The sequence below is a fragment of the Eumetopias jubatus genome, unplaced genomic scaffold (genome assembly GCF_037043125.1).
Source record: "Eumetopias jubatus isolate StellerSeaLion01/CBP00866 unplaced genomic scaffold, mEumJub1_p1.0 scaffold_12, whole genome shotgun sequence".
Lineage (NCBI taxonomy): Eukaryota > Metazoa > Chordata > Mammalia > Carnivora > Otariidae > Eumetopias > Eumetopias jubatus.
This window is the reverse complement of record NW_028274818.1, coordinates 22,695,167-22,767,255: the sequence shown is the minus strand read 5'-3', so window position 1 is coordinate 22,767,255 and position 72,089 is coordinate 22,695,167. Positions and strand designations below refer to the sequence as shown.

General features: G+C 35.1%; 1 pseudogene; it reads left to right on the top strand.

Annotated features, from left to right (window-relative positions):
* The first annotated feature begins 34,890 nt into the window (after nt 1-34,890).
* LOC114210460 (small ribosomal subunit protein eS6 pseudogene) lies at nt 34,891-35,677 on the top strand (annotated as a pseudogene).
* Nucleotides 35,678-72,089: the final 36,412 nt, after the last annotated feature.

The following is a 72,089-nucleotide window of genomic DNA, read 5'->3' as shown; positions in this document are numbered from 1 at the left end:
AATAACTTCAAATTTTATATCTCAAAATCTCTGGAGGTATTCATAAAAGTGATAAAAATCAAAGTGTTATTCAATGAGATTCTGGTTGTAAATGTACTATACAAAAAGCATGAAACCTAAATAAAACAAAAGAGCTATGTCAGCCTGCAATCCATTAAAATGATCTAGTTTTATTAAAGGTGTGTCTCTTCGTATGTAATAGAGGTTATCCTGGGTTGCACACAGCACTTCTTTCTGCGAAATCACTATGGAAACTGCCACAATAGATTATAAACTCCATGACCCTCCATTATAACACTTTTATTTTGTGTGTAGAGTTTTCTCCTTCTTGCAAACCTTTCAATGCAGCATTATCAGGAAGAATTCACATATCCCTATAAACCTATTAAAGAAAATAATTAAAGTAAGTTCAATTTTAGAGGAAAAAAAAAGCCTTTGAACTCTGTGGCTGATTAAATTCTGGACAATTTTCTTTCCATTTTGAGTTTTAAAGACATGGGTTATTTTTCTTTGAAATTCTGGCTCTTTTTGAGAACAACCAATAAAATTTTTTCCTTGGCCAAAGGTGTCATCCATGAGTGAATGAATGAGAGTTAAGGAGTACACAGAACAAGGCAGTACAATACCAGTAAACAATCGACTTAGGTCATGACTTTGTAATGGAGGATTATTAATTAGCAATATGAGCAAAGTTTTTGTATATTATTTTCCATTAAAATTTTTTAACAAACCATCCAATTAGAGTTTAAGTAGAGAATGATTGCCTGAACCACTTTCTCTAACTTGAAAATCAGATAAATTCAAAAGCAGTATTTCTATTCCATGCATGCTTTATATTCTAAATTGTATGTATAATATAATCTTTCTTAAAATGTCAGTTGGTTTTGAAGTCACTATTGCTCCATCTCACATTTTCAGCTTTCCTTTGTGTGTGTGTGTGTGTGTTTTAAATGAGATTTTTTTTTTATAGAAATGTGGTATTTCTGTAGTTTAACATTTTTATGGTTTATATTCCATCATCTTAAACTCTGACAGTCACTATTTTAAGATTGTATGTTGATAAATTTCCAAATGTAAATCTTTAAATTGATAATTCAATGTCAGTAACCTGTGATATGTTAAGTATCTTTATGAGCCAAATGATAGATATGGGAAAATTCATATCTGATAAATTTTAAAACCTGTTCTCTTAATCATGGTACATTACCATACTTTAGACAGACCTTATTTTCTGCACTGAATTAAAATAATTAAATAATTATCACCCCCCCAACAAAGGATATTTTTAATGGGAACATAATGTCTGGATTGAGGACAGACATACAGATCAGTCCCTACATGTCCATTGCTAGTGGATCCTGACATCTGTATTTCGGGAAATGCATGTAAATTAATACCCAAATTACAATATTTTAAGATATCATAATAACTTGGGAATTTATGGCTTAATTTTCAGTTAATGTAATAGCTCTATTGGTGCTCCAACTGTAATAGAATTTATATAACCCTAATCTACATAGGTTATTCTTGTTAAAAGGAGACCACATACTTCACCTCAGATAATCTCCCTTAAGCAGACTGAAATTGTTTTCATGATATTTAACACTTTCTAAGGGACTAGTCCAACTGGGAATTTTATGAATTTTTCTATATATCCTTTTTTTAAAGACTTGTATTTTACAGAAAAAAAATCAATATTTATCATGCTTGTCAAAATAAGGACTAAATATAAAACTCAGAATAAAATATGAAACAATATTCAAAAGAGTACATAACATTTTGTCACTCGTAGTGGTGGCTTTGTTGGAAGTGACTGTAAATTCAACCTAGCACATCACTGAAATATAGCTAATATATTAAAAGTGTTCTAATTTTCTCAATTAGAGTGGATTACTTTCTTAATTTTGGAGTTGGGCAATGTCAACTAATGTGTTACAGGAACACATTTGCGGTTATCTTGGCAAATAAGAGATGGTGTGATTTAATTACAGCTCATTGTTTTTATCTTCATGTTAATAAACAAATATTTTATTTAAAAATCATTGATACCAAGCAACAAATAACTGAATAATATACATACTTACATCTTCCTTTGAAAATTCATAAACGAGTTTTAACAAGAAAAAGAAACCTATAATAGACATGAACGTATGTGGTTGTATATGTTATAAGGGCGGTTTTAAACTAATACTGTCTCTAGCTAACAAGAAACCAATAGGAAGAATAGCACCTCCAGTTGATACTCTATGATTGATTTCTGAGTGATTTAACTTTTCAGCAAAATCTCTGATTTCTGCCTCTACTGATCGTTATTTGTTTAGTCATGATTTTTTTATTGCCTTATTACCTTTGTATGGCAAACAGCAAATAATAAAAATTTGCTGACTAAATAAATACATTGTACTCAGTACCTGTTGCAAGTAATTAAACTCGTATCAAGATTCTCCTACATGCTGCAACTAATAATAACAAGTGACATTATAACATTATCGACCATTGAAGGAAAGCATCATTCACATAATTTACATATCTTCAATGAAGGTAAATTGAAACTTTATCGAAAGAGATTTTAGAGATTTCCAGTATGTGCCTTCTATACGTGCCTCTATGCTTAGCCTTTACCCTAGCAGAGCCAGGTATGTCCTGCCCTGTTTTCCAGATGACTCTGAACTCTGTGTCCAGAGTTGATCAAACCCAGGGGTGGAACACAAAGCCAAAGCAGGCCAACTGGATTCCTGGAAATGAGATTTTGGAATTGGGATATAAAAAACTTAGTTGTCTGTGAGGAACCAGAAAAGTAGGTAGACCAAGGAGCTAAGGCTGCCATCTAGGGAAAGAAATATGACTAATCATCTGATAGCAGATGAGGGAGTGGAGCCTGAAGTCTTCAGAGAGAAGAAGATGAAACACGGCAGAGAAGCAGAGCATCTAGCTCACGTGGCCCCAGGCAGAAGAGAGACAGAGATAATGAGTTTTCAGTTCCCAGAAGGCCCCACCAATACTTCTGCTTTTAAATTTGGGGAAATTCTAATACATTTTTTGGATAATCTCCCCCTTTTTAGTGTTAATGCATGATTATTTTTTCTTTTAAATAAAGTGAACCAAATTAAATATACACAGTTAGAAAAATGCAATGTGAACAGATTTTTCAATAAATCATCCTGGTTAAGTTAAATTGTCTAACTCAAGGTAAGATCTGAACACTGTGAAAATAGAACTGTACTGAATTCTGCTGCATCAGGCTTTTTCAGTGCAGTGCTGAAAACCATGCACTTTTACAATCTCGGTGCATTTGGAATTTTTCAGAGCATAGTCGCTTTTCGTTTGGCAAGAATACAAGGTAAAGGCTTCCCCAGGGTAACTTACTCTTGGAATGTGCTGCATCCATTGTCAAAAGATACTGAGATCTGTGAATGTAATGTCATCAACACTAGTCTTATCCTAATTCCTCATCTACCCTTGGTAAACAGCCTAAACTCCTGCAACACTGGATATTCTTGTACCCTTCTCCAGTCACCTGACAGAAGTCACATTAGAAATCAAATGTGTATTTTTTATTTCCACTCATGTTCCCTCCCAAGCATTTTTAAAAAACTTAATACCATAGGAAGCCAGAATCACGGTTTTATATAAAATATGAAATACTACTTGATTGAAGCAAAATATATTCTATTTTGTCGTACTTAAAGTGGTTTTCAGTGTTCCTGCTGTTCGTAAGGCCTCCCTTCGAAGAGGACCACTCCCCGTCTTTGGTCCCTGAGCGTGTAGCCGATCACTAAGAGGGTAAACCGTAACTTAGCTAACTATGCAGGAGACACCCACATCATGCACCAGCACACTGTTGAAGTCAGGAATATATTGCTTTCATCACAACCATAAGTCTGAGGAAATTGCTTTAAAGCTCTGTTTCCTGATTTGATTACCCCAAATTTCACACTGCTGTGCACAAGTATCTGGAGAACAACTGTATGCATTTATCATCACCATTTAAAAACTATTAGGTATCTTTGAGACATTTGACCCCTTTCACTGAAAAATGCTACGCAAGGTATGGCCCAGGGCAATGATGTGCTGATATATAATAATTTTGCTGAAATTCATGCTGAAAAACAGTATCCAACTTTGAGGAACACAGATTTATTCTTCTTTCCATTCTCACAGCCTCTGCATCTGTGTAAGACTTCATCGATTGAAGTGTGCAATTGTACAACACTATTTTAAGCATTTTAGAAATTCCAAACTGGGGGGTGGGGGGGAAGCAACTTCACAGACCCAATGTTAAACGTTTGGTTAGGACAGAACAGGGATTTGTAAGGAAGCAGTTGCTAGAGAGGTCCCTGTCAGCAATGCTAAAAATGTGGGCTTAAAAAAGACCAATGGGAGTCACTGAGGAATATTCAGAAGAATTTACTTTTCAATTATGCTTTCCTTTATAATTTTAATAAAATCTAATAATGATTAGGTTATCTTTCTGAGTCCAAGTTTTCCTTGCTTCGGCTTTTTCTTTCTGCCAATGACTGGAAAGGAATACATCTGTTTATTTAAACAACACAACTTAACAACCATAGCTTCTTCCAGGCCAAGACCAGAAGAAGCAGGCAATGGGGTCTGAGAGGAGCCAATTCAAATTCAAATCACCAAATTCCCATGCCTTGGAGTCCCTAAGGATCAGGGCAAAAGATTTTTAAGCTTTACAGCTTTTTTGGAGGGCCCCAGAATGCATATATTCATATCACCAAAGACCATAACAGCTCGTGATTTTGCAATATCCAGGGAAAATGGCCAGTATATGCAAGTAACAGGTGCATTCCCTTTGAATCTAATAGATAACAACAGCATTCCAGAAATCTCTACTATTAATATATGATGTGAATAAAACAAGGCCCTCTCTCTTTAAATGTGTGTGTGTGTGCGTGTGTGTGTATGTACATAAAAACACAAATAAGCCTAGCTGTATATATGTTAAGAGGTAATAAATTTTTCTTTATAAAAATTCCTCATATAGAGGAAAAAAGAAGATAAAGGAATAGATTATGATGGGCTGTTTTTAGACATCATTGCTAGTGAAAACTTTAAGGGGGACTCTGTGCAGGTGTGAGTAGGAGTGAGCATGTGAGATACGCACATTTGGAGGAAGAGTGATCTAGAACAAAAACCTTAAAATAAACAGGAATCATTCAAGGAAGTTTCTATGCAAATTATTTCCAGTGAACTGTTAAGAAATACTTTTTCCAGATCTAGGGGAAAAAAAAACAAATTTGAGGTCTTGGGGCCCATCATCTGAGCCTTAATGGCAGTGGAAATAGCATGGAAATAATTGCTTTTCCTTCAAAATGGAAAAAAAAACACAATTATTTCAATCATTTTTATTACTTTTGGGATAGCATAAGCAATAAAAGAGAAGTTTGAATTTTGAAAAAAGGGGCATTTGAGTGTAATCTCATGTTGATCTTGTAATGATTTTTTACTGAGAAAAAATTTTTTAAATGTATCAGTTGCCCTTGAGTACAATGAAAATGTTAATTTACATGCGGAAATACCAGTTTTTTTTTCTCATTTGTTTGATCTGATATTCCATATATATTAGTTTACTAGAGTTGCCATAACCAAGTACCACATACTGAGTGGTTTAAACAATAAAAATGTATTCACTCTCAATTCTGGAAACCAGAAGTTCAAGGTCAATATATAGGTAGGGTTGGTTTCTTCTAAGGATCTCTCTCCTTGGCTTATAGATGGTCTCGTCTTTTCCCCATGTCTCACACAAGCTTCCCTCTGTGAGCTCCTGTGTCCAAATCTCTTCCTGTAAGGACACCAGGCATATTGCTGTAGGGTCCACCCCAATGACCACATTTAATCTTAATTATCTCTTTAAAGACCTAAACTCCAAATATAGTCACATTCTGAAATATCAGGGCTTAGGATTTCATCCTATAAACTTGAGGTGGGGGGGGCTACAATTCAGCCAATAACACCATAGTTATTTTTTCCCATAGTGCATTTTCATCTGCAAATTCAAAATTTTTTAGGTCTAGAAAATATTCTCAAATTATATAAGAATATCAACTTCAATAGTTCTAATACACATTTTTATATTATTATGTAGATACTTGTTTTCTTCCCTGTCCTTTGAAATCTGAACAATTCACTGGAATAGAAAATATCCTGTAATGGTTTTGTGTTATCAGTATTATTTAATCCATGACAGTGACCCCTGTGTGTGTTCTGTCTTATACAGATTTTTATGCATGCACACATGAATACACATGTGTATAAAATGCTTCTAAGCTGTACTAGACAACAAAAAGGGTAAAGAAAAATATTCATATTTCATGAACAGATTGCAAAGTATTGTTCTGTTCTCAGTCCTGGTGTGCTTTTCAAAATCTCATTCTCTCCCAGTAGTGTAGATGGTATATATGAAAGAGACTTCGTATCAGTGAAATTTTGTTCCACCATTTCAAGAAGAAAACAAGCAGGATTTCTTTTTAACTATCTTCTATTTAGACGCTGATTCCCTTTACCTAGAAAACCTTCTTTCTAATTAAAACTCTAAAAGAAACCAGAAGGGAAATCATAATCACGGTAGGAAACATGAAAAGAGAACCATGCAGGGCAGGGGTCAATTTTAATCACCTATCTTAGTGACTTATTTCTTGTAGTCACGGGTCCCTGGGTAAAACTGTCTCTCACTCTCTCCCTCTGAACACTTCACCTACCCCTGTATTTGAGCTTTGCCTATATTGTGTTTTGTACGGGTCAGATTACATGCTTTAAAATTATATTATCAGCAAAAAGCATTATGTGATAAAGTCTTTGAATTATCTTACCTTCCCGGGCTCAGTTATTTTGTCAAAATACTTACAGAATTGTTTTAGAAATAATTATCCAAATACTTTTAAGCTAAAATGGGGAAAAATAATTATTGGAAAAAAGTTGAAGAAATACAAGAAAAAGACAGCTGCTTGCAGGACAAGACAGGGAGACAAAATCTCCGGGATGAAGATAAAATATGGGCTATTTTATCTCCAGCCTTTGCCCCAGGCGCTATCTGACAAGGTAGGGAAAGGTTATGGCAATCACCAAGAGAAAGTCCCCAATTCTCCTTTCTCTTTCTACTTCATATTTCTTAAACGTTAAACCATGGAGATATTAGAACCCTACCGTGACTGAATTTCAGAAACTTGGAATGCCTGTGAAGTCTCTTCTTGTCAGGGGACAAATGCGGGGTCAGCAGGTTCGTGCTGCAAATTTTCGAGGGAAAGAAACCCAAATATTTTATGCTATTAAAAATCTATCACTTTTTAACCTTTCACTTTTGGTGTAATTTGGTGAGACCCCATGTAATCTGATCTGATTGCAACAAAGTGTAAAATTGTATTTTTCATCTCCCTTTGTTGTTAAAGAAGTTGTTACATGTTTGAGGGAGCCGGGAGGGAGCTGGGGCAGGGAGGAAGGGTGGGGTGGAGGCGTGGAGGGCTAGGTTTACCAGAGTCAGAGTCCTGTACTCTGTCCCACAACTCTCTTATCCACACTCACCCTCATTTCACTTCTCTTGCCTCCGCGCGAGAGAAAGTTGTGCAGTGACCAGAGGTTACACGACTGTCTAACCACTTATTAATTTACGACTCTAGTCCTCAAATTGTCTTTCATACTTTTTCGTTCGCACATGGTCATTATTGTTTCGAGACCTAATGACGCTACAAAAAATATCTATGGCTTAACGAAGGGCACTATCTAAATGAAACTGTCGCAAACAACTATGGAATATTGTAATGTCAGAGCAGGCTCAGCAACTGAGGACCTGAGAATAGACACTGCATGCTTTTTGGTGTTTTATTATAAATGGACTCATTCTTTTGAGGCTTTGTAGCAGTTATTTCCAAGCCTAGTCTTTCCCCATGGTGAGATGAGAATCAGGCTGGGTGATTAATTGTTTTGTTTGGGTTGTTACAGACCTTCTCTAAGTCAGAAAAATGGATGTGATGACCTCAGGAAATTCTTCAGGTCTTATTGTCCTAGGAAACCAAATATACTGCAAGCAGCCAAACCTATAGCAAACTATTAGCATTGTAAATATACACATTTTCTATACACACTGTGTTCATGTTGTTTTATATAAGGAAACACTAGATTATTAGCTAATCTAATTTTCTCATAACATAAAATTTTCTATTTTGCTAGCATGCACATCTTAGATTCTTGCATTCAACAGTGTGGAAATACCAATGTGATATTTTTTCAAAAATAAAAAAGTCATATAATCATTTTTATACAACTAAATGCCATCCTTCGTTTTTCTCCCAGAGGACAATAAACAGCGACACACTTACCTGATGCAGATCATACTGTTTGTTTACACCCAGCAGATGCTGACATAGTTGTAAACTGGAAGGTAAGAATTAAAATGCATCACAACATGTTAGAAATGTTGCTGAGGCCGTCCTGCTAAAATAAAATCTAATATTTTAACGAACCGTATGCTACGTTCGAGTAAAATAAAAGTATGCTTAAACAAAGAAAAACATTTATTTACTTTATTTACTAAAGGGTTTAGGTAATTATTTTTAATAACCTTTGCCTGCCCATTGAGAATAAAGGGATGAATCTAGAACTCTCAGCACACATCTATAATGGTTCCCATCTTGTCCTGAGTTTTTTCCTGAGTTTTCTGCTTATCATTTTTCTTCATCTTTATGGCAGCATTCTCCCACAAAGAGAAAAAAAACAATTTCAGGAATCATTTTGTCTTTTAACCTGGGAACAATGGGAAATTAGCCAGTGTAGCAGACCTCCCTCTCTCTGTCTCTCTGTCCCCCCCGCCCCACCGCTGCCCCGGCATGTATATTTGTCTATCTTTCTCTCTCTCTTTCACTGAATAAGCTCTAATGTCAAAGGGATTTCTCACCTACATTCTCCAAAATGTATGACAATATACATACAATATTTGAAATGCCTATAATGTACAATCTCAAAATACATGAAATGGGAATCTGTTTTCCAAAGCCAGAAACACATAGCAAAAGGAGCTCCAGAACTAATGATGAGAATAAATATTAAAATCCCTTCAGTAGTTTGAAGCCAGACTTGAGCCCTGGTACCTGCCAGCAGGTGGGTGCCTGCAGACTGGTGCAATGGTGTGGGAGATGGTTGGAGGAAACCTGGCTAAGATTTTGACTTGCCATTTTTGTTGTCCTGCCTGTAAGAAAAGATGGTAACAACAGCTCAAACTACTCAGTGAGCTTGTAAATACCAGTACAGACAGACAGCAGCTCCCAGGCACTTTCTCTTCCATCTAGAGCTCCTCCAAATACCGAGTCCTCAGCATTATCATTTACAAAAACAGTCTCCTCCAAATCCTTCCCATCCCCAAGACATTAAGCTGGAATACCCTCTTCTGAGACTTTCTCTTTTTTCTGGGATCTTTGTTCCTCAAGTACTGTTCGAACTCAGTCTTTTTTTTATGTCTGAAGATGGATTTTATTTTTTATCATTTATCTGTTTTTCCACCCAGTTATTCTTGACTACCTATAGCAGGCTAAATAATGCCCCCCTCCCCAAAGAGAAATCTCCACATCCAAATCCCAAAACGAGTGACTGTGTTACCTTATATGGCAAAAATTACTTTGTGCATGTGATTATATTAAGGGTCTTGAGATGTGGGGATTGCCATGGATTATATGGTTGGATCACTATAATCGCTAGTGTCTTTATGAGGAGAAGGCGATGTGACCACAGAAATAGTGACTGGGGTGGTGTAGCCAAAAATGAATTCAGCCACCAGGAGCCAGAAGAGGCAAGGAATGGAATTTTGCCTGCAGCCCTTCAGAAGGAACCAACCTGACTGACACCTTGACTTTCACAAAATCAGTGAACGTACTTTCGGACCTCTGCCCTCCAGAACCGTAGGAGGATATATCCGTATTGTTTTAAGCCACCAAGTCTCTGGCCATTTGTCATAGCAGAATTTTAAAACTAATATGCTATCCTTGGAGGTCTGTATGATTTTGGGGAAAGAGGAAACCCTACCACACAAACTCATAATGCCAATTACCAATCACATCAAAGCAAGCACAGGATCCCCTACAGCAGAATAATAGGAGATGGGGGATAATGCCAGAGACCAAAAATTATCAGCAAATACACATGTCAGAAAGGTAGATCCCCATCTTTAGTGAAAGCCTGAGCAAACAAGTCTGAACATGATCAGGGAATTCTGGAGAAATTCTCGGAGGTTCCAGTTGGGTTATACACATGAAAATTTAGTATAAACTCAAAAACCAAATGGTACCATAACAGTCAAGTCCTTGAGAGTGAAAAGAGATCTAGCAAACATATGTTCTCAGAAGGGCAGGGGCTTACTCTGAAGAAAAGATAATGCAAATTTATTTGAGCACTAGTTAAAGGAAAGGAACGGATCTAATGGAAGGGTTCGGTGTAGATTTATGAGGAAAACAGAACATGTGTCTAAGATGGAAGATACAGAAATGGCTCACTGAGAAGACAAAGCACAGCCAGACAAAACTAAACCTTTGATGCCAGAAAAAAAAAATTCACGTCTTTATGAATGGACAAAACTGAAGATTACTCTAAAATAATATACAGTTGTTACAAGAAATGAAAAGATGAAAATAAAGTGAATAAGATCTAAAGGACAATAAAATGACAAAAAATATTTGAAAAGTTTAACCTAACACTTTATTTGAAACTTTAAAATAGACAATGTATTTATTTATTTATTTTTTAAGATTTATTTATTTGACAGAGAGAGACATAGCAAGACAGGGAATACAAGCAGGGAGAGTGGGAGAGGGAGAAGAAGACTCCCCGCTGAGCAGGGAGCCGGATGAGGAGCTTGATCCCAGGACCCTGGGATCATGACCTGAGCTGAAGGGACACACTTAACCAACTGAGCTACCCAGGCGCTCCTAGACAACTTATTTAGAATAAAAAAACAGTAAGGAAAAATTTCAAAAATAATATTTAGAAAAAAACAGAATATGAAATAAGACCTAACCAAATTTATAAATTGTAAATATATATTAAATTTTAAAATATGTAAATACTATAAATAAAATAAATATATATAAATTATATATTTTATATAGATATAATATAATTGGGTTCCAAAGAAGAAAAAGCAGAAGACACTTGACTGAAAATAATACCATCCATCCCACCCTACATCTGCCAACATGTTACTTTTTACGAATTAATTACCCCAGCCCAAATTGTTTAGAATTCCTTACTAACTGAAGCTTCCAATTTTTTTTTCCTGTCAATTCCTCACAGATTTATTGTCTCTTTGTCTAAAAAATATAAAAACTGCCAGACTTGACCATTTCTTTAGATCTCCATTCCATTATTGGGCCTTCCTGCACAGGTAATAAAACTGTTTTTTTCTCCTGTTAATCCATCTCATGTAAATTTAATTCTTAGTCTACCTTTAAAAACCTGAGGGTAGAGAAGAGGTTTTCCTCTCCTTCAATAACAATATTTATATACTCAATACTTTAAGATCATCAAAAAGAAAAACATGAGTCAACCTTTATTCAGTTATGTTAATTTCAAGTTTAAGGCCACGGGAAAATAGTTACAGAGATGAACAGAGTCAGGGAATATTTCTGCCCTTCATATTTCCAAGAATACCTATCAGGGAATAAGTTCTGCTCACTAAAAAATGAATAAAAAATGTTTGGCATGATATCTGAGAGTAAAAATGAATATTTTATATACAGAACTAATATTTTTAAATGTGGATAAACTTTACAAAATAATAGATATAATTTTTGCCTTGACAGTATAGAAATAATACAATTAAAATATTGGAGAAGGTGAAGATTAATAAGCATACTTAAGATTAGAAAGTTCCACCATGACTGAGTGGCTCAGTCAGTTAAGCATCTGCCTTCAGCTCAGGTCATGATCCCCGGGTCCTGGGATCGAATTCCACGTTGGGCTCCTTGCTCATCAGGGAGCCTGCTTCTCCTTCTGCCTCTGCCTGCCACTTTCCCTGCTTACACTCTCTCTCTCTTTCTGTCAAATAAATAAAATCTTAAAAAAAAAAAGTTACACCCTAAGATAATACCAGATTGTTGTGGTATGAAAAAGAAGGAAGGAGGGAATGATAACTTCAATATTGTTCTTGATAGGGAATCAAAAGTCAGTATCTAAAGAAAGAAGGAACCACAGCATTTTAAAAGATATTAGTAAACAAGTAAGCTAGAAAATATTTATTATAAATCCTCATAGATGTTAAAATATAACAAGATGACAAAAGAAAGTGGACCATATAGTGGAAAAATTTCACAGAGTGAACATAACGAAAACTTATTCACAGTGAAGTGCTAATATTTGTGTCATTGAAATCTCTGTCTCCAGGAGGAATCTGTGGAACATTGATAAATATAATAATAAAAATTGCAGAAATTACACCAAATATCTTGGGTATATTAGTAAGTATATATGAGCTTAACTCACATATTAAAAAATAATAATAATCTGCCCTCACAAAGAACAGGTCCAACTCCATATTCCATCAAAACGACCACAGGATTGGGGCCCCTGAGTGGCTTGGTTGGTTAAGTGTCTGACTCTTGATTTTGTCTCAGGTCATGATCTCAGGGTCGTGAAACTAAGCCCCACATGGAGCTCTGCACTCAGCAGGGAGTCTGTTGGAGATTCTCTTTCTCCCTCTCCCTCTCCTTCCGCCCCACTCGCACTCATGTGCTCTGTCTCTAAAATAAATAAATAAATCTAAAAAAAAAAAAAAGACTACAGGATCAAACTGATTTCAAAATAATAAAATAAAAGATGACTGCATTTATACTAGGCAGATACAAATATTTTTAAAAAATCAAGGTTAAAATATTGTTGAGATTAAAGATCAAATACCAATCAAAAAATGTGATAAAGAACTTTATAATTCTAAATATTATAACAGTGAATATTAGGTATGGATATAAAATACAAAGTGTTTTAATTTACATGCACCAAATAATAAAGTGGCTATTTTTGTAAATTTGACAGTAGAGAATGCAAAAAAAAAAAAAGATACAAATACAGATTTTGGTAATAAGAGACCTTAGAAAAATCTTCCCCATATTTGGATACATCACTGGACCAAACAAACAAACAAAAAAACAGAAGGCTGATTACTAAACAAACAATAAAAAGAAATAAGGTAGATCTTCTACAAATGTGTGTAAAAATTATATCTCCAAAATAAAGAGTGCACCTTATTTTTAGAAGAATGTGTTACAATGATGAAAACTTTCCATACAAGAAGTCACAAAGAAAATATTAATAAATTCCAAAATACTATTAATAACAAGTATATTCTCTAGTTATGAAGGAGGGAGAGAAATCTCAAACTATACAAGCACAAAAGCAAGAAAATAATATAAATGTTATAAGATCAGACTTTCAGGTAATAAATTAAAAAAAGAAAATTATCAATAAACATGAAACTCTGGGGTAAATAGAGAAATGCAAAATAAATCTATAGGACTTCTAGAAAATAATTATAAGGCAAACATAAACTATCAGAATCTGTTATTAACAGCTAAAGAGGTATTTTGAGAAAATTTATTTCATTAAATACTTATATCAAAATACTAAAGGAACTAAACATCTAATTTTTATATGTTTTTAGCCTTATTGACATATCATTGACAAATAAAATTGTATATTTAAGGGTGTACAGTGTGATTACTTGATATACATATACATTGTGAAACCATCACCACAATTTAGCTAATTAACATATCTATCACCTTACATAGTTACTTTATTTTTGTTTGTTACAAGTTTTTATTTAAGTTACATCCAGTTAAAAAGGGAGACAGAAGAGAACAAATATTACCATTATCATCATCATTTTCCTCATTATCCTCCTTATCATCATCATCATCAGAGCCATGTTTCCATGCATACTATTAGAAGTTTTAGAAGATCAAATGAGATAAATTCTGAGATACAAAATTTTTACAGTTGGAAATGTTTGAAATGCATAAAATGCTGTGTTCCTATAACTTGAAGTTTCCTTTTTCTCAGGTTTTCTTTCATTTATTCTACTCTATTTTCTCTTGCTCACTCAATTTTGAGCAGTTTCCAATGTACAAAAATGTAAGCCAATTTGTGTCCTGTCCAACAGGTTTGTACTGTTATCAGTCTCACTTTGATGCATTGAGCAGGTGCTAATAATAGCATTGTTAAAATTCTTTTTTTTAAATTAATTTATTTATTTGACAGAGAGAGAGAGAGCACAAGCAGGGGAAGCAGCAGGCAGAGGGAGAAGCAGACTCCCCACTGAGCAGGGAGCCCAATACGGGACTCGATCCCAGGACCCTGGGATCATGACCTGAGCTGAAGGCAGACGTTTAACTGACTGAGCCACCCAGGCATCCCTAATAGCATTGTTAAAATATTTATATTGTCATTTAGCCTTGAATAAGAATTAGTGGAAATGGTAAAATTATAAAGTAAGCCAGTCCTCATAACCGTATAAAGTTTTTTATATTGTCATAAATAAAATGGTAATTTAATAGTATTGGAATGAAATAGATTGTGATTCCACGTCTGTAACTCAGGGTTCTAGGCTTTTCTCTGAAAAGTAGCTCTGCAACATGAACAAAACAGTTCGTTTTAGCTTATTCATTCCTATTTGCCCTTTTTTGTAACCTAGAAAGGATTAATAAGTGAGAGGTGCCTCTAAGAAAGCTGAAATAAATAATACAATTTAGAATTTGTAGTTGCCTTTGGCTTCATCCAACTTCCATTCTTGATCCTTACACCTTTCCTTTTTTTTTAAGATGTATTTATTTTAGAGACAGAGAGAGTGTGTGTGTGTGTGCAGGAGTAGGGGTGGGAGGCAGAGGTGGGGGAAAGCAGACCCCCACTGAGACACAGGGCCTGATCCCAAGACCTTGAGATCATGACCTGAGCAGAAACTAAGAGTTGGACACTTAACCAACTGAGCCACCCAGGTGCCAAGACCCTTACACCTTTTGTATTTGGAGACAATCCCCCTCCCCCTCACCCACTGGTTTCACCGTTAGTACACTCATTAGTGCTGTTCTCTAGTCATGATCCCCATGGATCATTCTTACTTGATGTGCCCTTAGAGGTATTTCCCAACTAAATAAATTACTCATAAAATGTAATGATGGAAAACCTCTATGAGATACCACCTCACACCAGTCAGAATGGCTAAAATTAATGTCAGGAAATGACAGATGTTGGCAGGGATGTGGAGAAAGGGGAACCCTCCTACACTGTTGGTGAGAATGCAAGCTGGTGCAACCACTCTGGAAAACAGTATGGAGGTTCCTCAAAAAGTTGAAAATAGAGCGACCATACAATCCAGCAATTGACTGGGTATTTACCCCAAAGATACAAATGTAGGGACCTGAAGGGGTACGTGCACCCCGATGTTTATAGCAGCAATGTCCACAAAAGCCAAACTATGGAAAGAGCCAAGATGTCCATCGACAGGTGAATGGATAAAGAAGATGTGGTATATATATATACAATGGAATATTATGCACCCATCAAGAAAAATGAGATCTTGCCATTTGCAATGATGTGGATGGAACTGGAGGGTGTTATGCTGAGCAAAATAAGTCAATCAGAGAAAGACATGTATCATATGACCTCACTGATATGAGGAATTCTTAATCTCAGGAAACAAACTGAGGGTTGCTGGAGTGGGGTGGGTGGGAGGGATGGGGTGGCTGGGTGATAGACATTGGGGAGGGTATGTGCTATGGTGAGTGCTGTGAATTCTGCAAGACTGTTGAATCACAGATCTGTACCTCTGAAACAAATAATGCAATATATGCTAAGAAAAAAAAAAAGAAGAAGATAGCAAGAGGGGAAGAATGAAGGGGGGGGAATCGGAGGGGGAGATGAATCATGAGAGACGATGGACTCTGAAAAACAAGCTGAGGGTTCTAGAGCAGAGGGGGGTAGGAAGATGGGTCAGCCTGGTGATGGGTATTAAAGAAGGCACGTTCTGCGTGGAGCACTGGGTGTTATGCACAAACAATGAATCATGGAACACTACATCAAAAACTAATGATGTAATGTATGGTGATTAACATAACAATAAAAAATTAAAAAATTAAAAAAAATGTAATGATGGGACAGCATGTCTTAGTGTGTTTTATGAATCTAGACTTGAGTTGTCCAATAAAGTAACCATTAGCTGCAAGTAACTTTAAAATTCGATTAAAACTAAATAACATTAAAACTCAGTTCTTCAGGCACACTGGTTACATTTCAAATATTGAATAGCCACTTGTGATGAGTGGCTAACCGTTTGGGTTTTGGAAAACAGAGATACGGAACACTTCAATCATTGAAGAAATGTCTGTTGAACAATGCTACTCTAGATTCACAAGTCTCTTTGTAAATAAGGGCCATACGATAAATAAAATATATTTGGAAAATGCTGTGTATATCACTATTCTACTGGAGACCTGTAAGATTATTTTTTTTAATTTTAGTCATTTTAAACCCAGTGTTTCCCAGATTAAGTGAATCAGAAATGCATTTTTACTTCTTGTGTAGACTCAGGAAAAATGGGTGTTCCATGTAACGCACTTTGAGGGAACATGATAGAGCAATTTAAGAATTGATTTAGGGGCTTCTGGGTGGCTCAGTCATGAAGTGTCCGACTCTTGATTTTGGCTCAGGTCATGATCTCAGGGTCATGATCACAGGGTGGTGAGACTGAGCCCCACATTGGGCTTGGCACTCAGCTAGGAGTCTACTTGAGATTATCTCTCTCCCTCTCTCTCTGCTCCTCCCCCCCTGCTCACATATGTTCTCTCTCTCTTTCAATAAATGACTTGAATCATGTATGATGAGATTCTTGTATATGAAGAGATTTAGCTTATAATCATAAATTTAATAATTTTTTAAATATTTACCAACATATGTTCTGTAGTACATAAGTAGACTAATGGAAACTCTGTGCTTAGTTAAAAGCTAATTCAAAAATGCAAGGCCTCTTTTTGTTTGTTTTTCATGGGATAGTTTTTTAAAATTTCATGTTTTAATTTGTACATAAAAGTGAAGCCTTTATTGGTTATTAAAGTTACTAAAGTTAGTTTTAGCATGCACTAATATTAACTCATGGCTGAAGGTTATAGCACTCTAAAAAGTATAGCACTCTAAAAAGTGGCCCACAAAGAAATTATTTAAAAGGTCACATAAATTCTATTATAAAGCAAATGTTAAATTCCCATAGTTTGGGTGAATAGAAATTCATTATCAATACATTATCATTATTGCTTGGAGGTGGTTGGGGTTATGCTTAAACATTAATATTTAACACATTTATAGGATTACTTTTAGTTATTACATTGGCTGGGCATTTGGTTGTGAAAAATTGCTAATTGTTTTGTCATTTTGATCAGTAATTTGTTCCGTCTCAGTTCTTCAATATGATCAAATTCTTGGGCCATCTTAAGTTGGCCACCATTAAAACAGAGTTTTCTGTCTATGGCTGTCCCACCCTGAACGTGCCTGATCTTGTCTGCTCTTGAAAGCTAAAACAGAGTTTTCAAACATGTATCTAAAGTTATATCACTAGTGAATGGTGGAATCAGGATGCAGGCATGCTTATTCAGAAATATAGTCTATTCTTTGCTTTATTTATGTCTTAATACTGGATTTAGGTATTATAATGATACTTTGACAAATGAATTTTCTGTAGGAGAAAGAAAAGACACATACAACATTTGCAAAAACAAGGGCAAGGGCAGAACCAAAGGGAGCAAAGAGAAGTTTTTATTCTGATGGAGAGAGGAAGTGTCAACCCCTCCTTGATGAGGTCAGCATTTCAGGAGACACAGTGACAGTCTGCAAATGCATATGTAAAACCAGTCCTTTTGTGGATAAACAAAGCCTGTCAGAAATCAGAAGATAGTAAATCACAGCTGAAGTGTGCCCTTTCTGGGTGATGTAAGAGTCATTGTGAATAGTGAACAGTTTAAAAATAGAAGAAATAACAAATATACAGAACATTTTTAGCCTTTTTTCACAGGAAAAAGTTATCTATGATAAGAACTTTGCCTTCATTATTGATCTTCACCTACAGAAATGAAGATGATGATGTAAAATTAAGCTAAACTGAACATATGCAGTGGAATGCAACCAAATATGAGACTATGTTTAAAAGACATATGCACAAGAAAGAAAAATCCTGAGTGACAAAATACATTATAAAAGGCATTTCTCAATTTATAGCATGAAATATAGCAATATATTGTGTAGGAAACTCTTTCAAGCAGCACATGAAAAGAGATATTGACATTTCCTTTTATTTATTATTATTACTTATTTTTGTTGCATTTCAAAATAATACTACTCTCCTCTAAATAAAAGAAAGGCATGTGCATTGCTAAAATTAGGAAAAATAGAAATGAATAAAGAAAAAATAACATTTATCCATGTATTGCTTTTAAAGTTGCCAAAATCCAGAGATCCTCTATTTTTTCTGGAGGTTTTTTTTTTTTTCTTCTTACCTTATCAAATTGGTAAAGTTGGAGCTATTTCAAGTTTTCACTAATTCACTAATTTCACAATCACACATTTATTTATACACTCATTTATGCATGTGTCTGTATATATGTGTATATATGAAAGTTTGTATGTATTTGTATGTTTATTTGCTTGTCATTTTTTACCAAACATCTTGACTCTGTCTAGGTATTCAAAGCAATAAGTTGCATTATTTTTGTTGAATATTGAGGCAAATCCTGTCAAACAGTTATCTTTATCTGATGAAAGTAAACACTCTAGTTAAATAAATAATAGCTGCCCACCTAATGATATTATTTTCCTTGAATCCTGATCTGTTCTATCTCAAAACTAAGTTCTACCTCACATTATTAAGGACATTTAATTTATTATATATTGACATCTACTTTTATTTTGCTTTGAAACGTTGTGTGTTTTTCCAATTACATAGCTCTTGTCTCTTCAATCAACCTATGAGTTCTCAAATTAGTAGCCACATATTCCACTAATTTTGGATGCCTAAAATACAGGCTAAGTGTTTGGCAGTCTTTTTCATAATGAATGCTTACTGAGAATCTATAAAATATAAGTGATGCAAAGAGTATATGATACACCCCTGAATTAAAGAGAATTGATGGATACTTTTCAAAACTTGACTCAAATGTCTTGAAAAAAATGTTGCCATGGTCAACAACACTTAAAATTCTTATTTGAACAACTCAGACAGCAGGATCACAGGCTGTGTTAATAGTAAATGTTTTAGTGGGAGTCCCAGAGCATCATTTTAGAGAAAACCCTTTATGAAGATTAAATTATAATTTTTGACTCTCATAGATGTTTTTTACTTTTTTGGCGGGGGGCGGGGCTTGTATAACTGTTAGCCTTTTTTTTTTCCCATGAAGACAGCAGTATTTTGAGCAATTGTAATAAATCTAATGCTTTCTGCTTTCTTCACTCTCAGTTATGTTATAGACCTGAATAAGGTGATTGCGGTAGACAGCTTCAGAAATGGCTCCCCATGATCCCTTCTTCCTGGTATTTATGCCATTGTAGCATCTCTCATGAGGCTCACATGACAAAGAACAGAGTCCAGATTTCGTCCAATAACCCAGAGGAACTGAGTTCTATTTCATCCAACAGGCAGCAAAGAACACAGACCTTCAGTCCAATAACTCAGTGGAACTGAGTCTTATCAACAACAGCATGAATAAGTTTGGAAGAAGATCCATCCCTAATTGAGGCATAAGTGACTGAAGTTCCAGGTGATAACCTTGATTACAGATACTGTGAGTCAGAAGTACCAACTAGGCTGCCCCTGGATTCCTAATCCATAATAATTGTGAGATAATGTTTATTGCTTTAAGTGACTAGATTTTAGGATAATTATTATACTGCAATAGATAACAAATGCAATAGTAGGCATGGAGAATGCAAAGGAATATCTCCATATGCAAGAATATGATGATAATAATATATGCACTAACCAGTAATGGATATGCTTGCTTTCCCCAGAAGACACAAAAGAGAACATATTTTTAAATCCTTATTGCAATGCTATTATTACCACTTCTAGAAAATCTAGTATTCAAAAGTATTTTGAAGACTAAAAGAAATCCTACAGATTACCTATTCCAAAGTTGAAAATGGTATGATGCCTTGATAAAGTCAATGGGTCACATATTTTCCCTACTTATCTTTGGCCCTCAGTTCCTCTAGCTTCAACACAAGTTCCCATCTTATTTAAGAAACAAAACAAAACAAAACACATGTATAAACTCTTTTGTGCAGATTCATTTGCTTTTAGCAGCTGTTGGTTGGAAATTGTGGTGGTATGCAAAGACATGGTGGTAACTACCAAAGGTAAAATTCAAATTCCTGTCGATGACTTTTTTTTTTAATATTTTATTTATTTATTTATTTGACAGAGAGAGACACAGTGAGAGAGGGAACACAAGCAGGGGGTGTGGGAGAGGGAGAAGCAGGCTTCCCGCCGAGCAGGGAGTCTGATGTGAGGCTCCATCCCAGGACCCTGGGGTCATGACCTGAGCCAAAGGCAGACGCTCAACTGACTGAGCCACCCAGGTGCCCCTGACTTTTTTTTTTTAATCCAGAATTTCTGTACATGAGCCATGTGCATCTTTAATGACTTTCAAGGATCTTAAAGTTATGGACTCTTCCAAATGTGTAATACACTTCCTGGACTATGGCCCTAGATCATTAAAGACTGAAAGCATTGTGAAGAATAATGTCCTAAAGCACAGTTGTCTTTCTCATTTACTACCACATCTAACTGCCTTAGATTCTGAAAGATGTTGCTTATAAACATTGAACCTTCTTTTCAATGATTAATTGAAGAACATGTTTACTGGGCACTACCATTTTAATTCCCTGCAGTGAGTACCAGCACAGTAGCTTTTTATCAGTCCAATAATTCTGGCTAAGGTCAGGGTTTGTATTTCAAGTCGCACGAACATTTATTAAATTCACATATCTTAACCATTTTACAACTTAGCTCAAATATTAAAATATAAGCAATTCAAGTAGGAGATCAAGAATCATCTACTGTTTATTTCATAGAGTGGTACCAAATTTAGCCTGTTGACAATGTTTGACTTCCCATGTACTGCAGGTATTCAATAGTGCTGTCATTTCCAAATTAGCTTTTTAAGATAAGCTCTAAAAGTTAACGTTCAGATATTTTTATTTCTTTTAATATTCCTGTGTGCTGTTCATATAGCAAACTCGAGGGTGTTTTGCTTATCATTATTTCAATTTGCTGTTCAATCTTTACAAATACTTCCTCCTGAATGTGAAAAACATAAGATTAAGATAAAAATAATGGCTGGAAAACATTTCATTTAAAATGTAACACCCAATGTCAAAGCCAAAAATAGTTTAATGTAATATTTCTTGACATATCCATTGTATTAAATATAATTACTATATAGTATATAGATACATTAAAAAAGAAAAAATCATAAATAAAACTTTGTAGCTCCAGATTTACACATTATGTTACTCTACTGGGTACTAGGGTCTATCAGTCAAATAAATGTATTTTGAATGTTAATCAAGTTATCATGAAAATATTCAAAACTACATCAAGTAGCCAAGGGTCAAGTTCAAGTTTTATAATAAAAAAAGATATATAGAACTTTCTACCATGTGACATTTATTATCATTTTCTGGAAAGTGAATGAAAGAGGAGGACATACTTAATTCAAGTTAGGTTTTCACAAGAGAAAATATAAGGCAATGAAATGAAAAGGATGAAGTCTTGAATAGAGGGAGTCTTGAGAAAGAAATTAAAGTCTTGTTATATAGTCTCTTTAGATTATAAGGGAGAATAAACATTGAAAATCATTAATTGAGAATAAATAGGAGCAGAATGGGAAGGTAACAAATTCATTAGGGTAAGTAAATATGGGAATTAGTGAGAGCTAGAAGGGCTGTAGTTAAAATATCTTGATGTTTAATTAATTCAGAGGTAAAGCTGTTCCATATTATGTTAGGCTGCAGGATATAGTTATGAGATGAAATTAATGGAGTGGAGGTGAAAATCACTGGGTTAGAGGAATCAGGGGCCAAGTACGTGATCTCTTCTGTGAGAAATCCACTTATTTGCTGAAGTTTCTCAGATCAGTATGTTAAGAAAGGGAGAGAACATGAACTGGTACCAGAAGAATGTGAAGATATATGAGCTCCAAATGGACTATTTTTCTAAAAACAAAAACGTCATGTTTAGGAAAGAAATAATTTTGAGTAAGAAAAATCATGTTGCACTACCATCTGCAACACTTCTCATAGGGAATAGCACAATAAGAAATCTTCAAAAACTGAAAAGAACATAATTATGTAGCAGGGAGAGGTATGTCCAAGGTAGTTTAAGAGGCAAGAAGAAAATATTCTAGAATCAGGTGAAATGTAAAGGACAATGAGTTTGTAGGACATGGGGGAAGGATCAGCAGCAGGATAGAAGCTACTCTGCTGACTCTGGTATATAAGCATAGCCATCATGGGTGGAGGTGCATGAGAAGACAGACACCCAATGGAATTTGAGTTTGGATGAATGTGATGGATGAGTAGATAAAACAGTATGGTGGAAATAACTGGATGTCGTCTCTAAATGGAACCCAGGTGTGAAAATACTTACAAGCTGAAACAATTAAAGACAATGACTGGTTTCAGATTTAGATAATATTCTGTTTACAGTTATTAGCTTATAGTCATGTAATTTGTAGTCACTAGTTTAAAATCAAAATACAATGCTGCTGTGTTGGGTGTAGAAATTATCAGGAAATCAGTTTTCCTCCTTAAAATATGAGAATAAGCCAAATGAACCACAAAATCATAGTATTTTTCAAAACCCATCAAAGAGATGTGATGGGGATGTGAAGAAATGTAAATGAATTTCCAGAAAGTGACTAGTCTTTTTTTTTTTAAAAGATTTATTTACTTGAGAGAGAGAGAGCGCGCGCATGCACACGCGCACACACGTGGGCACACCTGGGTGGGGGGAGGGGCAAAGGGAGAGGGAGAAGAAGAAGAACAGACTTCCCACTGAGCTGGGAGCCAGCAAGGGCTGGCTCTCAGGACCCTAAAATCATGACCTGAGCCAAAATGAGGAGTCGGATGCTCAAATAACTGAGCCACCCAGGTGCCTCTACCCATTTTTAAGGGAGAAAATACCCTCATTGCTTTCAGCACTTGCCAAAGGAAAAAAAAAAAAAGCAGGTTGAGAAGGAACTGCTAGTCTGAGAATTGTGGAGAAACTAGACAAATTTTTAACAAATCTTTAACTGTCCCTGGGAGGGCTTGGTGGCTAGAATTATGAGGAGTCCAAGTCCCAACTCCAGGGTGCACTCATGCACCCTCTCTTTCCCAAGGACTTCACCACTTGCAGGAAAGGTGGGCAGGGCAGAAGACCCAAGAGAGATGTGCCCAGGTGCAGGACGTCTTTCTGATTGCAGGGCATCAGAACAAGCTGATTGAAGGCAAGGGCAAGGAGAGCAATGAGAGAGATGCCCTGGAGTTCCTGACGCCTTGCGGCACACAAAGTAACAGTCTTGGCTGGGCAGAAGGAAGAACAGAACTGAAAAATCTTTCGCAGGGATGAAAGATGCACCAGAGTCACCCTCTACCACTTATCTCGAAAAGAGTAGAGTGGGAGACCAAGCCTTTATCTTTAATTAAAAGCTATTTAACTATGTTATTTTTGTTTTCAGACATAACAGAATTTTTAGCCTACACTTATATTCTTGACTTCTACATTTCTTACACTTACTGAATTAAAAAAATATATTGTCTGTGTGAATATTTTTTGGTAATAGATTGATAATTGTGGCTTCCATGGTAGATTAATACATGATGACTTTGTTGTACACATTTCATGTATACTATATAAGAATGTATTTATGGTTTAACTGTTTAACACTCAACATATAGTCTAAGCTTGTTAATTACACAATTCAGGTCTTTGTTTTTGTTTTTATCTGTCTCATGAATCTAGCAGCTTTTGGGAATGATGTGTGAATTTGTTCAAGTGCTACTGTTGTTGAACTGGTTATTTATTTATTTATTTATTTAATGATTTTATTTATTTATTTGACAGAAAGAGGGAGAGAGAGAGAGAGCACACACAAGCAGAGGGAGTGGCAGGCAGAGGGAGAAGCAGACTTCCTGCTGAGCAAGGAGCCCGATGTGGGGCTTGATCCCAGGATCCTGGATCATGACCTAAGTCAAAGGCAGACACTTAACCAATTAAGCCACCTGAACTGGTTATTTGTTGGTTTTATCTACTGGTATAAAAGCTTCATAACCACAGAGAGTTTTAACTTCTTATTGATCACTGTCTTCAAAGTGCCTAGAAGAAGATTTGACACAAAGTAGCCTTTAATAAATGTTTGCTGATTTCAAATTGATATAAATTTACATTTGTATTTTTATTTATTCATGTATATTTTCATGATCATTACAGGGTTTTTGTTTGTTTTTTTGAGAGAGAGAGAGAGACAGTGTGAGTGAGGGTGGGGGAGGGTGGGCAGGTGGAGGGGCAGATGGAGAGGAAGAGAGAGAACCTTAGGTAGGCTCCACGACCAGCATGGAGCCCGACTCAGGGCTGGATTTCATCACCCTGAGATCATGACCTGAGCCGAAATCAAGAGTCAGATGCTTTAACTGACTGAGCGACCCAGGTGACCCAATCTTTACAAAGTTTGATGAGTTACTCTTTTGAGTATTGTATTGTTGTGTCAGTGTATTGACACAACATTTCTCAATATAAATGATTAACTTATTGTTTAGAATAATATGTTGTTTGATTTCAAAATTGTGATTCCTGCTTGCTTTTTGTTCAAAGTGGTGATACATTATGGGGGTGGGCCATGAGGATGGTCTGTCCTGAATATAGACAATAGGAGAGTGCATTGTTTGTAGAGATGTAACAACAATAATACACTGGTTAAAATTCAGTCTGCTTTCAGTTATCATGATGAACTGGCAATTTTGAACAATGTCAGTGATAAAGTACTCCTGCTTGCCAGGGTACATGGTTCTCATTGCCCCCATCCTTTAAGGCCTGATCTTCCAACACCTGCTTACTTTCAAAATGCCTTTATTTATTCTGTTTTCTTTCAGGGAAGATGGATTGGATCTTTTTTTTTATGAATTAAGTACTTTATTTATACAAATTGTCAGAGTTCATAATAATACATATGGATGAACTGTGAAAAGTTTAATAAACCTATGTAACTATAGCATAAAAGATAAAGAATACTAACAACAACCCAGAAAATACTAAGAAATGTCCATCACAGCTGATAATCATCACCCAGAAGAAAGTGCTGATTTGATTTCTCTCACCATGAACTAATTTTATCATCTTTTAATACTAATATGAGTGGTAACTTACTGTATATACTTTTGTGTTTTCTTCTTTCAGATAATGTTTGTGAAATTCATCCTTAATGATGCATGCACTTGTAATTCATTCATTTCATTGATATGTAGTATTGACTCCATGATGATAATACATTTATCCATCATACTATAGAAAGATAGTTTTGTTGTTTCCAGTTTGCCTTTTTTTTTTTTTAAGTATGCTCCACATCCAGCATGGAGCCCAATGTGGGGCTTGAACTCATGATCCTGAGCTCAAGACCTGAGCTGAGATCAAGAGTCAGATACATAACTAACTGAGCCACCCAGATGCCCCCAGTTTGCCTTTTTATTAGTAATACTGCTATGAACATTCTCAGATATGTCTTTTGGTATAAATACATACACAATTTCCTTGGGCACATAATTGCTGAGTCACATGTCAGTTTTAGTAAATACTTCCAAATGGCGTTCAAACTGAGTTTGTCACCAGCAAGACCCCAGGACCTGATCTTTACTGCCACCTGCAGGTACCCACTGACGTTTGTCCCACATTTTCTTTAAGTTCTTCCTTCCAGTTTATCTTTTAACTAAGGCAAAAGACCCAATGGGCAAAACATCCAGTGATGGAAACCTAAACTACCCCCTCAAGCAGTAACAACTGCCCTGAGGAAGAGCTCTGGCCAGTCCAGACTACCCAGACCAGTGTGAGCTCAACCACTGACTCACATCACCACAGATGGACCCTGGACTGTTATCTTTTCCTCATCATAATGCTAAAGTCTCCACCAGAGGAGGAGCGTAAACCTCATTAACATAACATACAATGTATATACAGGCATGTTTCCTCAAAAGGCATGGATGACCTTAGGCCTACCTCTACACAAGATGACAAAACTCCCTTTTCTTAATATTCACTCCAACCTTAAATAAAAGGAACCCATTCACCCTTGCTCTGAAAGTCACAGTTTTGGAAGTTAATCCCCTTGATCTCCTTATTTGCCTCAAATAAAGTTTCTTTTGTGTGACAATTCCACCTGGTATAGTCTGTATCTGTAATTCACCAAGGAGCAAACTCATGTTAATAAATTACATAATTAACAATAGTTAAATTATCAATTTAATTAATATATTATATGATTAATACTTAAATTATTAATTAATTTACATTCCTACCAGCTATTTCTGACAAAGCTATTTGCCTTACAACATTGTCATCATTATTCTCAATCTTTTTTTTTTAATATTTGCTGTTAATTGTATGTTAGCATTGTAGTTTTAATTTATATTTCTTGGATGATTAATGATGTGCAAGACTCTTGGGTCTAAAATAAATACTAGTTATGCCAACAGATGGTCATGTTTCTTCTGCTACTTTTGAATGTATTGGGTGAATCTTGTCAGTACTTAAACTGGGTTTGGGTTTTATTGTTATGGGGACCTTCAGTGGGCCAGTAGCTTTCAATTTCACCAGAGTTAACTAATACTGAGGGTATGCGCTGGTATGCTGGAGAGTTTTGCTCCAGGGTCCTCATCTAGCGTAAGTCATGGGTGTTCTCATGCTCCTGAGCCTGGAGGGACAGAAAAATTGTATGTAAGGCAGAGAACAAGAAACTTGGGATTATATTACTAGAGTTGGACTTCATGGCATGTCAGGGATAACACATAGACAGGGTTCACAGACGAGAATGCAATTGCAATTGTCCACACAAGCTTTTCAAGGCAGCCATGCCATGCCTCCTCAATCCTCCTCTGCTGTTATGTCTAGACTTTTATAATGAACACCAACCTTCCTTCTCTTCTGCTTACACCCTGGTCCACATCCTCGCTTCACTTTACTCAAAATTCCTGGGTAGCTCTTATTTTGATTTACTCATAAATTAGTATTTCACATTGCCCTCTGGAACCCTGAGGCTTTGGATATTTCCATATGTTTTTTGAAATGTGTTTTCTCTACCAACTGATTAAACACTGCACTATGCATATTCAGTGCCAGTTCCCCAAAGTGTAAAAGCGAGAGGTCCTATCAGTGATTATTGTGTTGATCCTATAATTCTCCCAAGCCAGAAAAAGAAATCATGGACTTATGATAAGCAATATACAACAGAAAAAAAGAACAGAATAAAGAAAGAGGGAAAAAATAGAGAAAAATCAAGTCTGAAAACTATAGAAATTTTAGTGAACTGTTCTGAATCTTTAGAATGCTAGAAGAAGTTGCCTCCATGAAGTGGAAACACAAAGCCAAAAACATAAATCAGGCTGAGGTATATTTCCCACTAGATGGGGTTAAAAGTATATGGATAACATTAGAAAAGCATCGCCAAGAACCTAAAAAGTCAGAAAGATTAAAATCCCCATTAGAGGCAGTAATGACTTCAGCTACCCCTGATCTTCTCTCGCAGCGCATCATTTCAGTCCCAGTTGCTACTGATATTCCCCAAGATGAGAGTTTGTTTGACTCAGGTTATCTTTCTCAGGAGACCTCACCATAAATTCAGGCCAGTCTGTGGATTAAATGCTCTTCCCTCAGCCATTCACCCTCACTTTATTCACCATGGCCAAAGAGAGTGGATTTATGAGTCCAAAAACCACATCTACTGCTGCCTCTTCAGAGGAGCTTCCTGTGACTTTATTCTCTTAAAAATGGGCTGAGAGAAGACATTACATTAGCATTTGCAATAACATCACAAAGCATTACTCATGTAGTAGTTTGTTTATCTTGGAAATGTCTAGGAGTATGAGCTTGTTCAGATTTGAGATGAAAAAATTGAGAACAAAAGAGTGAAACATTTGCTTTCAATCATATCCTCCTTAGCAGAAATATTAGAAATAAGCATCCTCTCACTGGGAAATGACAGTTTAGCCTCACATTCTCCTGTTTTTCTTTATAACCTTAATGAAAAGTTATTATACACATGACTGGATAAAATATTTTGAACCATCATTGCCCAAAGGTTAAACATAGCAGCATCAAACCTGCTCATTAGATTTCAGTGTGATAACAATATCGTTAAAACCTATCCTCCTCAGATTATAATATTCAGTCGTTATGACTTATGTTCAATACTCTGACAGACAAAAAGTGACCAAGGAAAAAGTTTCTTAGAGTTGGTAAGAAGACATATGTTTATCCGTCAATACCTCTTAGCTTTCTTTTCTGTCTTGTATATGGTTTTTTTTGTCATTTTTCTTTCCTTTTTTAAGGGTTTAAGATACCTCCCAATGATCTATAGCTATGGTTCATCAGTTTTTATTGCTCTATATAATCTATTGTGGTTATACCACAATTTATTCATTTATTCTAATGTTGTGTCCAATTTCTGGCAATTCTAAAAGATGATTTCTATGTATATTGCCACGCATGTTTTCTGGAATAGATATTCACTTCTTTTTCCAGGGTTTACAGCTGGAAGTAGAATTGCTAAATTGTGGGATGTGCATATAGGTGAGCTTTCGTAGGAATTGCCAACCTGTTCTCCAAAACTTGTGTCTGATTTGCATGACATCCAGCAGTGTGGAAGAGTTCTCCCAGATCCACACCCTCCAGTACTGATAGGGCAGATTTTAGTGTTAGCTAACCAACCTGTGATGTGGGAACATCACAGTATGGCTTTGATTTGCTTTTGCCTGGTTACTAAAGACATTGAGTGCTTTTTCACATATTCCTTGTCCATTTGGAGTCCATCTTTTGTAAAGTTCCCATTTATTCATTTGCTTTTTTATCTCATTGATTTGTGAAGTTCTTAATATATTCTATATAGTCACCATTCTTTAGATTATCTTTTCATAACGTTTAAGAGTTCCTAATTTTAATGTATATCCAATATGTCCATGTTTTCCTTGCATTGGTTCTTTTGTGTTTTGTCTTGGAAATCATTCTCTTCCCCAAGGTGATGAAGATCATTTCCTATATTATCTTCTAAAGGCTTCATATATTTGACTTTCACATTTTAGGCCTTCAATCTACCTGTCATTGATTCCCTTTTAATTGTGTGAGGTCCAATTTCATTTCTTTTCCTTATATGGATAGACAGATTTCCTACAATGGATTATTAAGAATTCTTTCCTCCCACTACCTGGAAGGCCACGATGTACATACCGAGTTTCTGTATATATGTAGGTCTATTCCTGGACTTGCTTTTCTGTCCCAATTATCATGTTGTCAATTCCTACAATAATACCATGGTTTTTTTTCTGTAAATATTTATATCTCCTCCTTCAGTAGTATTTTGACCATGGTCAGGCAGTTGAATTTCCATATAAATTTTAGAATCAATAAATAAAAACTATTTGTTACTTTTGTTTTAAAATAAAATGTATATACATGCAATAATGTATATTCAACCATTCTATTAATCTCTTGCTAATTCTAATAATTAGTAATTATTAATTTAATTGCTTTGGATATTTTTATGCATGAAATCATATAACTTGTGATTATTAACAGTTTTGTTTCTTCTTTTTTAATTATGGCTTTTTTTTTTCCTCACTGAGAAATTTGGGCTTAACTATCATAAGATCTGGTTTTCTTAGCTAATAGAATACATGACGCTTATTAGATCTATTTAGATTTTGGAGGTCCCATAGAATATTTGGTTTTAACCCTTGAATTCAACAGTAGAGAATAAGAAAAAGCTTAGCTGCTCCTGGCCGTTGTTCACAGTGTTGTGTGAATGCTGCAGTGGATCCAGCAGATCCCAAAGAGGATTGATATTTCTCTGTTGGATCAGGATTCTGGTCAGAGCCTGCAGAAATCTTCAATCAGAGAAGCACATCACAGACCACTAGCTTATGAAAGAAAGCTATGCCAAGAACCATTCTTCTTGTGAAAAATAGTCTCTGCTTCCTGCACTTGTACAGCAGGACTCCTTCAAGTAGAAATGGTATAAATGAGGGAGGACTGACTATATGTCCTAAAGCCACTAATATTTTGTACACATCTATGGACCCATGGAGAGATTATAATGAGCACTCAACTCAGGAAATCAAATTCAGGTCTGATTTACAGTGTGTTTTTTCTCATTGATTGGCTCCTGCTAAAAGTGAAATGTTACTCCATTTTACCTACACACTCAAGGATGGACCTGAAGGCTAGTGGAAAAGATCAATCCCTCATGTGGATAGGACTTTGAACAGTATATCTAGAGGTATACTTTTCCTAAAGAAAATAAGTACCACAGGTACAAATCTGCAATGATTTATGGGCAACGGCTAACTACATGGCAAGAAGATAAGGGCAATTAAAACAAACAACAAACAAACAAAACAAAACAGTTGCTGTATTCCTCATAAAGAAATCTGGGGAAGAATTTTATGTATAGAATTTCGGGGTGAGACTCAAGTGAGAACATATTTGTTTCCTATGTGAATGCTGACAAAACAGTAATGTACTGCAGAAGAGATACTCAATAATCAGAGGGACAAACTTACCCATCCTGGTCAGCTGCTTTCACTACCTACCATAAAACCTGATCAATAGACTCACAAAGCAGCCAGGATAGAGATCATCCCTATATCAAGCAGCAAGGACTTCACCTCACTGAGGTTAAATTCATCACTGCCTTTGATGGGACACAGTCTCATAACTGCAAAGAACACTGTTATTACCTGACATAACACCATTTCCTTGGAGGGTTGGGAAATCACCCAGTGAAATTTTGATTGTTTGAACACCTTCTTTTCTAAATAAGCAACTTTTTTCCCTTGATAAAAATTATGCTGGATATGGATATGTCATCTCTGGCCATAAGACTTCTCTAAGAACTATCAATTACAGATTTACCAAATGTCTAATTCATGGTTATGATATGCATAATATTGTTATTGTTTTTTTTTTTAAGATTTTATTTATTTGTCAGAGAGAGAGAGAGAGCACAAGAGCACAAGCAGGGGGAGCGGCAGGCAGAGGGAGAAGCAGGCTCCCCACTGAGCAAGGAGCCCGATGCGGGACTTGATCCCAGGACCCCGGGATCATGACTGAGCTGAAGGCAGAAGCTTAACCGACTGAGCCACCCAGGCGTTGCACACAACATTGTTTTTGAATAAACAATTCATTTTACAATAACAACAAACACAAGATTAATACTGAAGATGGAACGGCTCATATCTAGGGAACCTATCTTACCGGTTTTCTCAACTAGAATAAACTGTTTTCATGAAAGTTGAAGGGACCTTTTAAAGAATTCACAATGGCATTGCTATAAGCTGTAAGCATCTTGTCCTATAGGATGTGGTATATGGAAGCATCTATTTGTAGGTACTAGAAAAAGCAATTGCAGTGGATATGGATATGCCTTCCCTAGGCAATATTTTATACTGTTTCTGCCACGGCCACAACATACTGTTCTGGTGTTCAAGACCTGTAAATGGTATTTCTTAATAATTCCCTAGTAAGTTTTTGTTTTCAATCACCTGAAGTCTGCTCTTCTGGTTTAGAAATTGAATTCACTCAGAAAACAAAACACCATTTCCATACAGTCACCATACCACTTTAGAACCCTATGCCATTAAATCAACAAGGAGAGATGTTTATTGCCCTGAGATATTTAACTGTGATTATCAAGATGAAGTAGGTAGGCAGGAGTGTGTTTTGTAAACAGAGGATCCTCAGGTAAATTGCTCAATGCCTTCATAACCTGGAGTAATAGAAAAAGAAGAAACACTAATGGCTCAAAGTACCAAGTAATAAAAGTTAAAGTGCTGAGATGCTGGCTGAAGGAAAAGACCACATGGAATAGGGGGTGAAAGAAGAATAAGGTCAGTATCGACTGTAGCCCTGCGAACTGAAATGTAGACGTTAGTAACTGAGTGTGGCCTCTCTTCCTTTCAAATACCTCCATGGTTATACATATAGCCACATTTCCTTATGAATCTCCTAATACAGTGACTATGAATAGTTTCTCCTTGGCCTTATTATGGGTAGAGGCTTGCTCTTCCTTTTCCCTAATACTTCATATATCGTGTATTTCTTGATAGTTGACTTATAAATTGGTTTTCTGTTTACAGAAAATCAAGGCAGAATTTTGACCAAATAAGCAGAGAATGGATATCACTCTGAGATGAATATCATGACTGATGGTGCACTGGAAAGCCTCCTTGGCTTTGTCTTACAGGGAAGACAGACATTCATTATATATAGAAAGCAATGAGTAGAATTTGAGTAGCCAAATGGATGGAGTCTGATGGATATGTTGATTGATACTCACAACCTTTCTTTTACCTTGTATTTCTAGGGTTAGAAATCTAAATATTGTAGCTAGAGTTCTGAACATAAAGTAGGTATTACATTTATAAGCTGGAAGTGAGGCAGATCCATATTTCTGGAGTATTTGGGGCAGATTAAGTTTGCTCTGAAAACAATGAGGGTTAGCAGAAGCTGGGCTCCATGTCTTAATGTCTAATTACCAGCCTCATGTTCCAAGAAAATGATGACTGTGGCAGCACTGTTAAAAGGGGCAGAGACTATTTCCTAAACTCTGGGGGACAGAAGCAGTGTCCTGGCTTCTTGATCCTAGCTGTAGTGCTATGACATTAAGGCCAAAACTTAGTGGTAACCATGTGACTTCAACTGTTCTATTTCATCCAAAAATTGTGTAAGCATCTTCTTGGTCCTTCTGTTTTGCACAGAATCTTGACTGATACATTGATTTTGTTTATTACTGTTGCTCATTTGTCATAGAAAACATACACACTCACACACATGCATATATGTTCAGAACTTATTTAGAAATTTTAAATGTGAGGTTTTTTTTTTAATTTGTCCTGTATCAATTTTTTAGTATACTGCACCTATTATAAGCTTCCCTATAGTAGGCAGAAAGGCAAGTTCATGGATAATTAAAAAACAACCATGACATCCTTTTCTGGCCAAGATGCAGTGACCGGGGCAAAATTTACTATCCTATTCCCAAACGACTAAAATACTGGGCAAAATATATGAAACAGTGGCTCTCAAAACATCGGACATGAGGCAGTGAAGGAGAATGATTGCTGAGAAAATGGGAAACAAACGAAGTAAATCCAATTATTTCCCCAGTTTACTGCCTGAAGACATTTCCAGGCTGTGGCTCAAGGCTCCCCTTAGGAACCCAAGCAGACCCAGAAAGTCTCCCTGACTTGATAAGACAGAGAACGGAACCCAGGCAGGCAGACTGTGATGGTCAGAACTGCAGGAAAATATATCAGATAGAAGACTACTACACAGGAGGAGAACCCCAGATATCTTCAGGTAATCCCTTTAAGAATTCAGTTATGTATTGATCAGGAAACTACCCAAGGGTGTAGAAAGACCTACTGACAGGATTAGAGCAAAACAATCTCTGGAGCTCACAAGTGCCAGAAAACTGCCTGCTCTCACCAACCATATTGGAAAATCTCTTCACTTATGGGGCATCAGGTAGAATATTCAGAAAGTCTTGCCTCGGTAGTGGAGAGAACTTAACCCTAGACTAAATGCTCTTCTATTCCTGCCTACAACAGTATTAAGACAAGACTGAAAAGGAGCAAACCATTTTCAAGATTTTATGATAATCCTGAACAAAGCTCAAAAATATTTGAGGGCTAAAAAAAAAAATTATCCATCACAGAGGGGAAGGAAAAAGTCACTCTGTCTGGTGCCAGACACACCATCTAGGGTCATGCAAAGGTGTGGGAAAACATGATCTATTACAAGGGAAAAAAACAATCATTAGGGAATAGTAAATGAAAAACACAACTAGGTATCATTAGACCTATTAACATGTGAAAAATTAAAATGGTTAACCATACCAAATGCTGGTTAAGTATATGGTATAACTAGAAATCTTATACACCGTTGGTCAGAGTGTTAAATGTAGCAAACACTTTGAAAGTCAGTTTGTCAGTTTCTTAAAAATTTAAACAGACACTTACCATATGAACCAGCCATGAATCTCAAAATAATTATGTTGAATTAAGTAATTATACTGAGTGAAAAAAGCCAGATAAGAGGAAACACACGTTGTATGATTTCATTTTTATAATCATTCTAGAAAATAGAATTTTCTGTAGTAAGAGAAGCTAAAACAATGGCTTTCTGGGGACGGAAGGGGGTCATGGAGGGACAAGAGGGAGAATTTACAAAGAAACTGTTGGGGATGAGATATGTTCTTTATCATGATTGTAGTGATGATTTCATGGGTATATAAAATATAACAAAACATCAAATTGTTTTTTTTAAGATTTTATTTATTTATTTGACAGAGAGAGACATAGTGAGAGAGGCAACACAAGCAAGGGGAGTGGAAGAGGGAGAAGCAGGCTTCCAACAGAGCAGGGAGCCCGATGTGGGGCTTGATCCCAGGACCCTGAGATCATGACCTGAGCCAAAGGCAGACGCTTAACGACTGAGCCACCCAGGTGCCCCAAAACGTCAGATTGTACACTTGCCATACATAGAGTTTATTGTTAGTTATACTTCAGTAAAACTGCATTAAAAAAAAAAAAAAACACTTAGGGGCCTCTTTTTCGTGGCGCCTCGGAGGCGGTAGGCTGCTTCAGGATGAAGCTGAACATCTCTTTCCCAGCTACTGGCTGCCAGAAACTCATTGAAGTGGACGATGAACGCAAACTTCGTACCTTTTATGAGAAGTGTATGGCCACAGAAGTTGCTGCTGATGCTCTGGGTGAAGAATGGAAGGGTTATGTGGTCCGAATCAGTGGTGGCAATGACAAACAGGGCTTCCCCATGAAGTAGGGCGTCTTGACCCATGGTCGTGTCCGTCTGCTGCTGAGTAAGGGGCATTCCTGCTATAGACCAAGGCGGACTGGAGAGAGAAAGCGCAAATCCGTTCGGGGTTGCATTGTGGATGCCAATCTCAGCGTTCTCAACTTGGTCATTGTAAAAAAAGGGGAGAAGGATATTCCTGGACTCATTGATACTAGTGTGCCTCGTCGCCTGGGGCCCAAAAGAGCCAGCAGAATTCGCAAACTTTTCAATCGCTCTAAAGAAGATGATGTCCGCCAGTATGTTGTGAGAAAGCCCCTAAACAAAGAAGGGAAGAAACCTAGAACCAAAGCGCCTAAGATTCAGCGTCTTGTTACTCCACGAGTCCTCCAGCACAAACGGCGGCGTATTGCTTTGAAGAAGCAGCGCACTAAGAAAAATAAGGAAGAGGCTGCAGAATATGCTAAACTTTTGGCCAAGAGAATGAAGGAGGCCAAAGAAAAACGCCAGGAACAGATTGCCAAGAGACGGAGGCTGTCCTCTCTGAGAGCCTCTACCTCTAAGTCTGAGTCCAGTCAAAAATGAGATTTTCTATGACTGACAAATAAATACGATCAGACATCAAAAAAAAAACCACTTAAAACTTCACTGCCTTAAAACAAGAAAATGTATTTATAAATACATACGTGTGTGTGTATAGTACAAGCTACAAACCTATTAGTTGTCCACAGGAAAAATAAAATAAAACAGAGTAATGCAACTGCACATGCTAATATTCATGAAAATATTACAGCAGTGGTGCTGAAATCAGAGGTAGCCTGTCAAAATGGGTCCTGGAACACTCAAGGATTCCAGCCAACTGAGCTTGCACCATATATAACGTTTCATATTAGCACAGCAGAGAGAAAATAATGTGCCAAATATGGTATTTTGTCATATTTCATTGGCTGAAACAAGCCATGGGCCAGAGCTAGCTTCAAATAGGAAGAGAAATTAAGTGCTTGCAAAGACCATTAATAGCCACTAGAATCCATCAAATACCAAATTCACTTTCTATTTGCTTATAAAATGCACTTAAGCCCTTTGCAGGGGAAATAACTCAATAATTCACACAGTCATATCATCAAGATCAAGGTCCAATAGTTTTTCGTAATGCATTGTAATTTCTTCACCATGATGTAACATAAGGTAATTTTATATTCTGGATGCACCTTTTCTTTATCTGGAGGTTGCATAACTAAAAAGAAAAGTTATCTATCCTATGACATATCCTCTATACTGGTGAACCTTGTACAGCATAATTCCAGATATCAGTCTTTGGTCCATAGATACACTGTAATCCCTTTGGGTATAGAATGTTCTTTGATGGGTGCAATACCTGAAGTTAAGATTCAATATTATGTGCTGCCATACCATCAGAAGCTTGGAGGGCCAAAAATGGCTTCACCACATGCTCCCCTCCCTAACTTTCTCCTGTGAATAAGGTCCTATAGACAAACAGCCTCTAGGTACAGTGCCTGCCTTCTGTATAGCAAGCTTCAGTTCCTTGCCAGCCCCAAACATTATTCAAAAACAGTATAATCACATTCTCTTGAGAATTAAAAATTACTCCATCTTTTGTTACTATAAAATCTGCCTCCCACAACCCCTCCTTGTTCATTCTTGTCTTAAGTACAAACCTCATGTAACCTTGGACAGCATGGTGTCTTCCTCCTCTGTAATTTCATATGTGACTAATAAAGTGGCAATCATATTTATGTATATATATATAGTTTTATATATATGTATATATAAAATAAAAATATTTATCACATATATAATATATAATTGTATAACTATGTATTACATATTTATCTATTATAATATATAATTATTATATGTGACAAACTGCCACGACTTCAACTGTCTAGTATCGTGTGTTGTGTATATGACCATTCCCAAACCCTACATTGGAAATGCCTCATTCACCAACAGGTTGAACAGGAGATGGTCCAAACTATTAGTCTCTGATCCTGCTAGTTTAGAACTCCCTTGTCCATTTTTCTCTATGTTCTCCTCTGATCTGGTGATTGCCAGGGATTGGGAAGTGGGGGAAATGGAGAGACGGATGTATGTCAAAGAGTGCAGACTTCCAGTTATAAGATGAATATGTTCTTGGGATTTAGTGTACACTATGGTGATTCTAGTTAAAAATACTGTATTGCTATACAGTTGAAAGTTGCTAAGAGAAGTGTTCTCACCAGAAAAAGAAGAAAGAAAGAAAGAAAGAAAGAAAGAAAGAAAGAAAGAAAGAAAGAAAGAAAGAAAGAAAGAAAGAAAGAAAGAAAGAAAGAAAAAGAACTATGTGAGGTGATGGAGATGTTAACTAACCTTATTGTGATAATTGTTCTAAAACACATATGTACAAAAATAAAAATAAAAAAATAAAACACATATGTATATCAAATCATTACATTGTACAGCTTAAACTTTCACAATGTTACATGTCAATTATATTTCAATAAATCTAAAAAAAATAAGGAACAGTTATAAGTGGATGTTGAATTATGGAGTGAGGAAGTGGGCAAACACTAGGCAGATTGAACCTACTCAGTGGTAGAATAAGGATTTTATTTTCTGGATGAACATCTCTGAGTCAAAAGCTAGAGATATTATCTTATTTACTTCAACAGACAGGTATTGGCTTGTTTTTTATTTTGCTTAAGCATAGGTAGGTCCCTAGTAATTTCTCTTGTCCCATCACTCATTCCTGCGATTTTTTCCATCAGTTGTAAACAATAACGTTCTTGTCAGGCATAAATTTAATGCTTCTTATGTTTTCTCTTTTTTGGCACTCCATATGTAATTAGTAGAACTCTAGGAAATGCAGCTTTGTAAGGACTGAGCCAGAAACCATTTAAATGAGAAGTTCACACATAGAACAATCATAATGTCTTCCCCTCAAGCTGCTCTCAGGATGGCTTCCTTGGTTCTAAGATTTGCAAGTTTTACTATTATACGCCAGGGCATTGGTTTGTTCTCATTGATCTTGGGAGGGGGTCCTCTCTGCCTCTTGAACATGAATGCATGTTTCCTTCCCAGATTAGGGAAGTTCTTGGCTACGATTTGCTCAAATATACCTTCTAGTCCTCTCTCTCTCTCCACCCCCTCGGGGATTCCAGTAATTCTGACATTGGAATGTTTCACGGCATTGTTAATCTCTCTAAATCTGTTCTCTTGGGTTTTTAGCTGTTTATCCCAGGCCTCCCTGATTTCCTTCCTTTCTATCAGCAGTTCCTCAAGACGTTAAAAATAGAACTACCCTATGACCCAGCAATAGCACTAATAAGTATTTACCCCAAAGATACAGATGTAGTGAAAAGAAGGGGCACATGCACCCCAATGTTCATAGCAGCAACGTCCACAATAGCCAAACTGTGGAAGGAGCTGAGATGCCCTTCAACAGATAAATGGATAAAGAAGATGTGGTCCATATATACAATGGAATATTACTCAGCCATCAGAAAGGATGAATATCCACCATTTGCATTGACATGGATGGAACTGGAGGGGATTGTGCTATGTGAAATAAGTCAAGCAGTGAAAGACAATTATCATATGGTTTCACTCATATGTGGAACATAAGCAATAGCAAGGAGGACCATAGGGGAAGGGAGGGAAATCTGAAGGGGAAGAAATCAGAGAAGGAAATGAACCATGAGTGACTATAGACCCCAGGAAACAAACTGAGGGTTTCAGGTGGGGGGGGGATGGAGTAACAGGGTGATGGGTATTAAGGACGGCATGTGTTGTGATGAGCACTGGGTGTTATACGCAACTAATGAATCACTGAACACTACATCAAAAACGAACAATGTACTATACAGTGGCTAACTGAACATAATGAAACAAAATTATGGTCAAAAACAACAACAAAAAATCATAAAGGTTAAAATCATCAAGCTTCAATACTTTGATGTGTTCCACTAATATACTTTGAAATATTTATCTATTTCATTTGAGCAGAGCCAATAATGGACTCACTGCCTAATATGTCAAATGCAATTTTGCTTAAGTACCTAACAAGGATACAGACTTAGAATAATGTAAAGTTCCATTTTCATGGTTCATTATTAATGATATAATAATGTTCACTGAAGTACCAGAAAATAAACTTATTTCCACAATTGCATAAATTGTTTACACCTAGACTTAATTGCAGTATAAATTATAACTTAGAATCTCCAAATCATACTCATTGTATCTTCGAAGCAGAGCTCCACATAAAATGTTACCAAGATCAAAGTGGTATAACATTAAAGAATATTCTTAGTCTTTCTTCATAAGATCAAAGAAGGGATGATTTCAAATGCTGAAAAAGAAATTTATTTCACCCCTTTAGGAGATCATATCTCAGGTTTAAGGTTAGAAGAAGTAAATTAATACTGATTAATACTGGTGTGGAATTGGTAGGAGATTGTCAAGCTATATGGCACTAAAATCTAGTACTGTAAGTAAGGATAAACTTTCAAGTTAATGTTACAAATCTAGGGATATTTAAAAATCTCCACATAAATTGAAAGATTACAACTTGTAATGATGAGAAAATGTCATGATTAATTATATTAATGACCACATATATGTGTTTCATTAACTCATCTAAGACCTCATTCCTTGATCAAAATATTGAGCAAATATAGATGATCTGAATAAGAAATTTGAGTTACACATGGTTTTGAAGTTCAAACACACATCTTGTATTGACAAAAAATAATTGCTGCAAACAATAAATCACCATCTGTGAAAAAAATAATGAAATTACAACAATTAATGAATGTGGCATAATTTCTCTGTAAAAGACAAATCCCAGTGATTCATGAACTATTATATATTAGATGGTTCATATATAGCCACTCCCCTATTATAAGCCTATCTTCTTATCTATACTTAAAATAAGCATAATAGGGGCTCCTGGGTGGCTCAGTCGTTAAGCTCTGCCTTTGGCTCAGGTCATGATCCCAGGGTCCTGGGATTGAGCCCTGACTCAGGCTCCCTGCTCAGCGGGAAGCCTGCTTCTCCCTCTTCCACTCCCCCTGCTTGTGTTCCCTCTCTCACTGTCTCTCTCTGTCAAATAAATAAAATCTTCTAAAAAAAGTAAGCATAATAGGTAGGATTGTTGTGCAGCCAGGGTTTGGATACCCTTATTTAATATGGCAGCCACAGTAAATGACAAATTTTTGATGGTCATCTCAAATTCTCCAACTCTTATTGACAGAATGAACATTTTTGATTGTCTCTCCCACTAGTTAATATTTATTTCACCAGATCTTTGGAGTTTTGAAAGGATACATAGCCCACTGAGTATTTGGGGGAATTATATCCTTGGAATTGTCCAACAAATAGCTTCACAGAGTGATTATCCTTAGTCTTAGATGACACCAAGAGCTCAATTCAGACCTAAAAAGAACAATAAAGGAGTCTCACAAAAGTTGTAATCGATTTTCTACAGCCATAGGAATGTTTTCTCTGGGTGTTTCTGTGGTATATATATTCTTACACCTTGATAATTCTTCTAGTACAAGACTATTTTTCTAAATTCATCCATTGCTTAAAAAAACAGATCATTATTGGCAAGATTAATGTATATCATAGCTTTATATCACTTTTTAGATTGATTGTGCTAATTAAAGCTGGGAAGAACTAGGTTATATGGTTAGGGTGATGATTTTCTCCATCAAATTATTATTTGATAGAGACAAGTTATTATTATTGGTAAAGTGAACAAGATACACTAGTTGAGAAATATGTAAATGTAAAGCTGTGAAAAAGGAAAGTTATGACCAAATTGATAATTTAAAAATGTATGTGACATACAGATGGTTTAACCAAAAATTGGCTACTTCATATGGAAATTTGCTTGTGATGAGGATTTTCTGATTATACAAATTAACGATATAGGAAATGTGCACATAAAGATGTTGTAGGGCCCAAGACAAAATTCAGCTAATTGTGGTTTTCCAAACTGGTTCCTAGTTTAACAGACCTCCAACAATTGGCTCTTAGGGACTACTTGGATTAGACGCTTATTGGGTCTATGCCCCTGCTTTTCCTTGTGGAAGAGTTTCTCATAAATTCAGTTGGAGGGGTGCCTGGTTGGCTCAGTCATTTAAATGTCTGTCTTGGGTTCAAGTCATGATCTCAGGGTCATGGGATTAAGCCCCACTTCATCATCAGGCTCCCAGCTCAGTGGGGAGTCTGCTCTCTCTCTGCCCCTCCCCCGCTCATGCTCTTTCTCTCTCTCAAATAAATAATAACTAAAATCTTTTTAAAAAGTCAGTTACAATAAGACAGTTAAGAGCAAAACAAAAACATATGGACTATGTCCTCATACATGTAGTAGTCATCAAAATATGGCTAATGAACCTGACAGGTCACAGGACTTTTTGTGTATGGCCCTCGAGCCAAGGAAGACTTGTACATTTATAAATGTTTGTAAAAATCACAGAAGAAGAATTTGCCATGGGGATTGTATGTAGCCAAAAAAAGCCTAAAATATTTATTATGTGGTCCCTTACAATAAAATTTGCAAACCGATGATACAGATAAACAATAGCAATAGCTATTATTATTATTGTTATTATTAACTATTAGCTAATTTTGCTGATAGCAAAAGCAAGAGAAAAGCAAGTTAATGTCAAAATATTTACTAAATTTTATACTTCCAAAAAAATGTCCTTATACAAAGCCCTAAGCCCAGTTATTTATGAAATAATACACCTTCAAATCAAAACTCAAGATACTTAATACAAAAACCTGGGCTTGAGTACCTTATTCTAAGAACCAGGTCAAATTATTTATCATGCAGTACACCTTAAAATGAAAAGAGCTAGTTTATACTACAAACATCTGTGTCCAATTATATTATACAATGATAGAGACCCAAAAACCCTATACAAAGATCTATTTTGTTAGACATACTATGCTAAACAAGCTAAATTCAGCAAGAACTAATTCAAACTACTAGGCTCAGATTATTATTGAATCCAAATCACCTGGTGACAAAAATGGAAGAAAAAATGGAATTTAGTCTCAAGCAACTGAGCGAGTACACTTCTTGGTGCAAGGACGCTCTAGAACACTTTCCACCAAGGGTCTTTCATACAGTATAGAGAGGTAGAATTGATTTACAGCTAAACTAGAAAGTCGTTGGGGATTCATGGGTGTCTGGGTTTTTTGGATTTTTTTTTCTTTTCTTTTTTTTGCCTGTTGATCAAGGTTAAGACTGAGGGATTTGTGATGTGCTGTTTAAAATCAAAATTCCACAAATAACCCCTGGGGTCAATTTCAACTGAGCTAGCTGACTCTAGATAGTCTGGACAGGTTATGTGACCAAACGCCTGTAAACACTGTGCTGAAAAATTCTTCTTTGATCTCTTCCCAAACCTGAGATTCTATACATAGATATTGGGGGTCCAATTTGGAAATAGAGGACAGTCCGTCTCTATGTTAATTAGGACCCTGGAGAGCTTGCTCTTGAGCTGTTTCTAGGACCTCCTATTGCCTTCCCACCCTCTTTTTATCTTGTGGCACCGTATCACTTGCCTTTAAATAAAAGTCTTCTATGAGTATGTCCTGTGGAGGCTGATGAGTCCTCTCAACTATCCAAACTCTGGAGACTTTGCACAAACTCAGTACCACTTCCAGAATTGTCAAAGGATAATGAGACTACCGTTTAATATCTGAAATGAAAATATAAAGCTGAATTTATAAGTTCCTATAATGTCATATGCTTACTATATATGGTTAGTTACATGCAGTTCGATCACAGTATTCCAACCGGTGCAGGCTGCTGATTTTCAGAAATGTATGTATGTATGTGTATGTATGTTTTTAATTGTTTTGTTTTGTTTTTTGGTAAGTATGGAGATCTGTGAGTGGTAGACTTTCAGAGGTAAAAGTAGATTGACATCATTTGCAGAAGCATGTGACTGATTAGCATTCAGAGGTGTGTTTATTGCACTGTATTCCTTACTGATTACCTCACTTTCAGAAATGAGAGGATGTCATTGATTTGTGTTCACAGAGGTAATTTGCCTTTGAAAGAATATATATCTGTATATGTATATGTGTGTATATATATATATATACACACACACACATATATATGTACATACATATCTTGGTAACTTATTAATAAAATATATATATTTTATATTCATTATATATCTTCTATATTTTACTAATAAGTTTTTGAGACAGAATTATATAAGGTAAACACTGAGAAACTAAGTATGCTTATCCTGCTGTTTATAAAGTTATCATGTTCGTACAACCTCAGATCTTTAAGTATCTTGCTTTAAAAGTATTTTACAATTTAAGATATTTTCAAGCCATTCTTATATCATCTTAAAAAGCTTATTCTATCTCTTTTTACTGTTTCAGCAGGTATCACTTGTGCTAATTTATATCTATTGACAATAGCAGTAATTTGAATTGGCTCAAGAATATAAAGAATGCTATTCTCAACAGAAATAACTGTTTCAACAAAATAAAATGAAGTGAAATAAAATAATAGAACAAAATAAAATGAGGACACTACAGAAACCAGAGGCCTACCTTCTAACCCGTCATTAGCCAGCAGATTCAGTACCATCCTGAGACTATTTCTACATTTCCAGAACTTTACCAAGATGACATTAGAACTAAGAAGGTTCTAATTTCCCTATAAGGTTCAAAACACTCTTACGCTAAAATTAGTTGAAACTGAGGACACAGAATCTGGACCTAAAGTGTAGTTATGATCTTAAAAATAAGAGGTTAATTTAAAAAAATATAATTAAGGAAAGAAGGGAGGAAGAAGGAATGAACGGAGGAAAGGAGGGAGCGAGGGAGGAAGAAAAAACAAGCAAATAAAGAAGCGGATTTATTTACCCATATGCTACAGAGGGAAAATGTAACACATAATAGTGAGCTATAATGGAATACCCAAAGATTATCTGTTTTTATGTTATTAAAAATATCTTCAACCAGCTAACTCTCTAGATTTAGCTGCTTAAACTAAGCCCTGAAAATCAGCTTAACATCACATTTAATACTTTGATCAAACTGGCCACATGGAAAAACAACAACCTTTTCTAACCTGCAATGCTTGAGATCTTAAAATATAACAACCATATTGATTTAAGGAGAACAATTTCTGTTACATTTCACAGTAAATTTTATATGCGAAAACAATCCTCCATAGTCTATCTTAAGGCAGGGCTTTCTCCCTCCCCCTTACCTCTCCACGGCACCACACATACATACTTACCCTGCATAAGCCTTTTTGAGGTATCTTGTTGGGATGTTCATGTAAAGAAAGTATCTCTTTGTATCTTAAAGTGTATTATACAACAGAGAAAGAATGTTTTGAAAATAGTTTATGTTCTGTTTATTTTATATCACTATGAAGATGTTTAGCAGAATAAACTTTATTTTTTAAAGATTTTATTTATTTGACAGAGAGAGGGAGAGAGCATAAGCAGGGGAAGCAGCAGAGAGAGAGGGAGGAGCAGACTCTCCACTGAGCAGGGTGCCCCATGCGAGGCTCGATCCCAGGACCCTGGGATCATGACCTGAGCCAAAGGCAGACACTTAACAGACTGAGCCACTGAGGCACCCCTAAGCAGAATAAAATTTAAACGAAACTCTCCAGTCAGTAAATTGATGTTATTTTAGATACTGATTATATGTGTGTGATTACAGTCAGTACTGTAGTTATTAGATCAACTAAAAAGGAAGATATCCTGAGCTTCAAAAACACAAGTTCTCTTTAAAATCTCAATTGCACATAAAGTTAGTTTTTTAACAGTCAAAAGAATGGAATTAAAGAAAGAAAAAACAAGAGTTGCCAAAATTTTATTTTTTTTTATTTTTTTATTTTTTTAAAGATTTTATTTATTTATTTGAGAGAGAGAATGAGAGAGAGAGAGAGAGAATGAGAGGAGGGAGGGTCAGAGGGAGAAGCAGACTCCCCGCTGAGCGGGGAGCCCGATGTGGGACTCGATCCCGGGACTCCAGGATCATGACCTGAGCCGAAGGCAGTTGCTTAACCAACTGAGCCACCCAGGCGCCCAAGAGTTGCCAAAATTTTAAACCTGCATCTTCGGTATTGCTGTAAGATGGAATATTTAAGCATGTGTACTTAGTTTTGCTTATGATAAAAGAGCATAGTTAAGCATTATTTATGGCAGAAACCAAAAAATATTTTTTTTCTAAATAAGGAACTTTTAAAACTGTTGGCCACAAAATGATCAGTAGAGTTAAAACGTGATGCCATGATTAATACTTGAAGTGAAATTGGCACCTCAGAGTCTGTCATACATATGCATCAGGTGACACAATAACTGAGTCTGTCATAGCAAAATCACAAGAATAGTCCCCCAAAACAGAACAGAACAACGCAAGTGGCATAATTGAATGGCAAACGGATTAATGAACCTAACAGCAAGCACTCCCACATGCATGAACACACACCCACACACATGCATGCACACAATCACTTATACTTAAATATTTTCTGTATGGTTCCTATATCAAGAAATATATAATTAAGTAGCATTGGTTTCACACTGGGTAGAAAGACAACCTTGACCTTGGAAACATATGAGAAAATAAGACATAGACATAAAAGTGATTATATAATTCTTTAAAATGTAGAATATGATGTATCAAATTTGGGTTAAAATAAATAAATTTTATTGCTCAGACAAATTTTAATTTTGATTGGTATGAGAAAGAAGAATCCAACTTAGGCATAGTCTAAATTTCCTATAGATACTTGCATGTGTTTATACTTAATTCTTTCTCCACTTTATTGAAACTAACTTCTGAATCAGCGAGTTTAAAATTTGCAATTTCCTGTCCTCTCTTAAACCTTATTCCAATGAGTTGAAAATCTTGTTAATTCTTTTTTATAGATTTTATTTGTTTATTTATTTGAGAGAGAGAGAGCATGAGCAGGGGAAGGGGCAGAGGGAGAGGGAGAAGCAGGCTCCCAGCTGAGCAGGGAGCCCAAAGCAGGGCTGGATCCTAGAACCCCTAGATCGTGACCTGAGCCAAAGGCAGACACTTAAATGACTGAGCCACCCAGGCACCCCTTGTTAATTCTGTTTCATGATTCCTTTCCTTCATGACCTCCAGGTTCATTAGTTTAGAAAATTATCAATTTTTTTCGGGGGATTGTGCTATCTGAAAGAAAAATACACCTGAGTAAAATATGGTCAATGATCTCATTGGACTCAAAACTACATGTATTCTTTTTGTTAGGAATTTTGATCTGGTTTTCACTAATTCTTTTTACTGTTTGATCCTTTTATTTTCTGATCATATGTACAAAACTCTATGTACCTTTATCGATGCCATGTACACAGTTTTTTTCTTTTTCCCTTCTAAGAAAAATTGGCCGAAAGTATTCACTTGCATCTTGTATGCTGTATTATGTAATCCTTCTATTGTTATTAGCTGGTTTGCCTCAGTAAATGACACCAGACTACAAAGCATCATCTATAGGATAGTGAGTGATCTAGTCTGTGGTGGATTAACACAGTCACTTCATCACTTGGAAGACTTAACGCAAGTCAGTGTTTAGTTCTGGAAAATCTGATGCAGAAGAGACAGAAAAAGTTCAGTCTATATGATTGTTAGAATATAGAGCAGTTGTAATGCTTAGAGCTTATAATTAATTTTTGGTCAATAGGGTTTATAATGAACACTATATATGTTCAATAATGTATGACTGTATAGCTGTTGAAACTCTTTCTTTTTTCTCACCTCCCCATGAGTTCTTACAATAAACATCTTTTAATTAAGGAATTCTCTGTGCAAATTAAAACAGACATATATAACGATTATTAAAGTATATCCTTTGTAGAAAATTTGGAAAAACAGCATATATACCCGAAGAGTAGAAAAGTAAAAAATAGTGAGTTGGAGATAAGACTGCCTGTGCTTACACTGCAACTACAACTCTTCCTTGGAAGTGTGACCTTGGTCAAGATGTATAATTTACCTGAGGTTCAGTTTCCACATCAATAAAGTCATGAGGCCTTATGATAATGTAACTAACAGGGCCAGATATATAATATATATTATTATTGTTGCAATTATTATATTAATATTATTTTATTACCAATAATTTCTCTTCTAAGAAATTGTTATTTCAATATTTATATAGGTTGGAAAATAGAGACATATAAACAAATGTGATCATCATATATCATCCATATATTTTGGAGCAAAAGTATCAAAGTATAAATATTTATAGCTTGTTTAAAATCCCAAAATAAAGATATTTTGTCTTTTCCTCCTGGTTTCTGGGATTTTCTCATGCTGATTAAAATAATGTGTAAAGAAAAAAACTGAAAGAGATCAAGCGAGGATATATATATGCAATGCATAGAGAAGGAATGAAAATCAATTTCTTTAAAAAGTAAAATAGGTACAAAAAGAATAAAGAAAGGGAGTCTGTGGACTAAATACTCATACTGAATGAAACTTTGAAGAGGTTAAGAGTCATGATAAGATCTTTTCTTATGAATCAAGCAATGCAACTCTATTCAAAAATTACAGTCTAAATAAAATAACTCTATTCAAGAGATATAGGAAAGGCTATAATCAATTTTTAATATTCTTTATGGATATCAGACTTGTGATTTGCCTTTCTGTGTTTTGGTTTATTACATATTTTCTTCAATTTGACTCTCTGCTGAGACTAACCAAGTTGAAGCCTTTGCTTAGTTGAAAAATAATGATTATATAAACAGAATATTAGCATATATGAGTAAAAATATTTTCAGAAACTTTTTATCTTTTCTGTCAAATAATGTTCAACAAAGAAACACAGGAAATAATGTTTTAAGTAAAAATTAAATGTTGAAAAGATATGGAAATATAAATATATCAAAACTGATAAATGGGTTACCACTGGAGAAAAGAGTGCTGGGATACAGTGGGAGAATGGATTTGTGGTAAAAACATCAAAAAAAATAAATAACAAAGAAAATTTTAACCATAGAAAATATGCCAATGAATATTAGATAAAGATTAGATTTTTTTTTTTGAGAGAGAGAGAGAGTGTGCATGCAAGCACGCATGCAAGAGTGGGGGAGGGGCAGAGGAGAGGGACAGAATGAATCTTAAGCAGCTCCATGCCCAGTGTAGAGCCCAACACAGGGCTCAGTCTCACAACCATGAGATCATGACCAGAGGTGAAATCAAGAGTTGGATGTCTAACCAACTGTGCTACCCAGGCATCCCAAAGATTAGATTTTATAATTAAATCATATGGTGGGGTGCCTGAGTGGCTCAGTCATTAAGTGTCTGCCTTCAGCTCAGGTCGTGATCCCAGGGTCCTGGGATGGAGACCCACATCGGGCTCCCTGCTCAGTGGGAAACCTGCTTCTCCCTCCCCGACTCCCCCTGCTTGTGTTCCTGCTCTTGCTATCTCTCTCTCTGTCAAATAAATAAATAAATAAAATCTTAAAAAAATTAAAATCATATGGCGGTTGAAAATCACAAAGTTAAAACTCGTGACAACTAAAAAATTATTAAATATATATAACAAGGGAGAGTAATGTCAGTATCATGGTGGCATAAGACATGTTTTATCCCACACACCCTCCATACCCAAAATTCATAATCTATCCAAGAATAAAAATGTATCTGTGGAAACTGTGAGATCCAACATCATACATCAAGGGATTTGGAGGAGCCTTGCCCATATGTGCATCAGGATATAGGCAGACAGACCCTGTTATGGGCTGTGGAGCTGGAAATTGCTTGTAAACCAGCTCTAACTCCTCTCAGTCCATGTCTGGGAGTACCAAAGCAATAGTTTCAATGCAATCCCTATCAAAATTCCAATTACATTTTTCACATAAATTCAAAAAAACAAGTCTATAATTTGAATGGAATCACTAAAGACCCCAAAGAACTAAAGCAATTTGAGAAAGAAGAGCAAAGCTAAAGATGTCATGCTCCCTGACTTCAAACTATAGTACAAAGCTGTAGCAATCAAAACAACATGGTGTTTATATATGTGTGCATGTGGGGGGTGGATTATCCCCGGTGTGCCCCAAATGGGTCACACCACTGGACCTGGGGAATTTAAAAACTGACATAAAGTTAGACACAGACCAAAAGAACAGAACAGAGAGCACAAAAATAAACCCAGACATACATGATCAACCTATATTTGACATAGATCCAAAAATACTTAATGAAAAAAAGATAGTCTCTTCAATAAACAGTGTTGAGAAAACCAGATAACCACATGCCAAAAAATTAACTTGAACTCATCCATCTTTACACCTTTCACAAACATTAACTTAAAATGGATTAAAGACTTTAACACAAGATCTTAAATCATAAAACTCCTAGAAGAAAACACACACAAAAAAGCTCTTCAACATTGGTCTTAGCAATGACTTTTAGTATGACAACAAAAGCACAAGCAACAAGAGCAAGAATCAACAGGGTGGGAGTATATTAATCTTAAAATGTTCTGCACAATAAGAGAAACAAAAAAATGTGAAGGCAAACTATGGAATGGTAGAAAATATTTGCAAACCATATACCTGATAAGGGGTTAATATCCAAAATACAAAGAACTCATAACACCAATTATATAATAAACAGTCTGAATATAAAATGGTCAGAGGAACTGAATAGGCAGTTTTCCAAAGACATACAAACGGCCAACAGGTTCATAAAAAAGATGCTCAATATCACTAATCATACTGAAAATGCAAATCAAAACCATAATGAGATATCACCTCACACATGTTAGAATGGCTATCATTAGGAAGACAGGAGATAACAAGTGTTGGTGAGAATGTAGAGAAAGGGAACACTTATTCACTATTGGTGGAAATGTAAATTGGTACAGTCACAGTGGAAAAGAGTATGGAGTTTATATTAAAAAAATTAAAAATAGAACTACCATATGATACAGTAATCTTACTTCTGGGTATATATTTAAAAGAAATTAAAACAGGATATTGAAGAGATATCTGAACTCTTCAGGATGTAGAAACAATTTAAGTGTCCATCAGTGGATGAATAGATAAAGACAAATCCTGTATATGTTTACAATGGAGTATTATTCAGCCATGAGGAAGAAGGAAATCCTATCACTTGTCACAAGATTGATGGACCCTGAGGGCATGATGCTGAGTGAGATATACGTTAGAGGAAGACAAGTACTGTATGATATCACTTATATATGGAATCTTAAAAAGCCAAATTTGTGGAAACAGAGCAGAATGGTAATCACCACGGGTCTGAGGGGGTAAGAGAATTGAGTAGATATTCCAAGGGCACAAACTTACAATTAGAAGATAAATACGTTCTGGAGATCTAAGGCACGGCATAGTGATTATAGTCAACGATACTTTATTATACACTTCAAAGTTACTAAAAGATTAGATCTTAAATGTACTCACCGTAAAAAAGAAATGGTAATTACATGAGGTGATAGAGGTGTTAGCTAATGCTATGGTGGGAATCATATTGCAATATATAAATGTATCAAATCAACATGTTATACACCTTAAACTTACATGATTATTATATGTCAATGATATCTCAAATTTTTTAAAGGAGGCAAAAAACAAAACCCTTTGGAAACATTGTTCAAATAGCTAAACATTCACTATCATTTCTTCCATGTGTATCTATATCTTCCAAAATGTGCTATTACATGGTAGACCTATTTTATATAGATTCAAAGAGTTTTATGGAGTTTGAAACTACATAGGGAAATTTTAGCAGAAAACTATTTAAAAACAGGTAATTTAAAATAGGGAAGTAATGTGAATTAAAAATTGATCTGTCTGATTTCTACTGTCTAGACATTTATCCATATAATTTTTAGAGAACACCTGCTAAGGACTTTGCCCTATATCCCACATATGTTTTTCAATAGGAAAAAGTTATAATAGCTTTGATTGGAATATCAAGTTTATTATAAAAATAAAATAGAAAATTAAAAAATAAATATATATAACACAAAAGCATTAAGATTTCCTTTTAAGTATTTTTAAGTAAATAAAAGTAATGAAATTCCTATTTGCCTATATGGAAAATACACAAAAATATTGTTTCAGAGTATAATTTTCATTTTCCCAATTTATAAAATGGCTGGGCTCTATTAATATAATTTACAAGTCCATATAAGAGTTTTAAGTTAAATTTTTTTTAAAGATTTTATTTATTTGACAGAGAGAGAGAGCGATAACGAGAGTGGGAACACAAGCAGGGGGAGAGGGAGAGGGAGAAGCAGGCTTCCCGCTAAGCAGGGAGCCCGATGTGGGGCTCGATCCCAGGACCCTGGGATCATGACCTGAGCTGAAGGCAGACGCTTAATGACTGAGTCACCTAGGTGCCCCAAGAGCTTTTAAGTTATCTTACTTAGCTTCTAAATAGGTAAGAATTCTGAAGTCTCTAATAAGAACTATAACTCCAATAAAGTTTTTCTATATATTTAGGGTACATATTTTCCCCATAATATAGCATATGCTCAATAGTTGAGTTTTAGCTAATTTAAAAGAATTCAAAGATCTTATTGAAGTTATTTGTTTCTTAAATAGATAGGTAGGTAAATGATAGATGATAGATAGATAGAAAGAAAATAATCTTTTATAGATATCTGAAATCTGTATTTAAAAGACATACTACCTGGGGCTCCTGGGTGGCTCAGATGGTTAAGCATCTGCCTTCAGCTCTGGTCATGATCCCAGGGTCATGGGATCGAGCCCCACATCGGGCTCCTGGCTCAGCGAGGAGCCTGCTTCTCCCTCTGTCTCTTTCCCTGCTCATGCTTTCTCTCTCTGTATCTCTGTGTCTCAAATGAATAAATAAAATCTTTTAAAAAAATAAATAAATAAAAGACATACTACCTGTTTTTCCTTAATTATGGTGACTCAGAAAATAATCCCAAAACTTTTTAGTTATTTATTAGTATATTTACAAATAACGTGCAGATATTTCTAAAACTAAAATTATAGATTTGTTAGAGAAAAATGAAAACAGCAAACTGAGAACATGACATAATATGAATACAAAAATCATTCTTTCCTTCCATTCTTCTTTTGTTTTCTTTTTCCACCCCTTCTCTCTAGGTATCGTCAAGTAAATGAATACCCAAGACAAGCCACTAGAATCTGATTTGGAAAATTATGTCACAGAGAATAAATGCCTTTTAAATAGCACCCTAATGGCCCCAAAGAGTTAATGAACCTGATATTCTCCATGAACCGGATTCATTTTAAAGACACTCTTTCACAGATGAGACGTGTGGCTAATTATATTTGCACATTTGGCTAGCTGCTTAGTCATGCAAAATGAGCAATATTATGGGCCATGAGTCACCAGCCATCTTGCCATATGGACATAATTTTCTGAATACCTTATATATTTTCAAGACTTAACGACAATAGTATCTTATTGTGGAATAAAATATAAGACTTTTTTTTAAAACTGTTTCTCCCCATTAAATATGCTAGAAGTAACTTTTAACATATTTTTTAATGAAGACAACTATTTTAAAACATCTCTTTTAATGAAATAAATTTTGAAATGGAGTTAAACAGCATACCTGTCCTACTTTTTATATGGAAATATCCAGCAGGAGCTTCAAACAGATCCAGTGGAGGAAATAAATGGAAGATCATCATGAAAGAGGGATCAACAGAGGACAAGATGATTCATATTTTCTTTCCAAAGTATAATGCAGGTATGAGGTATCTTTTAAAACCATTCTGTGTCACGTTCTACTTGATAGGAAAAATGATCTGAGCAGGATTCATGGTGCCAGTCTCCTCTGTGCATTCACATGATATTTTGAAATGGAGAACTTTTTATGCCTGCTGTTGAATTTTTATGGCAAAATTTAATATTCACTTAGTTAATGTGTTATACTTTCCATAAACCAATACTGTGACTGTGAACATTCAACAAGCAAATAAAAAAACTAAAGAGCAAATTATCTCAAATAATTATGGTCATTTGTAAAGACCAAAGGTGAACACTAAGTCTAAATGAGTGGTATTCTTGGGCAGGTACTGTAATGAATAAGGCACATCACTATTCATTATTATCAGAAAAGAAGTATGCAGCAGTCGGAATTATTTAAAAATTTCTAGGGATGCCTGGGTGGCTCAGTCATTAAACGTCTGCCTTCAGCTCAGGTCATGATCCTGGGGACCTGGGATCAAGCCCCGCATCAGGATTCCTGTTCAGTGGGAAGCCTGCTTCTGCCTTTCCCACTCCCCCTGCTTGTGCTCCTGCTCTCGCTGGGTCTCTCTCTGTCAAATAAATAAATAAAATCTTAAAAAGAATTTCTAAGCATTTCTTTTTCATATTCCATAGATATTTATAGTTCCATGAGTTCTTTAATACACACATGCTGAAGATGAGAAAAATATTTTTTTTCATATCAGTGGCTGGCTCTCTTACAATTATTTTGTTAGATTATTTAACTTAATGTTTAATATTATTTGGAAAAGAAGTGCTTCATTTGGAAAATAAGCCATGATATGTACCCATGTACATGCATGTGTTCATTCACATAAATGTGTGTTTACAGTTGCGCATATATGTGTCATTTAGGACTCTTTCCACTTGGACAGATACAAACTCTTTGAAGCATGTAAGATAAGTTATTCACTTAATTAAGTTCAAAAAATCAGGGGAGCTCTTGTATTAAGGTATGGCTTGATTCCAAGCTCAAACAATATTATATGGATTGTCTTTCTTTCCATCTCTATGATCAGCTTTCAGCTGCTTTCAGTCTCAGAGTCCCAGCACCTCATCTTGTATCAACCTTACCCTGATGGTACCCAACAGACTACAGAGAATGGGTTTATGCACCTCTTTCTAAACCATCACATAAAAATACTCCTTTGCTTTGGTAAGATAAAGAGCCTCAACCATTTCTGAACTGTTTTCATAGCTACAGCAATGTGATGTTTGGCTTTGGCCAGCAGGAGTTGAGGAATTAATCCTAAAATCAGGGATGAAGTCAATCATCTGAAGTATATGGATAAAAAATGACAAAGGGGGAAGATCTTCAGAGAAAAATTGATACACGTTCTCCAAAAATATAGTGAATGAATGTTGAGGTCAAAAATAATATTGTCATTCCTTTTATTTTCTTTTAAGATTTTATTTGTTTATTTGAAAGAAAGAGTGGGGGCAGGGACAGAGGAACAGGCAGACTCCCTGATGATCATGGAGCCCCACACAGAGGTCAATTCCAGGATCCTGAGATCAGGGTCTGAGCCAAAGTCAGACACCTAACTGACTGAGCCACCCAGGCGCCCCAATATTGTCATTCTTAATCATGACACAATACAAATGTGTATAGTTTGCACCCCAGGTTAGCCTCCTTCTCATTAAATATTTGATGGAACCATTTGGCAGGTTGTGCACATTAGGATCTGTTCTTTCCATCCTTTTATTTGACATCCTGTTTCTCTGCTATTTGCCTATTCTTTCCTATATACTATGCTGGTTGATGTGTGATGCCATTTTGATATTTTATCATTTATCCAATTATTGATTGGTCAGAAATGACGCACTAATTACAGAAAATTGTTACTCTGTAATTGTTCAACACTCAGAGGACAAATGTATGTGATTTTAAAATCCTATGTGGCTCCTGTTTTTAATATAGTGTCTGCTGATTGGAATTGCATCTTTCCTTTTGTACAACTGATGTTCGATTAGTTTTTATTAATAACCCTGACTTATGGATAAGAGGAAATCATAGAAGCTGAATGACTCCTCAGAAATTAACCCCATGTTACATTAAGAGAAGAAGGCAAGAGGGATGGAGGGATGAAGGGATGGAGGAAGGAGAATAAAAGGGTGAAAGAATGGAAGGAAGAACTAACAACAAAATATGTCAAAAATATTCTTTCTGTTCTCCTTAGCTTCCTGGAGCAGGTAAGAAAAGCTACTTGTCTTCAAAGTCTCTAAGGATGCTATACAATAATCAACAATCTTTCATGTTTGAGTATCTTACCGACTAGGAACAGATTTATGCTGTTCTACACATATTAGTTTGGTTTTTTAATTGTAAAATACAGACACTTTAGCACAAAAATAAATTAACATGATTATATTTCATATAAAATAATCTAGAATGTGAAAACCGAAACTGATAGAACTTAGGGGATCATCACTTTCCATCTCTATTACAGAAGTAGTTCTGACACTCAAAATATTCAGATTATATTTTATCTTTTAAACATTTAAGTATACATAAAATGAAGCAATTATATGTATTGCACTGATGTGATAGTCTAATATAAACAAAAATGTGTATTCAATGTACTAGAACTTTAGAAAAACACTTGTGTTGATAAAATGAGAAAACAAAGTCTTCAACTATTTTTGCATGTTTAGTTAGAAATGAATCTTAATTAGTTAGGTTCTACCGATATACCCCCAAATTCTTAAATGTTTACTATATACAAGATGCTATATAAGCCCTTCTATAGAACTAAGTCCATTTGACCCTTCCAGTGATTTTTGTTTTTTTTTTTAAGTAAAGAAACAAAATAGGGTGCCTGGGTGGCTAAATTGGTTAAGAACGTGAATCTTGATTTCCGCTCAGGTCATGATCTCAGGGTCGTGAGATGGAGCCTTGCATCCCGCTCTGCCCAGGATGTGGGGCCTGCTTGGGATTTCCTCTCTCCCTCTCCCTCTGCCCCTCCTCCCACTTGCACATACATGAGCTCTCTCTTTAAAACAAACAAACAAACAAACAAACAAAACAACTGTTTAAGCAAGGCACACATTTTAGAGGTATCAGAAACAAGATCAAAACAAAGTTCTGACACCAATGCTTTTCTCTTAACCACCATGAATTATAAGGTTATGGGTACATTTGTGAATTATTGATATTTATATTCTTTATATTATAGTATGGCAAAATTTCTAATGAAATCAGTAGTGAAAATTATTTATAGTAAGGTGATTAAATTCATTGATGTCTCATCATTAGTTCTTAAATGAGATTTATTCTTAATAAGGTTTATCCAAAAATTAAAAACATCCACATAAATGTGAGTTAATAGTCTCTATAGTGAAATACATTTCAGGATTATAACTATAATGTCATCCACCTTATGTAAAGAAAAATGAATTTATTGTCTGCACAAAGGCTGTGATAAAATAAATAACCATGGTGAAGGGGGTATGCCATGAATCTGCTTTTTTCACTTTTGATAATTCCACTATGTTGTTCAAAGGTTTATTCTGGAAGTTTGGAACTATTCAAGTGGATAATTGAGTTTGGGGGAACTCAAATGATAGATGGAATCGGTGTTAATTAAAGTACTTGCCTGGGGCCTTTATAGTGTTCTCTAAAAGAAAATAACATCCCCCTAAAGCAGCCATTGCCAAGTTTTTTTTTCCTAACATCCTCTCCTAAAATGTAGAAAATAAACTATTATTTATTTTCTCTTCTAAAAATGACACACAGTATAGAGATATAATATATATCAATCCCTCTCCTTCATTTCCAAGTACACCATGAAATGTACTATCTACAGAAAAGAATTAAAAAAAAATTAGAGTGGACCATCTGAAAATGAGGGGCCATTAAGACTAAGTTACGCTTTCAAAAAGCATTGTATTTTTATCTAATTTTAGAAACTCTCAAGGTTAGCCATAGCACTTGACGATATTTAAACATTTTAAATAATGAAATAGATTTCTAGCCCCAAACCATACAATGTACTATATCAGAAAAATCAAAAAGACTAGTAACAGTAGTATGCATACAATGCTGATCTGCAGTTCACTGATGGATAATGTGTTTTCTACCAAATAACACTTTGAATATTTACTAGAGATGAATTCTAGCTAACTAGACTTGAAATTATTAGAACAGAACAAACTGTTAATAGCTGTCTTCCCTTAGTTTATACCTACAAGTTTGCCAGTATGTGCTTGATGCCCAGGGTTCTGAAATTATTCTGTTCAGGACATTTGGGATTTGTTTCCATTCTATAAACTACTCTATATCTTTTATTATTTATTTATTTATTTTTAAGATTTTATTTTATTTATTTGACAGACAGAATGTGAGAGAGGAAACACAAGCAGGGGGAGTGGGAGAGGGAGAAGCAGGCTTCCCACGGATCAGGGAGACCAATGCCAGGCTTGATCCCAGGACCCTGGGATCATGACCTGAGCCAAAGGCAGATGCTTAACGACTGAGCCACCCAGGCGCTCCTATTCTGTGTCTTTTAGTAAATCTCTTTTTCCTTTAAATTGTCCGGTCATTTCCATTTCCTGCCACCCAAGAATTTTTTTTTTTTAATTTTAATTCCAACATAGTTAATATATAGTGCTGCATTAGTTTCAGGTGTACAAAATAGTGATTCAACAATTCCATACATTACCCAGTGCTCATCACAAGTGCCCTCCTTAATCCCCATCGCCTTTTTCATCCATCCTTCTATTTACCTACCCTCTTGTAACCATCAGTTTGTTTTCAATAGGTACTAGTCTGTAGCTTGGCTTATTTCTCACTCTCATTCTCTCTTCCCCTTGCTCAGTTGTTTTGTTTCTTAAATTTCATGCCACCCAAGAATCTTAATTGATACACTTCTTTTAGATGTTGTAAATTTGGGGACCAAATTTTTCTGAAATGTTCAGTTTTACTCTGCTCAGTTTGATTATCTCCTTTGGCTCAACTATAACATGCATTCTTATCCTCCATTGGAAAAAAAAAAAAAAGGCTCAAATGTTTAAGATTTCTGCATGCATCTTATTTGTTCATATTAAAAGCATGTTTTTGGTCTTGTTATTAGGAAATTATAAGTCCAAGAATATTGCTATAAATATCACTATGATATGTAGGGCTAACCAAAAAGCTACGATAAAGTATACTAATTATAGTAAAACAAAACTAGGAGCAGCAAATAAATATAGAGCAAAACTGTCCACATTTGAAAACCATACTATGTCATAACCATAACACCATGAATAACCAGTGAGAAAGCACTCTGCAAAAAGAGTGCCCACAATTGAAACTTGTGCATTACAGAGTAGGAGCTTTGCAGCTTAGCCAGCCATTGTATGGCATGCATACTGCTTAATCCTTACTTCTTAGACATCACCAGGAAATTATGGATGAATTAATATTCTTCTCTGAATACCAAATTTTGGTTTGTTTAATTACTCATTTGGTTTACTAGGAAGTACACCTTAGTCTGCAAACATGAAAATCAATGAGGTTGCACCTTATTTTCCATTAGGAACAGAATATATCCACTGGAATATAAAATGAAAGATACTTTGAGAATTTTTTCTATTAAGAAGATTCCACAGAGAGGCTGTTCACAATACTTGAAGTTAACACTTCCTTAGTTACCCATTTAACTCTGTTTGCTTATTTTCTACTTGTAATGTGTTACCTAACTGGTCCTTCTCGTGTGCAGTATATTAATTTAACAACTGGAAGATAATTAAATCATGTCAGCCTATGTGTTTTTCAAACTGGGTTATTCATGGGATGTAAAACAAAACAAGCAAAAAGTGATTCCTTAAAGGAATAAGGTGACTTTACTGGAAAAAAAAAGAAAACTGGCTTCAGTGGGGAAAAAAATGCCATGAATGACCTTAAATGCAAAAATATACTAATTTATAATATATTTTATATTAAGAAAAAATCAATCTGCATTATCAGTTGATTCCATCTAAATGCTATGTGGAATCACAGATTTTTTTTCCAACTTTGTGTATAAGCGAATTGAGGTTCAGAAAGGATATATGGCTAAAGGTAACCCAATGAATATAATCGTGAATTAAGAATTTGAATATGGGTTTCTCTACAATTATGTGTTCTCACAACTGTCACATTTTCGGAGGTAGGCAACCTTTGTAGACAGCTATGATAAGTTTGTAAAAGACATGAAGAAGTGAGGGGTAGCATAAGTAATAAGAGGAAAATCAATAAATTAAAACAGAAAATGACATTCAGATGAGGGGATATTTGAAGACAATGTTTATAATTTTACCAAGGTCAAATTTGCTTCAATGCCTTATATTCTTTTCCAATTTGGTTTTAATCACCTAGTAGGATCAAAGGTTATTCAAAGAGATCATATGATTAACCAGCCAGGCTTTTGGGGAAGGAAGTTTTAGGAAAGCATTTTAATAGTGGGTTCGATAAAAGGAAGGTCATCAAAGTACATTTATATTTGAACATTAAACAGCACTCCTTTGAAGTGCTTCCTGATGAGATTCCACTTAGTTAAATATTCTTCTAAAATGCTCTTCTAGCATTACATCCAAATGGGGAGAGAGGGTGGGGACCAACTACTGTGGAGTCCCCAAAAAGATATACTTCTGTCAGGTTCAGAATCTTTTATTTATTTTTTAGGTTCTATTAAATGGTATATATGTCAGTTCTTTTCATGAAAACAATGATGTTTTATCTATCCCTTGATCTGTATGGAATTGCATGCTCCTTTAAATAAGCAAATGCATTTATTCACCAGCACACAAATTATATTTTAATTGATTTGAATGGGAGATTTGAATTTATTGATTGGGCCATAAAACAACCAGTCAGCTTAACTGGGTTAAAATATAGCTTCTAATGAATATTTCCTACCTAGAAGAGTTGTGCTTCACGCAATCATGATTAGTGGGCTTCCTGTTGAAAACAACCACATTGATTTCATTTTAACAAAGCTCTACATAAAGTATTTCTGTAATTATTTATTTAACTCTCTCTTCTACAATATTTTACATTTTGGTATGGATCAGTTAAACCCTTTTTACATAGTTAATCCTGACACAGACTTTACAGGTAATCTTGACCCTTAAAAAAAGTGACTATAAATCCTATTCAACCATTGTATCAGTACTTCCCTTGCAAATCAGTAAGAGGCAGGATTTCCTCTTACTTAGTCCTGTATGTAAAGCAGTAAAGCCTTTGTTATTTAACCCTACACAATAGGACTACCTCTGAAGACTGAGGCTGGTGACTCCAGGGGGACCCTTTGAAGATTTTCAAAGTTCTCACTCAGTGTAGTTCTCTCTGGTGCTTGTCTGCCTTGCAAAATTACCTGCCTTGCTCTTCCCTTTCTCCCAAGTCTTCTCAACTCAGGTGGATGCCATGCTCCACCAGACTTCCCTCTTCCTGTGTTGGGGCTTAAAAACTCTCTCCAGACAATATGCTGGGGCAAACTGAGGTTTCAACTTGTTTGTTTCCCCATTGATAGGGATCAGTGTCCTACATTGCCTTATGTCCAATATCTCAAAACCATTGCTATGTTTTGTTTGGTCTTTTAATTGCATCAAGCTGAAGGTGACAACTCTGGTCTGTTTCTACATCCTAGCTAAAAGTAGAACTCCATTTGTCAGCTCTTAAGAAGAAAATGAAAAATTCTTTTAAATAAATGCTAAAATATACAGGGGGTATAAACACATAAAGTAGGCACAACAATATTCATATAAGACAAAGAGGCCTTAAAGAAAAAAAAAATTATTGATGATAAAAAGGGATACTGCATTAATCATAAAATGAAAAAAAAGAAGAGGAGGATATAAGAAATTAACTTTTTGTTGATTGTACAGATGTAATTCTGTACTCTCAGATATGTAGAGGAAAAAGAAGACAAATGAAATTTTTATATATCCACAGTCACTATAAAAAAACTATTCCTGGGGCGCCTGGGTGGCTCAGTTGGTTAAGCGACTGCCTTCGGCTCAGGTCATGATCCCAGGGTTCTAGGATCAAGCCCGACATGGGGCTCCCTGCTCAGCGGGAAGCCTGCTTCTCCCTCTCCCACTCCCCCTGCTTGTGTTCCCTCTCTTGCTCTCTCTCTCTCTCTGTCAAATAAATAGATAAAATATTTTAAAAAAATAAAAATAAAAATAAAAAATAAAAAAAGCTATTCCAGGGGCACCTGGGTGGCTCAGATGGTTAAGCCTCTGCCTTTGGCTCAGGTCATGATCTCAGTGTCCTGGGATCAAGCCCTGCGTCTGGCTCCCCGCTCAGCGGAGAGCCTGCTTCTCCCTCTCCCTCTGCCTGCTGCTCTGCCTACTTGTGCTCTCTCTATCTCTCTGTCAAAGAAATAAATAAAATCTTAAAAAAAACACAAAACTATTCCATAGTTTACTATTTTACTAATGGGCAGATAATGATCAGCAAAACCTTAGAACGACTGCAATTAATAGACTTTATCTAATAGACATATTGAAAATCTAATACACACGCAAAAATAAAATTTTATATTAGTTTCAAGGACATATGAAGCTTAGCCAAAATCTGACCATAGAAGTCTTACCTTATTTATTTTAATTATTCATTAGTATATTATTTTATTTATTTACTCTTTTTATTTTATTTATTTTTATTTTTTTTGCAAGAGTGACAGGATCACCTGGGAGCTCAGTGGAATGCCCTCTTTCATCATCTATTTTTTTAAATATTTTATTTTTTTATTTTAAAGAGAGAGAGAAAGTGCACGCATGGGGAGGGACAGAGGCAGAGAATTTCTTCTTTTCTTTTCTTTTTTTTAAGATTTTATTTATTTATTTGACAGAGAGAGAGAGAGAGCATAAGCAGGGAGAGTGGCAGGCAGAGGGAGAGGGAGAAGCTGACTCCCCATTGAGCAGGGAGCCAAATGTGGGACTCTATCCCAGGACCCTGCGATCATGACCTGAGCCTAAGGCAGACGCTTAACCAACTGAGCCACCCAGTCGCCCAAGGCAAAGAATCTCAAGTGGACTCTGATGCTGAGCATGGAGCCCAATGTGGGGTTCGATTCCACGACCCTGAGATCATAACCTGAGCTAAAACCAAGATTCCAATGCTCAACCGACTGAGCCGCCCTGATGCTCCCCCTCTTTCATCATCCTAATGTAAGTTGCAGTCTAATAAAATGTGTTCTTAGAAGCAAATGTAGTTCTTTAGTCTTAGTTTCTGTCACAGAAATATCTCTGTAACTGGCTAGTCTCAGCAGGTGATTTAATGTTGGTGTCATGCTATTAGCAATGTCTAAGGTGTGTGTGGGTCTCTGGTATTTATGGAGCTCCCGGAGACAGAGCTTGCATGACTCTAACCAGCAACATGCACCCTCCTCTTTATGTCCTCATTATCATCTTTGCTAATGATAGGATTGGACAATGAAATATTCAATAAATGATGCTTTGATATTGAGTAATCCAGCTAATATACATACGTATAAATTCCAGGTAACATAAACTTTTCCATTAATTTTTCCTTATTAATCCTTTTCTGATGTTCATACAGAAAATATGCATCTCAAGTAATAACATGGAAAAACATGAAAGAGTTATTTGATTGCAAACCTAAAACGTCAAAGTATTATACAGAACACAGGAAAATATATTTATAGATTTGGTATAGAAAAAGATATCTAACAGTCGACTAATTCAGACATGCCAGAGAACGTATTTTATGTTCTTTGTGCAACATAGTATTACTCAAGATTTAGCAATTCCACTAATGAGGAAATATTCTAGAAAGGTATGTGCATATATCTCAAGAAGATAAATTTTTGTATAAAATGTACATTAAAATGAAAATGAATTCTAAATATATATATAATTGAAGAATATGTATATATATGTATGAATATATATACTTTTATAAATACCAGAACATAACTTATACAATGTATATAAATATATAGAAATATGTTTATATATATTCATTTATTAGAATATAATATAGCAATTAAAGCCTATGAACAAATACTCTATGCGTCAAGACTGATAAAATTCGAAAACTATGCTGAGTAGAAAAAAAGCATGCAGAAGTAAATACCATTTATTTAATATTTTATCTCAAGAAAAACATTTTTCAATCTTTCTATTTAAGAAATTCCAAATTCATTATAGGCCTTCCTTCTGGAGAAAGAGGAAAATGAGCAGATTGTGGAGGAATACATAAGAATCTTATTTATATATAAGTTATTTTCATTTAAAATGACAACAAAATAATAGTTGGAGTAAACCAGACAAAATGATAAGATTTGACAAAGTTGTGCTTTGCATTTACGGCTGTATATCAAATTATTTTGTCTTTTCTATTCATATGAACAATATTTCAAGTAAAATTAATTTAAGAAAAAAATGTAAAACCTTACCTTTCAGACTGAAAGACTTTCACCCTTTAATTACAGGCAAGAATGATAGGAAGGATTTTAATATGAGGTGTAGCCTCATAAAATTCCTGATCTAAATCTACAAAATTTCCAGACAGAGAGAGAACATATGACTAACAAATAACTAAAAGTTACATTGCCAGTGTCCTCATTTGCTAGATGAGTGGGGAATAGCATCTGGAAACTTCTGAGAGATGAGATCACAGCCCCAAAATCTTTTCTTAACCATGATATCAATCACAAACATAGCATTGAGAAAAGGTACATTTGCAGATATAAAAAAATTCAGAAAACAAAACAAGTGTTTATCCACTTAAAGAAAGTGCACAAGAGAAAAATCTAAAAAATTCAAGCAGAAGATAAATGTCGATGTGGAAATCAAGTGGAATAGTGAATTTCACAACATATCTAAAATATGTTTCAAGCTCTGCTGATGAAAAGAATGGAGAAAAACTCTTAAGAGTAAAATAAATACTGGCTATAGATAATTAAATAAATATACATATGTATTTATAGCCCTATATATGTATAGTGATTATACTTAATATATATAGCTATAAACACATATATATTATTTGATAATTATGAAGTACCTGAAAATTTATAATAAACTTTTTTAAAAAATGGATATTCTTGAAATACAATGGCATCATTCAAGGGATAAACTAACATTCAGTTATGAGAAAAACTCTCAACAAACTGGGTACAGAGGAAACATACCTCAACGTAATAAAGACCATTTATGACAAGCCCACAACTAACACCATACTTAATGGTGAAAGGGTGAAAACCTATCATCTAAGATCAAAAACAAGACAACGATGCCCACTCTGACCACTTTTATTCAATATAGCTGAAAGTTCAAGCCAGAGCAATTAGGCACGAAAAAATAAATAAAATGCGTCCAAATTGGAAGGGAAGAAGTAAAACTGTTACTATTTACAGATGACATGATATTATATATTGGAAAACCTAAATTCTCCACCAAGAAACTGTTAGAACTAATACTCAAATTCAGTAAAGTTGCAGGATACAAAATCAATATTAAAAAAATCAGTTACATTTCTATATACTAACAATGAACTATCAGAAAGAGAAAGTAAGAAAAATATACCACTTATAATTACATAAAAAAGAATAAACTACCTAGGGATAATTATAGCCAAGGAAGTGAAAGACCTCTACACTGAAATCTATAAGATAATAATGAAAGAAATTGAAGAAGACTAAATAGATATTTCATACTCTTAAACAGAATAATACTCTTAAAATGTCCATGCTAACACAAACCAATGTAAAAATTCAATGCAATCTCTATAAAAATTCCAATGGCATTTTTCACAAAGCCAGACAACAAACAATCCTAAAATTTATATGGAACCACAGAAAAGTCCAAATAGCCAAAGCAATCTAGAGAAAGAACAAAGCTGGAGGCATCATGCTTCCAAATCTCAGTTATAAAACTATAATAATCAAAACAGTTTGGTATTGACATAAAAAAAAAGACACACAGATCAATTAAACAGAGTAGACAGCCCAGAAATAAACCCATGAATACATGGTCAATTAATTTACAACAAAGAAGCCAAAAATATACAGTGGGGAATGGATAATTTCTTCAATAAATGGTGTTGGGAAAATTGAGCAGCTACATGAAAAGAACAAAACTGAACCCCTATATTATGTCATCCACGAAAATCAACAGACAATACAGAAAATAGCTTACCAAATTGAACATAAAATCTGTAAATGTAACACTTCTAAAAGAAAACATGGGGGTAATCTTCAAGACCTCAGTTTTGGCAATGATTTTTCTGTTTGAAAAGCAAAGGCAACAAAAGCAAAAATCAACAAGATGGGGCTATATCAAACAAACCAACTTCTTCACAGCAAAGGAAACTGCCAATAAAATGAAAAGGCAACCTATGGAATGGGAAAATATGTTTACAAATCACACATCTGATAAGGGGTCAATATTCAAAATAGAACTCATACACGTCATTAGCAAAAATACCAAACAGTCCAATTAACAATGGGCAGAGAAACTGAATAGACACTTTTCCAAAGACATCATATAGAGGTCTACATGAGAAAGTGTTGAACATCACTAATCATCAAGGAAATGCAAATAAAAACCACAATGGATACCACCCCATAACTGTTAGAATAATTATCATCAAAAACAAAAGATAACAAGTGTTACTGAAGATGTGGATAATAGGGGACCCTTGTGCACTATTAGTGGGAATGTGAATTGATGCCACGACTATGGAAAACAGTATGGATGCTCCTCAGAAACTAAAAACAGAACTACCGTATGATTCTGCGATTCTACTTCATTATATATATCCAAATGAAACAAAATCACTATCTCAAGAGATATATCCAAAACAAATAAGGTTACTATCTCAAAGAGATATCTGTATCCCTAAAGACATGACCCAATTGTCCATCAACAGATGAATGGATGAAAAAATTATAATATGTATATCACTTATAATAATGGATTTATTCATAATGGAATAATATTGGAATAATTCATAATATTCATAATGGAATATTATCAAGTCATAAAAAGGAAATCATGCCATTTGTGACAATATGAATGGATCTTGAGGGCATTATGTTAAGTGAAATAAATCAAACCAAAAAAAGACAAATACTGTGTGATCTCACTTATATGAGGAGTCTAAAAAAACATGAATTCATAGAAATAGAGAGAACATATTAGTGATTTCCAGAGGAGGGGGTGGAATGTGGGGGAAATAGGTGAAGGTACTCAAAAGGTACAAACTTTTGATAAATAAGTTCTGACAACATAATGTACAGTAAGGTGACCATAGTTAACACACTGTATTGTACTTTGAAATTTGCTACAAGAATAAATCTTAACAGTTCTTATTACAAAACAGTTCCAATTACAAAATGAGCCGATGGATGTTTACTAAATTTATCATAGTAATCATTTCACAATACATACATATATCAAATCATTATGCTGTACCCTTAAGCTAATTTAATATTATATGTCAATTATATCTCAATAAACATGGAAAAAATAGTTAAAAATTAAAATTTAATATAAATATAGCAGAATTAATTCTTAAAATAAACTCAAAATTGTTTTAATAATAGAAATGTCAAATATCCAGGAGCTTCCCTACCAAGTTAGACTGTCAAACAAATTGAAGGATCAGAAATAAAACAGTTTAAAATAATTTTTTAGGGCACCTGGGTGGTTCAGTCGTTAAGCGCCTGCTTTTGACTCAGGTCATGATCCCAGGGTCCTCGGATCGAGTCCCGCATTGGGCTCCCTGCTCGGCAGGAAGCCTGCTTCTCCCTCTCCCACTCCCCCTGCTTGTGTTCCTGCTCTCGCTATCTCTCTCTCTGTCAAATAAATAAATAAAATCTTAAAAAAAAAAATAAAATAAAATAAAATAATTTTTTAAAAGCAAGAAATAAGGAGGGGGTGGGGGGATGAGTTAGCCTGGTGATGGGTGTTAAAGAGGGCATGTACTGCGTGGAGCACTGGGTGTTATACACAAACAATGAATCATGGAACACTACATCAAAAATTAATGATGTAATGTATGGTGATTAACATAACAGAATTTAAAAAAAAGCAAGAAATATCCCAATTATATTTAAAATGAGAAAAATTAAGTTAATGAAGTAAATTGTGTGAATATATTAATAATATATACTAATTAGCAAGATGCTTGAGAACATGGACAACTTTCTAGAAAATATTAATAATTAAATCAATGAAGATACAAAAATACAAGTAGATAGATCAAAGAAAAACATTTTAATCATGTGATATATTTTATCATTTGCCTAAATTAATTTGGTTCTAATTAGTCAAAATTTTAAATATATTATAGTGGTATCCTACCTAAGAAACTTTTAAAAGGTCGAGAGAGCAATAATACCTTTTTGCGGTATAATTTCCAACATCTTGACATGATTGCAGATTCAATGAAAATATTAAAACAAATCCAAAAAAGTATGTTGTTTGATTTTACTTGTTTGTATCTATGAAGTTATTTTTCTGTATAAAATATTCATAACAGTGAAAAGAATGAGCTCAAGTTAAAACATGATTTTTTTAATCTCCATTTCAATTTGACCTTTCCTAAATAGTAGTACCTTTAACTTTAGGTAACAAACCAGCATTATTTTACATGACTTAGTATTACTATCAACTATTTTCTAACATAGTTTTGTGATGTGTTTAAAATATAAGTCCTAAATTTAAACATTTTATTATTCGAAAATGCAGCTTGAGAGATGTCTGGCTGGCTCCATTGGTAGAACATGCAAATCTTAATCTTGGGGTTGTGAGTTCAATCCCCATGTTAAGTGTCGAGATTATTAAAAAATAAAAAAAATCTTTAAAAATGCAGCTTGATTTTTTATTAGATATAAAGGATAACTTTTCTGTAACATTTGAACTAAGAATACAATCATTGATGTTGTAAGATCCATTTACTGTTAAAGGTTATTCAATTACATAAAACTATTTTACTTATAATCATTTTTCATTTTTGAGTTTTTAACAACTAAGAAACAAAAAGTGACTCAGGATAAACATAAAATGGTCAGATAGAAGTGGACCAATATATATTGAAATACATGTATGCAAAGAGAAAGTCGCCTCTACATGATATCAGTGATACCTAAGTGTGGGATAAAAATCTATAAAATACAGGGGAATTCTGATCAACTCCTAAAATGTTTATAGAATATATAATTGCTTTTTGTTTGAAATTTTCTCATTATGTTTCTGTAGAATTAGCTATCGGCCCATTGCACTCAGAGGATTAGAAGTATGTAAATCAGAAGAGATTCTTCTTCCTTTCACAGAGTGAGGTTATTTATTTCCAGTTACATATCAGGACCCTGCACCTACAGTGATTATCCTTGTGGATAAGAGATTATTTTATCAGTGGATTACACTTGTGTCCCCGCCTTGAGTTTCCAGCTGTCTGCTGTAGTCATGGTTTACATGCTCTCGTTGTCTTGTCATTTGAGATGTTTATTTTATGCTTACTGTTTTTTTGTTTTTGTTTTTGTTTTATGGATGTGCTGCAACTAGTTAAGACCACCTTTTGGAGAAGAAAAGCAAAGAAGCATTGATAAATAATCTAAAACTACTTAAAATCTTAAATAAAGCTGTTAATCTTGCTGAACTTTTCTCCAATATACAAACATTGCACTATTTTGGAATAGCCTGTTTATCTGTTTGTCTCATCCAAGTAGACTCAGTACCTTTAGACTGAAAAATGCTTTTATGTGCAAAAATAATGATGGAATTTCCTATAGATTATGGGAATATCTCTTGGCATTTTTTAGTTATGATTTATTGCTAATTTTATAACTAAATTTTTCAAAACAAATTAAAAAGGGTATTAAGTATTATCACATTCTGAAAAGTACTGAAGAAATTTCAACCAATTTTCTATAATCTCTAATATAAGTGCTCACCTTCCATTCTTCATCTCTCCTTAAAAAAAAGGCAAAATTTTTAACAAAAATAGCAAGATAGACTATAAGAATAAATAATACTCATTTTAGCTTCCTAAAGTTATTTTTATTAATTTTTAAAGACTAAAATCACACTGAAATATTTTGTCAGATTTTGATTATCTCCTATCCTTTCATTTCTCCTACTTAAGCTCAACAAATCCTTTCCAGATCTTGAGTTGTTATGTTCTGTGAAGAAAACATTCCTACCTCTTCCATGTTAGAATGGGTCCAGGGACTGATTGGTATCCTTGACGATACATAGTGCTTTTTTTGGGAGATTAAGCATTGTTTTCTACAGCTGGCTGAATCAATATTAAAACTGACAGTAGCCTGATCAGCCTTCATGAAATTAAGTTAAAAAAAAAAAACAAAAAACACAACTTCTATCACTGCCACCCTAGACACTTCGATCATTGAAGCCACTGAGGAACTACTGGGTTGACTTGGGTAAGAGGTTCACAACTTCATAAGTAGGTTATCTTTCCCCCAGATTAGAACCGTCATTGTAGAAGGGTTTTGCCTGAGAAATAACATTCAAGTAAAGCATCTGCACACTCAATATCTATTCTGAAAACTTCTCACAATATTTCCCTCAAACATCTTTTTAAAAAGAACCTTCTGATATGATTTGTTTCAATCCCTGACCATCCACTAGATCAAATGATACCATTAATCACTGCCTCTACTTTGGAATGGATCTCTGATTTCTAGAAGAAAGCACCTGTCCTTGCAGGGGAAGTGGACAGCTCTACGTGGTGAGAAAAACATTACCACAAGTGCTCCCTGCGCTACTTTCACCTTTAGTCACCTATGCGCTCATTTGTAATACTAAAATCGTTCAATTCCTGCTTGTGGAAGCATCCCATGCTGAAGTCCAATACCAAGGTAAGGAATGAATCCAAAAAGGGAATATTTTCTAGTTACAGAGAACTGAGATTTGTTCCAAATCCTAAGGAGACTCTTGTGTAATTAAGGAATTGCAAAGGGTTATAATGTATTCCAATAAAAAATATCCATGAGCCCCCACCCTGCCTTCTGGCTATAAATTCCCACTTTTCCTTATTGTATTTAGAGCGGCATCCAATCCCTCTCCCATACTGCAAAACCCCATTGTGGGATACGTCCTGAATAAAGTCCGCCCTATCGTCCCCTAACAGGTGCCAAGAATAACGTTCTTATACTAACAAGACATCCCATTTTTCTCGAATGTCACCAGTAAAATCTTGATTTCCTATTCTTTCCCTATCAGATCTCCAAGTCGGAAACAAACAAATACAAACTTGTGAAGTTACACATCAGTATGTATTGTAATTCTCCAACTCATAAGATTAGCAATGGCTCATTAATTTCAGCTGTTGTCAGCCCTTAGGGTTTTGTTTGTTTTTGATATAAGAGGTTTTTAAAGTAAAAGACAGAAATTGTCTGTTTGGTTTTTTTTGCCCGTGGCTTAAGATGAAAAATCTAAAATATAAACCTATTCTTTTTCCATGGTAAATAGAAGCAGATAGCCACAGTCTTCATATTCCTTATGATCCCCAACTCATGCCAGTCTATTATTTCCTATTGCTTCAATAGGCATTTTATTTGAGATGACCACAGTCGATTACTTACCAGTGATTGAACACTGAAAGCTATGGCTTACTACATCTCTTTCCTGAAACTAGATCCTCACCGCCTGCAAAGCTAACAGGTAGGAAACCTATACAGATAGATATAGACACCTATTCCTTAAATGTTTATTATCTCAATTCTTATACTGTTCAGTGTTCTTAATTGCACATAACAGAAATCATTCTTTCTAGTTTTCATATAAGGGAATTTAATGAAGGAAGTGCACACACACACGCACGAACATAAAATATATATACATAACCTTCCACGATCATTGAGAGGGCTGAAATCTTTCTAGTCTGTCTCCAGAAATAAGATTTCACAACACAGAACAAAACTGTGCTTCCCAATTCTGCAATCTGGTATCCTGAATCAGGAAGCTCCTATTATAATTTCAGACATCAGAACCATGCTGATTTCCCTATAATCAATAACACCAAAATGAATGCCTTCTTGAATGCTCTTATCTCTGAATAATTTAGCTGTAAATCAAAGCCTGCACAAATGCATCCAACTAACAGATCTTAAAATACTATCTTAATCCCAAATATCAAAGAATGCAAGCTTCTACACTTTAGAAATAGTTTGGGAGGAAACTGAACAAATTAATAAAGATCAGTCACACTTACTTACTTGTGATTTTAGATGTATGGAATAGTTTTCCAGGTCCCAAATACTGTAACAATTTATATTTACACTAGCAATGTGTTAATATTCTCTTTTCCCACATTTTGTGTGATATATTTTATTGTATAATGTTCAAAGTCCTAGTGGTTATAAATTGATGCTAAACTAATCAATTGTTTTGCCACATACTTCTCTTATAGATAACTTTGAGCAAAATTTTTATTTATGAAAGTTTAAAAATCCATTTGTCAAAAATCATTGACTAACATAGATATTAAAAAGATATCACTGTGTGTGGAATTTTTAAAATGTATAATTTAAGGGGCGCCTGGGTGGCTCAGTTGGTTAAGCGACTGCCTTCGGCTCAGGTCATGATCCTGGAGTCCCGGGATCGAGTCCCACATCGGGCTCCCTGCTCGGCGGGGAGTCTGCTTCTCCCTCTGACACTCTTCCCTCTCGTGCTATCTCTCATTCTCTCTCTCTCAAATAAATAAATAAAATCTTTAAAAAAATAAAATAAAATGTATAATTTATGAAATTGTTATGCTATTTCTTGCATTCTTAATTTGAATCTATTAAGTAAGTAATTTTTCTTTATAGTTTTGTTTTAATTTCTCTAGTAGTTAAAAATTATTTACTCCTTCCATTTAGACTTGGCAGGCTAGGTTGAAATGAGAAGACATCGTTCCTTTTTATTTTCTAAGACATGAAGACTTTGGTTAAAATACAACTATAAACACATAAGTGCAATTAACATCAAAAGGAAAAGTCTTGCAATTTCAGAATAAAAGGCCAATGGAGGACAATGAAGAATGTTGTTTAAGAATGTGAACACTGGAGATAAACTCTAGTTTTAAAATCTGGCTCTTCTGGTAATCAGCTGTGTGATGATGGGACAATTACTTAGCCTCTCTGTGTCTGGTTGGTTATAAAATGACAATAGTGTTTCCTGAATTCGGTGAACACTTCCTGTTTCTAAGCATTTATAGTAAATGCTTTGTAGGGTGTGTTATTCCTCTATCTTTCTGAGAAACTGACCACTCTCAACAAGTTCAACC